At 38.1% G+C, this 72089-nt stretch overlaps 4 protein-coding genes and 1 long non-coding RNA gene across 9 annotated transcripts; 2 read left to right on the top strand and 3 right to left on the bottom strand.

Annotated features, from left to right (window-relative positions):
- Positions 1-3450: 3450 nt before the first annotated feature.
- LOC103940620 (putative serine/threonine-protein kinase) lies at positions 3451-5725 on the bottom strand. Its single transcript, XM_009350770.3, has 6 exons — positions 5415-5725; positions 5212-5327; positions 4862-5078; positions 4510-4747; positions 4258-4408; positions 3451-4051 (listed from the first exon to the last, which is right to left on the bottom strand). The coding sequence occupies exons 1-6, from the start codon at positions 5485-5487 to the stop codon at positions 3722-3724; spliced, it is 1125 nt and encodes a 374-aa protein (XP_009349045.1). The 5' UTR covers positions 5488-5725; the 3' UTR covers positions 3451-3721.
- Positions 5726-20837: 15112 nt separating this feature from the next.
- On the top strand, positions 20838-23954 carry LOC103940619 (probable E3 ubiquitin-protein ligase LOG2). The gene is given in 4 exon segments (XM_048576952.1): positions 20838-21338; positions 21340-21476; positions 22656-23151; positions 23514-23954. Coding segments are annotated over 4 exon segments (1089 nt in total). The 5' UTR covers positions 20838-20999; the 3' UTR covers positions 23631-23954.
- Positions 23955-27342: 3388 nt separating this feature from the next.
- On the bottom strand, positions 27343-29519 carry LOC103940618. Its single transcript, XM_009350768.3, has one exon. It carries the CDS (start codon positions 29027-29029, stop codon positions 27551-27553), a length of 1479 nt encoding a protein of 492 aa, XP_009349043.2. The 5' UTR covers positions 29030-29519; the 3' UTR covers positions 27343-27550.
- Positions 29520-31276: 1757 nt separating this feature from the next.
- On the top strand, positions 31277-58272 carry LOC103940617. Of its 5 annotated transcripts, none has more exons than XR_007255531.1 (3): positions 31432-31904; positions 32060-33649; positions 58230-58272. It is a non-coding gene; the product is annotated as an uncharacterized LOC103940617 (long non-coding RNA). The 5 variants fall into 5 exon arrangements; XR_007255532.1 differs by lacking the exon at positions 58230-58272 and adding an exon at positions 37325-37341; XR_007255530.1 differs by lacking the exon at positions 58230-58272 and adding an exon at positions 34555-36689.
- A 12334-nt stretch (positions 58273-70606) lies between these two features.
- LOC125473733 ((+)-neomenthol dehydrogenase-like) lies at positions 70607-71983 on the bottom strand. Its single transcript, XM_048576955.1, has 6 exons — positions 71964-71983; positions 71785-71860; positions 71615-71692; positions 71395-71463; positions 71112-71291; positions 70607-70930 (listed from the first exon to the last, which is right to left on the bottom strand). The coding sequence occupies exons 1-6, from the start codon at positions 71981-71983 to the stop codon at positions 70607-70609; spliced, it is 747 nt and encodes a 248-aa protein (XP_048432912.1).
- Between the last annotated feature and the right edge of the window lie 106 nt (positions 71984-72089).

Below are 72089 nucleotides of genomic sequence, written 5' to 3'. Positions count from 1 at the left end.
TACCGAATACATCTAATAGGATTCTAGGATCACATTGTCATAACATTTATCATACTTATCATTCACATTATTAAGAAGATAACTAAACACGTATGTGTGTGTGTGTGTGTGTATCACAATATGATGTCCTATACACGTAAACCAATGTATAAATCATTTGGGATAACCACTAACCCATATAGGCCCACTAAGCCCTACATAGACTTTAGAAATATACATTTTAATATTTAAGATCATTTCGTAGCCTATTGACCAAAAGTCAAGTCTCTATCAAGGGTGTGGTCCACAACCTTATACAAATCAATTTGGAACATCCACCCATGGATTTCCGATCCGTAACATCCCAAGGTTCTCATTAGTCTTCTAGAATAATATTCTAAAATTTTAGAATGATTTAACGGTCGGATCTCCTCCAATTGCTAGAATTAGGTTACTATCAACGTTTGGTTTTACAAACTTAGAAATTCAATTTGGGAAGATCCGTATGTCGGATTCCCAATCCATTAGTTCCTATTGTCCTCAAATAGTATGTACTATAAAGTATTAAGGTTTAGTGACTATCCAACGGTCGAATCGTCTAATCATAAAATGGTCAGATGGCCTAATATTCCATACTAGGTTCAAACTATCAAACTACGTTAAATGGTTATCAAATTTGAAATCAAAACATCGAATTTAACTTAAAAAGGCAGTGTCGGCCCACTAGCCACGTGCCGCCACGGGTGGCAGTTTCCGGCGAACGGAAACCCAATTTTCCGACTAAATCTAAAAATTACCAAATTTTACAGAAGTATAAAACAAGTCAAGGAGAACAATTTTCATATTGGGTCGAGGCCCAGTTTGGCCGGGAAGTCACCTGAATTCGCTTCGATCCGTCGAAAACCCTAAAATGAGTGAACTTCAATTCAACATCAAAACGACCTCCAACTCCCTGATCTTGGCATGGGTTTTGTTCTTGGTCTCAAGAAGGTTTGAATGATGGTGGTGGTCGATGGTGGTGGCCTTAGAAATAGCGGATTGCCGTTGTGGGTGCCCTCGAAGTCGTCAGCTTCGATCCTTGCCAAATCGAGGCCAAGGACCCTCGGATTTTTGGTGGAAAAGAGAGAATGGAGGTCAGGTTTGTGTACATAGGTAAGGGTTGGGTAGAATTCATCAGAAAAACCGACGAAAATCACTGGAATTGGCTACCCAGTACTGGGTATGCCGTCTAGTTATCCAGGTTGGCTGCTGCTCCTCTTTTCTCTTTTCCCTCCTTTTTCTCCCTCATCTCTCATTTTCCCCCTCTCTTGCTACCACCTACTAGCTTCTAATTATTTTATTTAATTTTTTTTTCAACAACTAAAACGTCTCTAATTTCTTTGTTTCAACTTCGATTCGTGAACGGTTTTCGCCTACGCGCTCGTAAAATTGAACTCTATCCAATTATACTTAGTGTGACCCTATAAAGTCCACGAATTTTAATGATTACTGACCAAAATTCAAACTTCATGATTAGTTCAGTTAAAAGTCTAAATTCAAATAAATTAATATAAATTCTCTAAAAATAATATAGAAAATCTCAATAATACAAATACGTAGATTATAACAGTGAAATCCAAGAACGGGATTTCATAGGTAGAGTCAGTTCGGATGCCAACACCTGTCACCGCTCCATTTTCTGGTCGGTTTAGATGGCTGGCACATGATTTTCGCTTGAATTTTAGATTAATCACTTACATTAACGACTCAATAAGAGAATTTCTATGTTAGAGATCATTTGGATGCCGTCACTAGTGTGCCAATAGTACAACTTTTGCTAAGCTTGGTCGACCAACACATGTTTCTCGCTTAGATTTTAGTTAAATCTCACATTAATGTTCGGATAAGAGAAATTATACATGGCATACATATAATGAGACTTTTGTAAACCATTTATTCAAGTAAATAATGGGGCGTTACATTATAGGGAATGATTTATGCACACAATTTTTCACATTTTCCACACCATCTTATCATTGGATTAAGCAAACAAATGAGAATCAATAGTCAGCGTACAAAGGTAAAAAAAGGTGTGCATAAATCATTTGTCAAGTTAATTTTTTTTTTTCTACAACAATTTATTTACACCTAAAATGAGGGAATAGATTTACCCTTTTCTATATTTAAACTTTTGTCTGGGGTGAAAATTTCTATATTTAACTTAAAATTCTTATTGGTTAAATTTATGGTAAATTACATAATACCCCTTCAGGTTTGAGGTCTATTATAACGCCATACAGTATCTTTAAAACATTTCACTTTCATACCTCACGTACTATTTTATTTCAAAATAATACCTCCATTACATTTTCCATTCATTGATCCGTTAAGCGCTGACGTGACTACCAAATATGTGCTACGTGGCAAAAAAAAAAATTAAAAAAAACATGAATCTTCTAAATAAATAAATAAAAAGTACTTAGAAAACGCAGACGCCACCCCTGCAACCTCTCCCCACCCTTTTTCTCCCTCCCAAGCCTCCCAACCACCTCCTTCTCCTCCACTTTCTTCACCTCCCCTCCCATCCAAAAACCCACCTCACCCCCACCCTCACCTTCCCCAAGCCCTTTCTCCTCTTCACCCCCACCCATTTCCCCCCGCACCCACCCTCCCTCCTCTACACAGCCCACTCCTTAAATCCACACCCATTCCTCCAATTTTCACCTCACAAACCCGGCGATGGCAACATAGACGGGATCTGGGTTTTTTTTTTTTTTTTTTTTTTTCTGGGTTGAAGGTAGGGGGTTGGGTGAAGAAGATGAAGATGGGGGAGAAGAGAGGGAAGGAGGAGGGGGGGATGACGAACTGAAGGGGTTTTTTTTTTTTCTTTTTTTGTTATTTTTCTGGGTTGTAGGGGAAAGAAGATGAAGATGGGGGAGAAGAGATGAGGAGGAGGAGGGGGGAAGACGAACTAAAGGGCTTTTTTTTTTTTTTTTCCTGGGTTGCAAAGGGAAGAAGATGAAGATGGGGGAGAAGAGAGGAGGAGGAGGGGGGGAGAGAGGTGCATCTGCGTGGGTCATGGGGAATAAGGTTTCTTGGTTTGGGGGTTGCAGGTAGGTGTGTTTCAGCTTTTGTTTTGTTTTGTTTTGTTTTGTTTTTTTAGATGTTTTAGGTTTTTTTTTTTTTTAAATTAAATTTTTTTTTTTGTCATGTGACACACATTTGGCAACCATGTTAGCGTTTAACGGATCAATAGATGGAAAATGTAATGGAGGTATTATTTTGAAATAAAATAGTACGTGAGGTATGAAAGTGAAATGTTTTAAAGATGTTGTATGGGGTTATAATAGACCTCAAACCTGAGAGGATATTATGTAATTTACCCTTAAATTTACTGTTATAATGTATTTTGCCTCAAGCTGGACATGCTTCATTAGTTACCACTGTCTCTGCAGCAGTTTATGTAACTTTAGACACTGTAAATAACAGAAAAAAGCTCAACATCTATGCTGGTTTTTCACATTAATTTACTGGGAGGTAACTTTGTACACGTATTTTGCAAACGTACTATCAACAACAGCAAGAAGCAAAGAAAAACCACCCCCAAAATCCCACAAACAATTAAACAATGTAAACCCCAGAGAAAAAAATTGGTTGTCTGAGTACCATATACTAAAAAGACATCCAACAAAAATCAATGGCTCTGCAGGCTTCACTCACATGGTTATAAGGGCAGCATATAGTCTTCAGATTTACAATGGTTTTATGTGCTGCTAGCTGTGGAGGCCTTGGAGACTGTGGAGACTGTGGAGGCCTTGGAGAAAGTGCTCAGATCATTTGAGTTATCTTGCCTCATTTTGATATCCATGAAATCCGAAACAAGCCCGGGTTGCGAAATATGAGAGTCCTTGATGACTTCATCTCCGGACAACATCTCAACCGCCTTTGACATCCGTGGCCGGTGGTTGGCCTTTTCTTGCACGCAAAGAAGTCCTACCTTCAAGAACCGAATGGCTTCATCCGTAGGAAAGTTCATCTGAAGTGTAGGATCAACTAGTTGTGCAAGGTTTCCATCCTTGTGCGCTTCCCATACCTGCAAGTTCACAAACAACATTGCTTCAGTTCTGAAGTTTAAATCGAAAGTGTGTTCAAGGCTACTAACTAGCTGTTTTGCTTTGCTTCAGTCTAACATTGACTGTTACTGAGGAAGTAGTCTCGCCCAATCCTCTTATATTTATATCAGAAAAATATGTCCAACTATGCCAGCAGTAATTCGATGCTCTAATTTAATTTGTTTACCTTCTGAACCAGGTACTGCTCCCCAAGTTGCAAGTCAAAATCCACAACTGCTCGGCCACTGACAATTTCCAACAACAGCACTCCGAAGCTATAGGTATCTGATTTTCGCGTCAAACGCCCGCTAATAGCGTATTCTGGAGCAAGATAGCCTCTTTTGGATTATCGCGAGACACCCCATTAGCAATGCAGTAGCATTTCAAAGAGTAATCCAATCACAATGCAAGCATATTCAGTGATTCAAAAACAACTTACATTGTCCCGGCTACACGAGTACTAATGTGAGTATGGTTGTCCCGCAACAGCTTCGATAAACCAAAATCACCAACTTTCGGTGTCAAATTCTCATCAAGAAGAATGTTGCTGGATTTAATGTCTCTATGCAGAATGTGAGGATCAACTTCCTCGTGCAGATAGGTGAGTCCTCGAGCTACTCCTATTGAAATACCCCGCCTTGCCTCCCAACTAAATCTCATCCTGTTTTGCTCTCCACCTATTAATCAATATCACATTCTTCATTACTTCATAATTTCAATAACAATCCAGCAAAAATGTGGATTATTCAGTTAGAAATTGAAGAACTAGAAGCAGAGGAATGATTATTTACCAAGTAAAGTGTGTGTGAGGCTATTGTTTTTCATGTAATCATAGACCAAATATCTTGCAGCTCCATCAACACAACACCCTTGAAGCCTAACAAGATTCTCATGTCTGATTACAGACAGAGCAGCTAATTCTGCGATGAACTCCCTCTCTCCTCTCATTGATTCGAGTTCAACGGAAAGCACTTTCACAGCCACAAGGTTCCCATCTCTAAGTTGACCCTTTAGAACTCAATCACAATTAACCCCATATCAGCAAACACAATATATATTACACACACACACACACACACACACACATATGCAATTGTATCAACAATATGCAGAATTTGATGTTGCAGGGTGAGATAAAAACCTTATAAACGGAGCCAAAGCCGCCTTCTCCAAGCTTGTTGGAGGAATGGAAACCATTGGTGGCAGACTTCAATTCCTTGCAGGAGAAAATTCTCAAGTTGTCTGGAATTTGACCATCTGGGTTATATCAAAAAAGTACAAAAAAAGCAATTAAGACCACAGTAAATCGCTGCAAAACCCAAGAACAACAAACCCTAATAATACCTTGCATCCTTCTTTCAATGGCCTTTGTAGGTGAGGAGACGAAGCAATCTTTGCAAGGAAGTGGGAACTTCATGTTCCAGCAGCCGGAAGCACTCTTTTTTTGTTTGTTGGATTATTGCTATTGAATGTGCTTAATCTTAAGCCTTGGGGATAATTACAATGGATTAAAGAGAGAGCACCCCATGAAAGAAGAAGCTTTGGAGGAAGAAAATAAATGGAGACGCAACAATATATTATTGCCGCGGGCGTTTGACCTGATTTTGGCTGCGGACTTCATAGTTTGAGCTTTTCCATTGGAATATTTTCTTGTTGGAGACTTTGCAACGTACTCAATTATATATAGTTGAACCAGCACACCAATGTTTAAGATGAATTCCAGACCCGTATTTCACACGATACGTATTAAATTTGAGTCTTAATTTTGGTGAATCGCACGATGATGGTTAGGAAAATGCGGGAAGACTCACAGCACCCGAAATGATGAACTATCGTAACAAAACCACTAGCTGATCCACTGTTTCAAAAAAAAAATAAAAAATAAAAAATATATATATATACATATACATACATATATATATATATATACATACATATACATACATATATATATATATATATATATATATATAGTTGAAGTTAATTTGCTTGCATGTGTTAAACGCGGCAACAAGTCATGTTATAACTTGTTCGCATTGTGTTGTTTTAAGTTTAAACTCGACTTATTAGCTTATTGTGCCGAATATTGCGTATCAAATTATGTTCACCCATCAACAAATTACGAATAAATTACTTAATAATATCAAATATTTACTAATTAATAATACACTCATTGTCAACCAAAATCCTATGAAATTATCAGTTTAACTCTCTAATTAAAACAGAACATTGATAAGAAATATGAGGCAGAAATGTAATTTCACACAATCAAATTTTGCTTTTTTTTTCAAAATCTCATCTACATGTAATCCTAACATATCTCTAATTAAAAAAAATAAAAATAAATAAATAAATAAAACTTCCCTCTTCCACATTATCTATCACTCTCTTCCTCTCACATTCTATTTCAAAAACAAAAATAAAAAATTTTCTCACATACTTTGTGTGCGTCCATATGCTAGTATTAACGTAAAGATACCGTGTTAGTAGTTTAGTACTATGTTTTTTGAAAAAACCAATGATTGTACCATTTTCTGTATGTGATGAACCATTTTCAACCCGTCCACATATGGCTTGACTCGAACACTTAAATTTTCACAAATGTTCGTATCATGTTATTTGTACAATTTTATCCAAATATGCCCTAACTCGATCACTTAAATTTTCACACGTGTTCGTATCATGTTGTTTTGTACAATTTTATCGAATCTAATATTTATCATGGGTTAGAAAGCTGTTGAACTTAAAAATTACAAAGCCTACGTGGCGCGCAAGTCAAGTAACTAATAAGTCAACTACGTCCTTCGGTTGAATGCGGGGCGCGCCAACTCGTTGGCCAAGTTCGGCAGAGGAGTAAAATTTGTTGATGTTGCATTGAGCGCGTTGCTGACTTCTTTATCTTGCGACTGTGGCCGAGGAAGGAACAAATCTCGGTTTTTGGATTCTCGAACCTGAAGACAAGGCTGCTAGTTCTGCGAAGTTCACAAATCATCGGCGCCGAATTCGGTCACAGTGATTATATTCGTGAGAGTATAAGCACGTCGAATCGACACAAGACTGTACGGACACAAGTGTTCAAAGGTGATGTATGTCTTGATGGTAAATGTGGTTCGGCCGTCAGAATGCTGAACTCTGAAACTCTTTTGTGAGTATCTAATCATAAAATCACTCGGCGTTCAATACGCCGAATGTCATAACTCGTGACACTTTACTTCGCCTAGAAGGCTAATAAGATGACATCTGCCAATAAGGATTTGGAAACCCTTCTCGACCGAGACTTGGATAGGTAACCAGTCGGCCTCGACGCAGTGCTATTTATCCAAACTGAAGGTGCTTCTCGATCGACTGATTCTACGGCGACCGTGCTGTTTATCCAAACTGAAGATGTTCGTTGGTTGCCTTCACAGTGCTGTTTATCCAAACTGAAGATGTGTCGGCGGGAAAAAGAAAACAAAAAATCTCAAAATGTTTAAGAGGTTTTGCGCAGGGCAGTTGTGTGTTGAATTGGAGCCCCTTCAATTGTTGCATGATGTCTTGTATTTATAGCACCAAATCCTTTAAGATCGAGTCAAAATCATATTTGGTTTGGGACTTCTTGTTCTGTTCCAACTCTACTTCGACCAATCCTACCCCTATTAGGACTTTGAACTCACCCCCTTCTTGAGGCTATATTCATTGTTGGTCGAGAATCCAAATTGCACTAGGACTTCTTCGACCCCTTTGCTTATCCGAACTACTCCTTCTTTCGATAGGACTCGACCATCCTTGCTGAATGGCTCGGGATCACCAAGCAACCTATAGTATATTTGAAACAGCTTTGGGCCGAGCATAAACCTACACTCAGCCCAACAATATTATTTTGGGTCCAAACAAAAGCAAAAGGCATAGTTTGATCAAACAAAAAATTTCCTTTTCATTCATTTTAATGTCTTATGGATGCCATTACAAATTAATTCATCAATATATAGGAAATCTTTAAGAGAAAGAATTTCCATTTATTTTTTTATATATAAAAATAAGGATTAGTTGTGGGATCCACACTACATCGAACTTTAACGATCCGAACTGTCTATTTTTTAAGTTGCACCTAATAGATCATCATTGCAAAATATTAGCCAAATCGGAAATGTTTAAGACATCTAATTGGGTTCAAAGAAATTATAGAATACTTTGTTATATAATAAACAACGAAATTTTATCTTGATAATTAAATAGGTAAATGATTTTGGATTGAATTGAATTTTTGACAGTTCGGATCGTTGAAGTTCGATGTAGAGTGAGCCTCACACCAAATCCCCATTGTTTGAAAAAAAAAATTAGAATCTCTTTGCACAAAGGGCCCATATATATATATATATTAACAAACGATATTATCTATTTTAAGGGGAGGGAGGTGAGCTTAGCATCACAATAGGTTAGCAATAATGTGGTTCAGATTCGTCTTTGGTGAGAATCAAACACAAGACCTCTCACAAGTAGAGATGAATACCACTAGACCGTAATACTAAGTAACATTTATCAATATATATTGACTTGAATAAGAATTTTTTTTTCTTATGCAAAAAAGCAATTTCATATGTACTTACGTAGGTGCAAATGAAAACACATTTGATAACTATACAAGTTTTCAAAGTGCGATTCAACACGCTTAAAAGAGGCAAAAAGGTACTTAAAACGTGCAAAGAACGGGACACGAGATCCCCCCCACACCCCCCGACTGCTTGGAAGCCAATTGAATTGTTCATACAGATTTATTCTTTCGAAGGTCTTTGGAGAAGACTACTCAAATAAAGGCTTGAATTTTCCAAGGACTTGGATTGTCTACCCTCTCCATTCTATACCCTTTCTATTTCCTTTTATATTGTGTGGTTACAGTTAAGTTACATCAACATTTTATATTGATTTTTTTATAGAAATAATAAGACAAAAAGCAATGAGAATATAAAATGTTAACGTAGCTTAACCGTGACCACAGAAATAGAAAGAGATGAGAAGGGTATTGGATGGGGAGGTCGGACAATCCAAATCCATTTTCCAAGGCCTTTACCCTTTCTACCTACTACTCTACGAGCTTTCTACCTATTACTCTACTAGTAATTAACAATTTTTTCCACCTATGACATCCCATTAACAACCTTTGGAATGTATTAAGAAAAATATTCAACTCCTCATGTCATTCCTCCATCTTAAAGAGCAATATGCGTTTGCGTAAACTTTTAACTTTTTGTTGTGTTCTAATAAGTTGTTTATGTTCATGTCTCAAACTAAAATTTACATTGCAGATGAAAAAGAATTGTTTCTCATAGCTAAGGAGCCAAGCCATGCTCATATATGAATGTGATAGGTTAGATGATCATGCAGCCTGAGCCACCTGGCGATCAATACTTACCACAAATGATTAAATCGTTAATTAAGAGAAAAGTTTTCACTTGACGTGAATTTGTGATTAATTAAGCGCACTCATACGTAAAATGAGCTTATTGCCCCGGCAACGGAGGTCATGGCGCCATATGGTGAGTCTATCAATTTAATATGACAAAAACACCCTTGGTGTTGTGTTTAGACATTTGAAATTTTGAATGAATCAAAGTTTGAAAACGAGAATTGGAGTGTGGAGGATCCTAGTGCATATTCGTCCGTACTCATGAGCAGTCCAAAAGATATATGTCTGGGAGTTGTGACCAGTCTAGTAGTCTGGTCTTTGGTTTACCACAATGTGCATAAAATATTCTAACATACGCGCGTGGTGTCCTGGTGTAGGACAAAACCCTAATTCCTACACTACACACGGTGAAGGAGATGGATTTTATTAAATTCTAGTCAAAATATTTACATCCACAGCTAAATTACCATACAGAAAAGGAGTACCAATACAATCCCAGTCGAACAAGCCCCCTCCTTAAGAACAAACATTGTCACGGAGTGTGCTTCTCTATTCTCTTCTCTCAATGAGAACACAGACTCCACAGACCGGACACTCCCGGCCAATATCCAAATATCATGAACTAAGCCTTCCACCGTTGCATCAGGTTTCATCTCCTTGTTCAACTACTCATGATCTTCAACATCCACAGCAATGAAGAATTGTTAGTATTTCTTGATTTTTTTTTTTTTTTTTAATGACAAAGAACTATGGAAATTTCGAATTGAACAATTCTAACTAGTGGGACAGAGGAACAATTCTAACCCTAATAAATATGGCACTTGTTTGAATTGAAATTAAGAAAAATGTTGATTAATGATTTAGTTAATTTTGTTAGGTGCTTTAGGAATCAACGAATCTGAAACACCACAAAACCTCAAAGAAGCAAGTTTATTGTGTCAAGACTCCAACTATTCCCAAGGAAAGTTTAAGAAATTATATGTGGATGCATAAAGGGGTGCATTTTTGCGCACCCACATTAACTTGGGTGTATGCTCACCACACATCTCCAAGCTTGCCAAGTGTCTTCTTGCCTTAACCCTGATTAACGGTGATTTAATTACTCTTTATTAATTTAATAAAGAAATAAAAATAAACTAAAAATAGACAAATAAAAAACCAAGTCTGCAACTGACTTCCCGAAGCGTTTATTCAGTTTCAAAGAAATTGTCCTCCTCCACCAAATCGTTCATGGCGTTCCGAATCACAGAAATTATCTCCTAATATAAATTTATTTATGTATAAATTTCTACTGGAAATTGCTCGAGCATTTGAAGCAGCAATGACGACCCTTTATTCATCTCACTTGTTATCTGCTTCCTCCCACCACCCCACGCCAACCACCCACAATTTGGAACAGTCTTCTGGGTACAAATTTTCTTCACTTATCTGCGCATCTTTGCTTCGGGTGAATGGAGGCAACCTGTGCTCCTTTCTCAAGATGTCGATGGACTTCACCCCGTCAAATCAATTCACCCATGCCCCTTTAGTATTAGAATTTGAGATTTTAGACTTGGGATTTTCGCCCAAATAACAGAAAAGGGGGGAAGTGACAGAGGAGAGAGATGGGAGGAGGTAGGAAGATGGGAGATGGACGGTTGGAGGAGGGAGGAAGAGGGGAGATGGATGGTTGGAGGAGGGAGGAAGAGGGGAGATGGACGGTTGAGATACAAATATTAATTAAAAAGTTAAAAGATAAATGTTAATGATTATTAATGTATTATTATAGTAAAATATTAATAACAAATGAAAATGTTAACTAGGATTAAAGCAAGGGGACACTCGGTAAGTTTGGAGATGTGTGGTGAGCATACACTCAAGTTAACGTGGGTGAGCCAAAATGCATCCATGTATATGAACGTCACGTAGATTATCTCTTTTAATATATTTAAAATCATTGTTCTAAAAATTGGCGCTAGGTGGTTGGCTTCCGTCCTAATTAATGTCTAGGCGTTTGAAAATTAAGAAGGGCGCCTAAACCTATTAAGGTGCTTGCCTAGACTGCCTAGCTCGTCCAGACTCACCTAGGTCATGATTCACTTAGACAGAAAATAGATAACTTTCATTTTGTATTTTATTTTTTTAATAAATTGTACGACACTTAGTTGCATACTTAAATGAACAAACATTATATCCTTGTTTCCCATGTTTATATTATATTCCAATACTTCATAATATATATGTCATTCTATTTTGCAGTTTATGATGATATTTTATATATTTTAAGTATAAGAAGATACTTATTTACACGAAATATAATAGATTTATTTATATTTATCTAGTCCGCCTAGGCACTAGGCCCAACCTACCGCTCGACTAGTGTGTAGCTTCTTTTAGAATCTTGTTGAAAATTGCATTATGTGCGTTTTAGGTGAAATTAGGTCCCTATATGTAATATGCTGGCTTGGAGTTGGACTGGATTCTTAATTATATGATTTACATTAGAATTTTGTGTGTGTGTGTGTGTGTGTATTTTTTTTTTTTTTCAAATTCGACGGTTTGAGAGAAATTTTATTAATGATAAAAAAAGAAGTTATACCCCCCTTATCAAAAAAGAACAGAAAAACTACATGAAAGATAAGGGGATATAAACATTACCCTTCTAGACACTAAAACAATAAAGATACAAAGAAATGATGGGGACATGAAACCAAACAATTGTAAAGCCAAACCTAGCTAAAAGGTCTAAACCTACAAAACAAGTTGAAGAATATTGTATAAGTTAAATTAACACTAAATAATTAGTATGACGTTTCTGGTATGGGTGGAGTTTGGTGAAATGGTGATGCTCATGTCTTGGATCATATATTTGATTTAGTTATGTTTTTTGAGACGTTAATATTCTGAGATCATAAGGCTTGTATGCGTTGTATGTGACCACTAATACATGATATTTTTAACAAACGAGAATTATTTATGCATGATGCAAATTGTGTATGCATAAGCAATTTCTTATTTGGACCCCCCAAAGAAAGAAATCCTCAATCATGCAATGGTCGCAGGAGAATATATAGACTTTTTGGAAGTCTGAGATTCTCAGACACCAAATCAGCATTTGGATTATTAGTTTGTCTGGCTTTATATTAGCAGTTGAATTTTCCCTTTCCTAATCCTTGGACCTTAGCTGAATAGCATCGCCACACCCGGAAAGTTGGACTGCTGTAATGAAGTCACACCATCTGGTTTCATTTTGAAAAGAGCAAGAAACCTCTATATAATATATATTAATAATGCATAAATAAAAAGCAATAAAAATGCATTAATTCACTTTCTCCATTATAAGCAACTTGAGCAACTTGAAAATCAAAATCATATATGATTTGTTTACTTAGTTCTTAAGAGATTGAGTTGTTCTTGACCAATGCTCCTTGTTATTTGTTAAACCAACTCAAAACACAACATTGATCATCTCATATATTTTGTATTTGTGAATTAGCCATGAAGGAAGAACGTCATCGCTTAAATTTGCTTGTGATTATTTTGCCTTATGATTGTCATGAGGATTGCTACCACTTTAGGAAGACCAAAGGAATAAGTTAGCTTGAAGATTAATGAAAATATGTTTGTTATATGATTGGAAAAATTGTATCTATACAATCGGCTAAATATTTGAAGGTGGTGCTAAGGAGTTTAGAAATAAGTTGTGCAAATACGAGGCCCGACATGACATACAAAATTTGAATCTCTTTATGGCTTAAAGCAGGCCTCAAGGGCTTCATATGAAAAGCTGTTTCGAGCTTTCAAGCCTCTTGGTTTTTGAACTTCTAGTCTAACAACTCACTCTTCATTCTATCTGAGCCTACTTTGGTTTTAATTCTTGTATACGTTGATGATACAATGGTGACTGCACTGACTGGTCCTAATGCTGCCAATTGTTCTCAGTTGATTCAAAAACTCAGTTCTCTTTTTCCAGTGAAGGTTTGGGTCCTCTTCATTATTTCTTGGGTTTGGAAATTAAAAGAACAGCAGATGGTCACTTTCAAGCTGTTAAAAAGATATTAAGATTTCTTAAGGGAATTGCTACTCATGTTTTGTGGATAACCAAAGATTCTTTACATCTTAATGCCTATTACGATGCATGACTGGTTGGAGCCCTTTTAATAGGAAATCAACTAGTGGCTATTGGGTATCATTTAGGCAAAATCTTATTAGTTGGAGTGCCAAGAAACATTCTATAGTGGCTTGATCTTCTACCGAAGCTGAATATCAACCTCTTGCCTTAACTACGGTTGAGTTACTTGGATTAGCAAGATCTTTACTGAAATTGGGTTTTCCTTTGTCACAAAGACCTATTGTGTGTTTAGCCTCTAATCTTATTTTCCATGCTAGAACAAAGCATGTTGAAATTCATTACCACTACAGTACAGAACAAAGTTCTAAATCAGAATGTGCAAGTTAAATATGTTTGTAGGGCAGATCAAATTGCCGATATACATACCAAGTCTCCTTCTAAAGCTCGATTTTTGTACTTGCAATCCAAGATTTCCTTGCCTTCTCCTCTAATCAGCTTGAGGGGGTGTGAAGAGCAACTCCATACTAGTATAGAGCAATCTCCATGCGAACAAACTTAACGAAACAGAGTTTGTTAGAATTAGTTCCTTTATTACTGTTTTACTTTTTTACTCTAGTTGTAATTAGTTTGTTAATTTGAGTTTCTAACAGTTGTCTCTTTGTTGCTTTGTAACTGAGTATAAATACTCTTGATGTAAACTTATTGATTAAGTACTGAAAAACATATTCCTTTTACCTTCTTCTCGACAAAGATGTTCTGCTAAAACTTCAACTTTCTCTCGGTACATGTATACTTGATCACCGTATTTTAATAATCAACAATATCGGTCAATATTTCAGACAAATGGGCAGTTGGCTGAGATAGAGTAAGGCCTGGTTTGGTACTGAGGTGATTCTGAAAAAAGCTGGTATCAAAAAAGGTTGGGAGCTATTTTTGTGTTTGGTAAAAATTCAGCTTTAGCTTTTTTTCACAGTTTTGGGTGAAAAAAAGCCAAAAACAAGAAGCTGCAAAACCCAGCTTCGAAAAATCGGCTTTTTTTCACATCTATTTTACATAAAAGTTTACCAAACACTATAATACTGATTTTTTTTTTTTTTTTCAAAAGCACTTTTACAAAAAAGTTTACCAAACACTCTGCTGCTTTATTTCATAGCTGTTTATTCTCACAGCACATCAGAAGCATCTTTTTCTCAAAGCACAGCAATACCAAATCAGCCCTAAGTCTTTATCTTCCCCCTATCATAAACTTCATAAATTTCGGTTAAAAACGAAAAATTCTATCGATATCCGACATATCAATTAAATATCAATAAAATGATAAAAAAAAATGATATAGAAGTTTCTAGAACCCAATCGGTCTCAAACTTGTAGATGTAGAAAGGGAGAAGGGGGTGAAAGAGAGAGAAAAACTCCCAGAAACTCAAACTTCACCACTTCGCTCCTTGAAACTCAAAATTCGTTTCACTTTGATTTATGGAGTCTCTCTTCTCCTTGAAACTTACAAGTCGCCACCGAAAACATATATGGGACCTAGCACCCAATAAGACTATGCCACATGTGCAATAAATTTGATTATAAATCTTTATTATGCGTTAACATTCAATTATCAAAAAATATTTAGTTTAAAAGAAATTGAAGAGATGAAAAAAAATAAAAAAGATATTGATTAGCATGTTGCACCCAAATCAAATCCACATAAGAAATTAACAAATCTATGGCAATGTGGAGCGAATTTTGAGTTTTATATAGACGACTTCAAGTTTTAGGGGGCAAAATGAGATCAAAATTGAGTTCTAGGGGCAAAGTGGAGCAAACTTTGAGTTTTAGGAAGTAAAGTGGCAACTTTTGGATTACAGGGAGCAAAGTGAGATTAAAATCAAGTTCCATGAGGCATAACTAAAAATAAGCCAAAAAAAATTAAAAAACCCTTAGGATGCAGTTTGGATGAAAACCTAAGGCCATCTCCAACCGAAGGAAATAACCCGAAAACCGTCTCCAAACGAGGGCTATGCTAGAGGGTTGGAGGACTGGCCAGAAAATATAGCATTCCTGTCAGTTATAACTGACAAGAATATATTTATATTAAAAATTAAACGTATTCCTGTCGGTTATAACTGACAGGATTGTTTAAATAAAAAATTTGAATGCAACGGCTAACCAGCTAACCATTGTATTCAATTTTTTTTTTGGGCCAACTTTTTTTTTTTTTTAATTCTTAAAAATTCTAATTTTTTTTCTTCTTATAAATACCTAAATCATTCATTAAATTTAGATTCTAATTTTTTTGGTTTTTTGGGCTAGTTATCGTTGTAGTTTTTAAATTTGTTGGATTTGAATTTAAGTTGTTATAGTTTTTAAATTAAAATAATAAATTATGTTTGACCCTATGACCTTTTGGTTCTCGGTTGGAGACGGTTTTTCGTGACTAGGCTAAAATGAGCCCTATGGCCCTCTGGCCCTCGGTTGGAGACAGAGGCAAATATGACCTTGTACTATTCATTAAAATATTAATATCTTGGAGAATCTTGGAGGGCCAGAGGGCTAAAACGAGCCCTTTGGCCAGCCATCGGTTGGAGATGGCCAAAGTACCTACCACCCATTTGAAATGGGGCCAAAATTTATATAGTCCTTTTTTTTTTTTTTTTTAACAAACACTATTATCTATAGTAAGGAAGAAGAGGGGGTGGGCTTCTCAGTAATTTGAGTCAAACCTAAAACCTCTCATTTAGAGCAACTACACCCCTAAAAATCCCTAGTCAAGAGTCAATTCAATCCACCCAAATGAATAGTAATTGACTACAATGAATAGTAACTGTCCAAGTGCATCTCCACCCTTAAACTGAATTATGACATCCCGACCCGGGGCGGATCACTTCCCGGGCCCGCTCCACCACCGTAGCACGATATTGTCAGCTTTGGGCTTACCATTCCCTCACGGTTTTGTTTTTGGGAACTCACGAGCAACTTCCCAATGGGTCACCCATCATGGGATTGCTCTAGCCCCCTTCTCGCTTAACTTCGGAGTTCCTACGGAACCCGAAGCTAGTGAGCTCCCAAAAGGCCTCGTGCTAGGTAAGGATGAGAATATACATTTAAGGATCACTCCCTTGGGCGATGTGGGATGTTACAATCCACCCCTCTTAGGGGTCCGACGTCCTCGTCGGCACACACGTGGCCAGGGTTAGGCTCTGATACCAAATTGTCACATCCTGGCCCGGGGCGGATCACTTCCCGGCCTTGCTCCACCACCGTAGCACGATATTGTCCGCTTTGGGCTTACTATTCCCTCACGGTTTTGTTTTTGGGAACTCACGAGCAACTTCCCAATGGGTCACCCATCATAGGATTGCTTTAGCCCCCTTCTCGCTTAATTTCGGAGTTCCTACAGAACCTGAAGCCAGTGAGCTCCCAAAAGGCCTCGTGCTAGGTAAGGATGAGAATATACATTTAAGGATCACTCTCCTGGCGCGATGTGGGATGTTACAGAATTGCCAAATCAATTCGTATATTATTTTTTAAATAATAGAAAATAATTTTATTTTTAATTTCGGATATGATTTTTGACCAATATTGTCACGCTACATGCCATTTTTCGAAGGTACAATTTTGGTGTGTTTATGTAATTTTATTTGGTATGTCTATGTAATTTTATTTGGTTGTTTTTTTAAGTTTATTTGGTATGTTTATGTAATTTTATTTGGTGTGTTATTATTATTATTTTTTTTTAAGTTTATTTGGTGTGTTTTTGTAGTTTTATTTTGTTTGAATAAACATGCTCTTAGTACCCAATTTAATAAATACGAAATTACATAAAGTACTCAAAATAAATACAAAATTACATAAAGTATTAAAAATAAATAAGAAATGACATAAAGTACTAAAAATAAATAAGAAATTACATAAAGTCTGAGTAGTTAGGATATGTGGGTGCTAGGATCTTCGTTGCTAGGATTTATGTAGCTAGGACCCCCTCCACTTGTTCCCTTGTTTCTAGCACGCCTCCTTCGCACCACGTCCTCTTTTTTCGATGTCCAAAAATATTTAGAATTCGGAGACATTCCTTCTAGAACCTTGTTCATAGTGTCACAATCTTGTTGAGCCATCCTTTCTTCTCTAAGCATCTCCATTCTTAATTAAGTAGTTGTCTTTGTCTCTTATTAGTCGCATCATGTATCTCAGTAGTTGTTAAGATTGCTTGCATATTTGCAGCTTTTGCCTCATCTTTAGCCTTGTCCTGTGCCAAGTTTTGTTCACCTTGGCGAGCAAATTCTTCCATACATTGTATTGTCACTTTTGGAAGAACTCCCTTTTTTATTTGCTGCCTTTTTACCTTGAGGCCTTAGCGACGGATGAGTCAGCTTCAGCACTGCTTTAGGCGTCCCTTCTGGCACTTCAAATGTGTCGCATTCCTGTTGGTCCAAGTCTGCTTCTGGTGGATAATGTATAGGGATGCCATGCCTGACAACTTCTGGACCAGTTTGTGTTTGGGACAATCTTTGACAACATTCCAACATTTCCAGAGTTTGAATGATTTGTTTTTGCTATTCGCATTGTATCAAGCTTGTGCTTGAAGTGTTTATAAAATGCGGGAGAAGACAATTTTATAATCAAGGTAATTAATGCGGGATAAGACAATATTCTAAAATGCGGTTGTAATACAAATAAATAAATAAATAAAAATATTGTCACCTAATCCGCTAAACTTCTACCACTACTCAAAATTATTGGTAGCTTGAGAGAGGGCGTTTTTCCAACAAGTAAGCAATTTGTTGAGTTTTTTCCAACAACCTTGACCACTTCTTGATTCTTTTCCAAACTTCTCGCAAAACGATGTAGTAATTTTACTCCTAAGTTCTTGCAACTACACCTCATTACCCGTAATCGGGTCATGAGTAGCTTGAACCTAGCATTCACACAACGTAACATCTTCTATGACCATCCAATAGTCATTTTTTTTTCACACAAAAGTATATGAAAGCTTTGGTTGAAAATGTTGAAAATATTGAAATGTGGTGTAATGTGGAAGATGATGGTTATGTATTTATAGAAAAAAATAATAAAATTTCGTTTTATTTTTTCTGTATTTTTAAACAATTTTTAATAATTTTATTATGTTAATTAATCTGGACCTTTGGATTTCAAAAAGATTGAAATCCAACAGCCCAAAATTGGACATATGGGCAACAGTAAGATTTTTGACATTTTTTTTTAAAGTTTTTTGGCCGAAAGCCCTGAACCGTTGATCTAAAAATCGAACAGTCCAGATTATGCCACGTCACAAGTCGTTAGATTTCAAATTCAAAATTTTTTGACCGTTGAAATTCCAACAGTCCAGAAAACTAACCATTGGAAATCCAACGATCCCTGCGTCGCATGGCCTAAGTCGCATGTTCTCGTTAGTGTGCTGTAGCTTGGCCCCCCCTCTGCTTGCTGTCAGGAATGCACGCCCACACGTGTGTGGGCTGTAAAAAAGATTAATTCACATGGCTGACGTCAGCCTGGCGTCATATAAGTCGGTTTCTAGGTCAATCTATTCTAGACTGGGCTCAAAGCTGGCATCTACTTTGGGCCAGCTAATTAGATGGGGTGGAGTGGCTTTTTGGGGGACTAGGGGGAAAATGGGTTGTTGCCCAGCTCATTTGGATGGGGTGGAGTTGCTCTTACAGATGAAAATGAATACTACTAAATTGTAGTAATAAGTTATAATTTATAAAGTTAATAAAAGGAGGACGAGTCCCAAGGAATAATAACGTGAAACGGAAGAAAAGGGACCAAATATTGAACTAGAAATGTTGTCCATTAACTAAAATTTACATAATTACAGAAATTAGAAAGTAAACTCCCATTATATATTTGCATCAAGGAAACTCACATGCATAATTAGGTTGAAACTTTGCAAGATATGCTATATAATGAAATATAATAAAAATATATATTTAATAAAATGATACATGTTATTTAATTTTTTATATTAGATATATTGGCTGACAATGATATCCATTTTGGACTCAATTTTACTTTATTTAATTTGAGTATTGAGATATTAATAAACTATTAAACTTCAACGGATGATAGAAAAATAATATAACAAAGATTATGCATGCATATGCAATTGGATTATGTATGTATGAGTAATCAATATCATAATGCATGCCATGTAATATACTAATATGGATAAAGACAATGAAATATCTGTAATTTCCATTTGCTATTCTTAGTCTTTGCTTTTTGATATAGTTCACGACTATGTGCTATTGTAGGTCACTTCAAGCACGTTTTAAGCTACTCGGGTTAGTAGGGTGTCCCCATTATGATTGGGCAGCAAACAAACACATAATTGGAATCTAGTAAGGAGCCACCAACATACACATGAACGATTATTCCTTGTACGCTTTAGCAATAAATTATTATGACATAGATTTTAAACAGTTTCAACAATAGAGGAAAAAACATGATAATTGAAATTTTCTAGTATACTTCGATATATAACAAAAATTTTACCGTTAAATTTTTAGTCAAGGTATAATGACAAAGATTTAACAATAAAAAGGTCCATCTAAAAACAACAAAAACACGGCAAAATTTTCACAACGTTACCACTTGAACTTCCCTTTTTAATTTCTGTTTATTTTCCTTTGGCTACTCACTACTTGCCCTAGCCTCTTTTGTTGAAACTTGCCGACATTAGTAAGGCCTCTCTCCAATGCTAACAAAATGACATCATCATTCACTGCCTCCATATAAACAGCAACTTGGCAACCAAAGTAAGGCATACGATCAAGCCATATGCCGAAGCCAACTTTATTCTTCATTGGAGATTTCTTCATTAAGAATTGAATAAATTAACGATTCAACATCTCTGAACTAAATGTATGACATCTCAAATATAATAAAGATTGAATGACGTTAGACCAAATGATAACAGTATTTACATTTGTATAAGAAGCATAGTTAGGAGGCTCAAAGGACATCCTTTCATGTGCATGAATCCATGATCTTATCTTTTTTCTTGGCCAGATTCATGTGCATAATATAATCTAAAGGTGTTAGCTTTAGCTGTTGAGCATAAGCACTTCTTTCTAGTCCAAATTCTCATCATTCCTATTGTGACTTCTATTCCTCGGAGGAAAAAGATTCTTCCTTTCCTTATTACGATAATAAAGGTACATGAAATAACATATCATCTACACAACTCTACAAACACATCTCTTCCTTGTCAGTTAAATATAGGCTACAATATTATTATTATTATTATTTCTTGTTTCAGTCTTTTCCTCTATTGTTACTGATTAATTAATTAAAATAGGTATGTAATTATTTTATGACTCATCTTTTGCCATCCAAAGTTCCCTTTCACTTCACACAACGCACAGAACCAAAACCAAGAGAATACAAAAGCAAAGTTCCAATCTTTCACATCTTCTAAACCTGTCTGACAACAACTCTAGATTTTCCAGCACCAATCTGTTTGTTTCCCAAGAAAATTTAACCCAAAATGGGAAACAGCAGAAGCAGAACAAACAGCGGCCGCCGGAGACATGGGTCCCGCCAAAACCACCCTGCTCCGCCTCCTCCAGCGCCACCTCAGCCCGAAATCTCTCAAAACCGCTACGTATTCGCAGCGGCGACTCCGTACCCCTCTCAGTACCCGAACCCCAACCCGCCCCAGTACTACCAGTACCAAGGTCACTACCCGCCACAGCCCATGCCCTTGCCTCTGCCCGCTCCGTACGATCAGCACCACCGCGTCCCCCATCCCCACATGGACCCGGCCCATCCGAATTGGGCTGGCGGGCGGTACCGGTGCGGCCCGGTAATGCAGGCTCCGACTGCCATACGTGGAGCACCAGAAGGCGGTAACTATAAGGAACGATGTGAATCTGAAGAAGGAGACTCTGAAGGTCGAGCCCGATGAGGCAAACCCTGGAAGCTTCCTCCTGTCCTTTGCTTTTGATGCCACTGTTGCTGGGAGGTAAAATTTCAAGCTTAAAGCTTTTATGTTGAACATTTTTTTCCTAACTTCTGATTTGTTACTGTATAAACTGCCTAATTGTGGTTGATATTTGCTTTTATGTGGGATTAGCTTAAATGGGCTTGCTGTCTTTGGTTTGGTTGATTCAATTTTGGTGTGTTAGGTTGAACTGGTGGACTGGTGGGATGTGGAAATTGAATTTTGTGAGAGTTAAATTATTGCAAAAGAAAGGGTTCTTTGCTAAATTGGTAATCAATTTGATAGTGGGTTGTAGATACTGAAAGAATGAGAAACAATTTTACCAGAGTCAAAGTTTTATTGAAAAATATTATGCGGTACTTGCCATTCCGAGGTATGGAATTGTGGGACTACAATAGGTTAACATGATCGATAGATGATCTGCGGTTTACCGTAGATAACTTTGTCTTTTTTTTTATTTTTTATGGATTATTGTTAAATCTGAAAACTTGAGCCCTTAGGATGTTACCAAATGTCTGTTCTAATACTCTCTCTAACATGTGACCCTTTTACCACCGGTAAAAAGCCAAATATTTGAGATTCTAACTGTTGTTACTTGTTAATTGGATTTGAACTTATCTTATCTTATGACAAGATACATCTACTTGGTATAAGTAACTTTTTGAAACTGTGGAAAACCATGATTTCTTTCTTTTTTTTGTCTGTGCTCTGTACTGTTTGATTCAAAATCAGTCAAGGATTTTCTTACTGCTAGAGAGGACTCAGAAAGAGGAAACGAGAAGCTGCTTGGGAACCTTACAAAAGTGAAAGGGCACAAGTTTTGAGACGATAGAGAGGGGTTAAGAGCATAGATAGTGCACATTGACCAGTGAGGGGTGTATCCTAAAAATGACCTTAGACTCTTTATGTCCATTTGATCATTCAGATTGGTATGTTCTTTTTGTAGTTAAATTCGGCAGTACAAAGTATTTCCCTTGGCTGAGATGCACACAGAATGATATTTTATGCATCACATATCATATTCAATAAGCATGCTGTGATGGCATTTTTCATGTAGAATTATAGGAGGGCATGGCTGTAAATGTCAAAATTGTCTCTCGAAGGCACAAAGTTCCTCACATTTTTATATTTTAGTATTATTCGATCATCAGATTGTTTTTATTTTTTTTTTAAGTTTTAATATATGGCTTTGTGAAACAGCATCACCATTATCTTCTTTGCGAAAGAAGGCGAGGCCTGTAATCTGACAGCAATGAAATTTAACCTTCATCCACCTGTGACAGTACATTTTGAACAAGGTCTGGGCCAGAAGTTCAGGCAGCCCCCTGGAACTGGAATTAACTTCTCAAAGTTTGAGGATACAGAGTTACTGAAAGTAGCTGACTTGGATATCTATCCTATAGCTGTGAAGGCTGAGGCATCCCCTCCTGCCCATGATGGATCAGAGGGAAGCCCTTTGTCTGTAACAACAAACTCCCAGATAACTCAAGCCGTATTTGAAAGGGAGAAAGGTGAATTCCAAGTTAGGGTTGCCAAGCAGATTCTTTGGGTGAAGGGGATGAGGTATGAACTACAGGAGATATATGGCATTGGTAATTCAGTTGAAGGTGACGTGGACGGGAATGACCCAGGGAAAGAATGTGTAATTTGCCTGTCTGAACCACAGGATACAACTGTTCTTCCATGCAGACACATGGTAATCATACTTTGTTCTTTTGCTTTTCAAATTTTGTCATAGTTGCTAGTGGAAAAAGCTGAGCTTAATCTTGAGAAAACTTTCTGATTGGTGAGACGTAGTTTGTTGCCAAAAAAAAAGAAGATGGTAACCGAAATTTATGAAATGACAAAAGGAAAAACGAAAGTCTTATAAAGAGAAGCTGCTTTATTTGGGTTCAAAGTTCCTTCCAATTATTTTTCAGATTTTATAGGGTTAGAGTAACTTGCGTCTGTCCAGTTATCACTTTTGCAAACTAATCTACTTTCGAATCAACCCGAGTGTAATTTATATTGGATTTTCGTCTTGACTGATTTTTGGTTGGATTTCTTTTCTTGCTGCAGTGCATGTGCAATGGGTGTGCCAAGGTCTTGAGATTCCAAACAAACCGTTGCCCTATTTGCCGACAACCAGTTGAGAGGCTTTTGGAGATAAAGGTCAACAATGGCTCTGAGGAATGAGTGGATGTGTTCTGCCACTAGCATTCTGTAAGTTAAAGGCACCCCACACCCACCGCGCCCGGCCCTGCCTTTTTTCTCCTCTTTCCTTCTGCCCTTCCGTTTTCCATCCTGTTTTCAATTAACCAAAAAGGCAAATTATATGTTGTATGATGTGTAACATGCTGTGTTGCACCAGGGACGCGTAACAATGCTCTTTACACGCAATAGTGTTATACATCTTCTACATTTGGCTTGGTTGTAGGGTATATACAATTTGCTTCTACACTGCTGTAATTATTTGTTTCAAGAAAGGTTAATGTAGATAATGAGGTATTTTGCCATGAATTTTATGTATTTGGGCTGAGAGATTTAAGTACGTATATGCTATAGTTTTTCCTCTGTTTCTCTGGGGGCAGAGATGGTAAGTGAAGTTTGTGCCTTGAGGAGTTATTTTTGCATACAGGGCTGGCGGCCCTCTCACAGGAGTCAGACCAACACGAGGCCACATGTTGGCCTCACCCCTGTGAGAAGACTGTCATGCAGCACCCGTACACTAGAATATCACCTCTCTTCGGGATTATTAGATGGACTTGGTCACTTGTGCTTTCTTTGTAGAAGAATGGGAGCAATGGTCCTTGACTAAAATCCATGAGTATTAGTCGACTTGTCACAATGTGGGGTAATAGTCATTTAGGTAACTCCGTTATAACTTTTGTTCCTTATTTGCGTCCTCCTTAAACATTTTATTTTGGATGGAAGTTCTTATACTCTTGCCTAGGAAGACCATTGTTAATATTCTGACACATTCTTTAACCAACAGCCTAACTAAATGAGGTTGTTTGGCTACTCTAACACCCTAGTTAAATGAGACTTAACAAAAAAATTTGGAGAAAAGTCAAGCTCCAACATGCTAGCTAAACGATTAGTCATAATTTTGTGAATAGTAAACTAGCTTTTTTTTAATTTTTTTTTTAACACAAACGATATTATCTACACTTAAGGGAGGGGGTAGGCTTAGCCTCATAATGAGTTAGCAATGATGTGGTTCAAATTCGTCTTTTGGCAAGAATCGAACCTAAGACCTCTCACTTACAAGTGAAGAGGAATATCATTAAACTGTAGTACTAAGTTGCATAAACTAACTAAATTTAGATAGGAGAGTCAAACTTTTGCTAAACGTAGAAATTATATCACATTGTTTATGAGCTTTAAAAGAAGAAAAAGGGCTTGGACTGTAAAGTTTAGGAAAAAAAATAATACTAAAATATTTTTACTAAAACTAAAATAACTAGTATTGTTAGAAGCGGTTACCACCTACATTAGCATTTGAATTATTTGGCTAGCTACTAATAATAAGAATTTAAGTAACATTGTTGGAGATGCTTAACGAACTAAAGTTTAGGACACACAAATGCTCATTTTTCTTGTGTTTGCGATGTAGATGAAATGTTCACTTTGTTGAAATTACTTGTTTGCCGCACGTGAAAAGATAGTTGAAAGAAACACCTTGAATAGTTGGATGTCAATTCAGCTAGACTATTATTCAATTAGACAAAAAACTTCAATAAAGTTTCACAATTAACTATTTTTGTGGGGCAAAGGCAAAGCTAAATAATTGCAAGTAATAAAACAATTTCGCGATGCCCCATCACTTACATTATTTTATTTCAATCACAATAATGTTTTTAATCAAAAAATGTAATATCTATACACCTCTTTTTACTTATCACGCATTCTTTGTTAACTTTTGTCCTTTGTTCTTCTTCAATTCATTAGATCTGACGTCAAAAATTGATAGGGATTTGTGAGAAGTAAAAATGAGTGTGAAGATAGCACATCCCTTAATCAAAGGCGTCGTTGTCTTCTCCAGTTCGCCTCAAAGTCTGCATCTCAACAACTGTCTGTGATTGGCTTCCAAAAGCTCTCAAGCCGCTCGTATCTTCAATTATTCGGTAGTTGTGAGCTCATTTTCATTCATTTCCTTGCCCATAATTCGGACGTTCCATCCTTTTCAGTTCAAACAATCCGAACCAAATCCTATTTCAGGCATAAGAAAATGGAGCGCCCTGAAATAGATTTAACACGCGTATATTTATTATAACTTTATACAATTAGGTAAATTACACAAAACTACCTTAACTATAAATCAAACCATAATCTCATACCTTATGTTTTAAAAATTACACTATCATACCTCATCTTATGAATTTGTTACAATGTCAGATCTTTGTTAGTTTTTCTATTAATTTCTTTGTTAAATGCTGACGTGGCTATAAGCGGGGCCCACTTCCTACTAGATTAAAAAATTAAAAATAAAATTATTTAAATATTTTTATATAAAATTGTGGGATCCACCCCTACAAACCCTTCTCCACCCGTCTCCCCAACCTTCCTCCACCACCCTCTCTCTCCTCTCCCTTTCTCTGGGCAATGTAAAATGATAGAACAAGAAGCCTAACCCATGTAGATATTTCTCCTCCTACCACAATTTCTTCCCCCATCCCCATCTATCTCTCTCTCTTTCTCTAAAATCCCTCTTTGCAACTTGAAATTTGCCATGTCTTCTTGGAATCCTACTCCTTCATTGACAACGACCACTACAAACACCTCTCCGACTCCCTACTCTTCATCCTTAACAGATCGACGACATCAAGGCCCTCTCAGTCGATGATCCGGATTCCTCCGCCACCGACAACAATAGCCTCGACCAATCTAGCGTCACCCATCCACCACTCGTAGGATCGAGCTTCCCAGCGACGAGCTTGGCATCGACAACGAAATTTTGCTTAGGTGGAGGGCCGATTTTAGCTCCACCTTAGACAACTGTGTCATCCTCGACACATCATTCGTCATCCACCCGGGACCCACCAAAGCATCGCTCTTTCCAAAAATCGGGTCCGATGGGTTGTGCGCCACCAACAACGCCGTCGTGGCGAACGACGTTGCACATGAACAGGGACCAACTTGGTTTTGATGGATGCGGACGAGTAGGGTGTTGTACATGAACAGGACCAGCTCGAGGAGCTGCGGCTGAAGCCATCGTCGACCTCCTCGGCATCAAAGTGGGTGATTGGCAAGTGAGGGCGGCGATGGGGAAGTGGGTTCTGGTTTTGGTGGTGAAGGAAGGTTGGGGGAGACTGGTTTTGGAGATGAAAGAAGGGTAAAATATTTTAATGATTTTATTTTTATTTTTTTTATATTTAATTATTAAAAAAATATTTAATTATTTTTTAATTCAGTTGGGATAGGGAGTGGGTCTTACCTCAAGCCACGTCAGCATTTAAGAGAGAAATTAACAGAAAAACTGACGAAGATATGACATTATAATAAATTCGTAGATGAGATGAAATTGTAATATTTAAAAGATGAGGTATGAAATTGTGGTTTAAGCCATAGTTGAGGTAGTTTTGTGTAATTTACTCATTAAAATTTAAAATATAAACTCGTCATTCATGATAATTTAAATGAATCAATAACATTACCTGACGGATGCAACAGACACAAAAGTCTCGCTCGTCTCGTACCCACCAAAACCTCTAAGAGGCCTTGACGTGAGGGAAGCAATAAACCATTCATCCGTGGGGTTAAAAGATGCTGCACAAGAGATCGATGTGTAAAGCAGGGTCATCAATCTTCCATAATCAAGTTTAATAAAAGATTAAGCTTCATTGGACCACTCTAAGAAGCATAATTAAACGAGTTTCAACGAAAAGGAACCGAAAGCAAACAGAGAAACACAAATCAAACATAAGTTTAAATAGTTACTAAGCTGGAAAGCTCAAGTGTCCAACCAGCCATAAAGCAACAGTTTGGATGTTTATCATCATCCTACATAACATAAACGCACCACACAAGATAATTATGGTTGTTTTATTTAGCCTAAGTGCCCAACCATAAAAGCAACATGATAGAAACAAGATGATCACAACATCACATCATGATCAACCAACAGATAGGAGAACATCACCGGGGTTGCCATCTCCCCACCACTGATGGACAAACACACCACTGCTGCGGAGGCTTCCGAAGATGTCCATGCAGTCCACCGGCATTGCACCTCCAGCATCTTCTTGGCCTGAGCAGTGAAGAAACAGCTCGTCCACAAAGCATATGGCTCCACTTTCAAACAGTTCCGTGAGGAACTTCAGTTCTACACTGCCTGCATTCATCTTGAGCACCACGAAATCTGCAAACCCCACTGTTTCTTTGAACCAAACGAGGAAATCAAACCCTTCATCTCCGACATATGGATCTGCGTCTCCATCGATTGTAACATTGACTTTTGGCTTGATTCCGGCCAGCCCTGGATGATAAACAAAGGTAATTCCCGGCTTTTTGACATAGGATAACAGAACAGAAGTGTTATGGTCAACAAAATAAACATTGAAATCTTTGTGTTCAATGGGATAAGAAGGCAGGAACCAATTTGTAACATTTGAGTTCAGATGCTGTGCTGCCCCAATATCAATATAGACCAAACGCCTCTTTGAGGAAAGATCAACAAAATTAGGCAAATAGACGAACCTCTTTCCATACTCCACTGGTTTTTCCTTCACCAGAGGCTCCATTTTCCCAATGAGAGGTCGATTGTTTGTGAGGGATCGGCAGTCAGCTGGAAGGCGATACTGCTCAAAGAGACCAGCATTGTCATAATTTTTCTTGAACACAACCAGCGTGAAGTTATTGACGTAATTAACGTGCACAACACTGGAACTTTTCAGCAGTGAAGAAATTGGAGTAGCAGACCTAATCAAGCTATTCGGGGAGGAAACACTGCTACCCACAAGCATAGCCCCAATTCCACCAGGGCTAAGAACACGCTCGATCTCAAGCACTAGTAGCGCAGGGACAGAAACCTTATCGAGATCCCTGGAAAGCACAAAATCGAAAGACTTGTCCACATAGTCAATTTCGTACACAAACGGTTTGTGCTTGAGCGAGAAGAACCGGTGTTTGTAAACACCATGAGCATTGGGAAATCCCAAAGCTTGCAATGCCAGCACGGCTGAGGCGGAATCCTCTCCTACAGAGAGAGCTTTTGTACCGTATTTCAATAGCTTCTGACCCATGAGCTCTCTGACCACACTGACAGTCAAATTCACATCCCGCACGCACTGCTCCGAATCGTAAGACCCCCAGAAGGGGTTCAGGAACCGACTCTGGAAATTGAACTTCTCCGTGGTCAATTCGACAGGGACGACGCGGCCCAGTTCGGCGGCGCAGTCGCCAGAGTTCACAAAAGTGAACATTGTCATGTAGGTCCCAGACAAAATGTGGATCAATGGTATGATCGACATAGCCGCGGCAATCAAGAATGCCCAGAGAAACACGCGCCGGGCCAAAGACCCATGAAGGATCTGCATTCTCACGCCCTTCAAATCCATGATTTTCTTCGTTTCGACGATTCGGGCCTGAATCATATCGCGTTTAAGCAATTGGGTTCGTTGTTTCCGATCAACGCCGAGTTGTTTAATCAAAAAAGTTGCGAGCTTTGTAACTTTGTAAAATCAATTACAGATTTCGAGAGAGGGAAAGAGCCAAAGGGAGAAAGAGAGAGTAGATTAGCGAGTGCAAAACCTGGAGGAGGTGTGATTCCCACCCACGAGGAGCACTATCGATTTTTGAATTACTAGCAACACCCTATTCCAAATTTTCGCCGGCTTCGCTTCGAACCAGACGACCCGACCCATGTTTACGCTCCGATTGCGAATCTACATTACATGTCGGACGGGAGCGGCGCCAATTTTGATTCGTTTGGGGTGGATCCGCGGAACAGAAACCCTAATTTGAAAATTGGGGAAATCAAAATTGGGGATCAGGGATTTCTGAGAGCTTTTTCAGAATGAAGGGATTCAGCAGAGGGTGTGGACTGCGGATCTTGTTTTAGTATATAAAACACTCCTAGGCTCCTACTGCTAGTGTAGTGGCAGGGATTTGATTAGGCCACCGACGGTGTAGGTAACACGTGCCGACACCCGAAGCCTCTCAGCTCGAACTCAGTTTTACCGCGAGTCCCAAATGTAAAAAGCGCCAAGGGTTTGTAATTGTGGGGACGGCTAGTGACACAGTGACACTAGCACTGAATATTACGATTTAATGGAATTTATTTATTTATTTGTAAGTTAGATGTTTTAGGTTCAATTTATATTAAAGACAAATTTGAATTACATTATTATAGCAAGCTCATTGTGAGTTGAGTCCCTTAGTATAAATACTATCGTTTGTTTAGAACGAAAAATCAATCGTGGGTCTGTGTGGGACTCACAAGTAGATCGACAACTTGTTTTTTGTCGATTAGGGAGAACGAGGATCCTTTTCAGATCTTTTTTGTGAGGATCTGAGGATTCTTACATCGTGTCTATTTATCGTACATCGTGCTGTCATAACTTGTTTTAATTTTTTTTATTTAAAATTAAATATAAACTAGTACCTGACTAAAGCTGACCGTACATTATACGATAAACAGACACAGTGTGAAGATTTCTAAAATTCTCGTAAAAAAGATCCATAAAGGATCTTCACAATAAAATTTGGAGAGGATTCTCATTCGATTAGCGATGTAAGTAGTAGGCAAGGTATAGTTAAAAAAAGGATAACGGATGAGTTGGGCATTACTATGGATCTGACAAAGCGTGTGGTGGTCACCGATGGCACTGGTTGGGTTCATTCATGCATATGTGGTTTTGGTGATGTTTCAACAGCCGATGATGTGATCGAACGTTTGCTGTCACGCAGCTGGATCGATAGGTTCCGTTAGATGAAGATGATGAGATTCAGTCTGACTGGGTCCCGAGAGTAGTATGACAGCAGCCGGTCCTGTGATTATTTGTGTGATTTTGACGTGGAAGCTCTACAGTCTTTCTCCTTTCCCATTACATAAAAGTTGAGCTTTTACCACATCATTGGGCAAAGTGATTTATGCTTGGATGTGGTTTCTGACTTGTAATCAGATTTGAAATAAAATTGAATTGAGGAAGAACAAAAATAAGAATTAAGATGGGTATAGTTAATTAAGATTTTAAAAACTTTTAAAAAACTTTAGAATTAGCGTTTAGTTAGAATTTTAAAAGATTTTGAAATCTAGTATAGTCACATAAGATTTAACAGGTTTTAAAAGTGCATTCAGGTGTAATTGTATGAAAATTAGATTAACCAAAATCAACCAAATTAAGTTCAAATTTTAATGCTCGCAAGTGTACGAATCGTAGTATAATATAGTATGCAAGCACAAGATCGTTCCAACTACGATTGATATAATTCTATTACCTAACCTAATTAAATTGTACTTGAATTGAAGTTGAACGATTGATGATTGTGAATAAAAAGGAAATGAGTTTAAATTAGTGATGACGAAAAACAAAGAAAGCAAATTATAATTTGATTGCGAAAGACACTAGAGTATCCGACTCACTATAACCAATCCAACTTAATTTTAATTATTAATGAGTAATCATCCAACTTGACGTCTAGTTCCTCTAATTCATATAGTATCCATGACATCTAGATTACTACGTATACTTATATGTGCTAACAATCTATAGCTTCTAGATTAATAAATACATACAAATTTATATATACTAAAATCCAAACTCGGGTGGTACTGCTCATTAACAGTAAAATGATGAAAATGCCCTTCGGTTTTTCTTCCTCTCCGTTTTGATGGTGAGTTTCTGCTTCGACCGCATTTTTTCACTTGACCTTTCCACGTGTCAAACATCGACCCACCCTCTATACGGTTTTCCTTTTGCTTCTGTCTTGCATGCCCTCCAGCTGGATCTTTAGAATTTTCCTTCGGTTTCTATCAGCCATCCAATCCATCTGACTCACCATTACACCCCCACTAATTCACTCAACCCTCACTTCTCTCTACCCTACTCAGACTTCCCCAACTCCCAACACTGTCACTCTCTCTCATCCCTCACTACTCTTTACCTCTCCCATCTGTCCCCCCTCTGCAACTCTCCTTCTCCCTCTCAGCAAAACCGAGAACCACCACCGTAATCCCTTGTGCTTTTGCGCTGATTCCAGTTTTTTAGTGATTTCTAAGAAACGCAGTGTACGATACCTGTTCCGGCCTGATTTGAAGAAGATTTCTCAAGCGACTGTAATTTCATGGGAAGTTGGCTTAAAGCAGTTCCAAAATTTGGGATTGTTTGGGATATTTTTAGGTTTTTCTGATTCTTGAAAAAAACCATGGTTAAGAGTAAATTAATTATGTTTTAATTTTCATTTAATTCAGGTAACTGTCTTTAGTTTTTTGGTTTGAACGCCTAGAACCAGTGATCTTTGAAAAAGGTTGGTTCTTGAATATTTTTATTTATATCCTTTTGGTTGTTTGAATGGACTTCCTGTAATCTAAATGAAGCTAAATTGAATATTTGTTTTTGTATACTGTATTTGCTTTGTTAAATTAGTTCTTTTTGGTTGAAAATTTTTGTTTGGTTTTGCAGATCAAAGGGGTCAAGCAGTGGAGGAGTGGGTTAATAGTTATGTGTTCTGCTTGATAATTGTATGTGTTTATGCCCTCAAGAATTTGGGAGATATCATGGGATTGTTTGTGATCTGATTAAATACAAATGTTATTTTATACAAATGTTATTTGGGTAAATCTTGGTATAAGTGTTATACAAATGTTATTTTATAACAACTGTATGTAAGTCTATTCTACTTGAGATTCTAACATGAAAAACTCCACATAATAAGACTGCAGCAGCTGCAGCTCCACCATTATTTCTGAAAAATTAGGTAAAAAATCTCCTCTGCAATTTTTTATTTATTTATTTTTAACAATGAACCAATGAATGCACAAAAAAGTTTAGCATGCTCTGATTTTTGTCTTTTGATAGCACATATTTACTAAGTCAATTACCTGCTTTGCAACAGCTTCTTTCTTGCCTTCTTGATTGCCAGGTACGGATGCATGCATTATAATTATGTTTTTGTAGTTTAATTATCCTCTTTGAAATTTCTATCAAAATATTCATTTTTCCTGCGTTTTGAAGTTGAATAGTGTAGTTTTTGGAGTGAACATAATTTCATGTACAAGTCACTTGCTTTTCATTTTTCAGTTTCTGTTCTGTTAATGTCAGATGCTTCAAGAAGCACTTCTATGTTTTTTTAAGGGAGCATTTGGTCCTTGGTAGAAACTTCAAACATGTTTTAAGTAAAAACATTTCTAGCAAAAGCGCTTGAAAGTATAAGTGCTTCTTATAGAAGAGCTTTCAAACGACTAATAAGCCCTTTGTTTCATTGCAATTGAAGATTTGGTTTTGGATTTCAGGTCAAGATCTCTGAGTACATTGAGAATAAGTGTGTGATTCTCTTTTTTTTTACGCATTTGACGTCACATTTGTTTGTCCTATAGGTAAGCATGTTTTCGTAATCAGCATATCTGCGTTGTGCATGTTTTCGTAATCAGCATTTCTGCATTGTAACACATTTAGTCCATTCTTCTAACAGTTATACTTTGTGTAAATAGTTTTTACATATATAGGCACAAAGCTTATAACACATTTAGTCCATTATTCTAACAGTTATATACAATACTGATAATCTATTTCACATTCCCACGGCAACGTGCAAGTTATCTATATATACGAATTTAATAAGCAATGGCCATTATCTAAAATTTGGGACTGATCATAAAAAAGGTTGTTACTTTTTATAATAGGAACATAGAGGAACAAAAATCAACTTTCATTTTCCAACGACTGACTCCAACTTTGTTGTGTTGTTCTCAATTTTAATCTTCTATCTACTTGAATCTATTTTTTTAAGCCTAATTAGTTCATGCACTTATCGTTTAAATATGCTAAATCCTTTATATTTAAAATTTTGTGTGTTGAATATCAAGATAGAGAGACTTTTCTCCGAAACACCGTCTGTCCATTAACCACACATATGTTCAGTTATCTCATTGTTATCATCCATAGTTCAAACCACACATAATATAAAATTTGACATAAACTTTACATGTTTGGTTAATAATGCCTAATGTTTTCGTCAATGCAGGACCTGGTAAGCCAACAGTTTTCAACTGCGTAAGTCATTTTTCTAACTTTCCGTTAGTCCTTTTATTGTTCTGATCTTTAGCAAGAGGATCCTGTTAGTCCTTTTATTGTTCTGATCTTTAGCAAGAGGATCCTTTTAATAAATCCAACCGTCATTTGTTCACATTAACTTCTATTTTTCCAATTTCTAACATGATAAATGAAAACAGCTCCATATGAGAAGAAAGGAGGAACAAACTGAAGAAACAAACTCATTTGATTAAGGAAGTTCAACTCTACTCATTGTTTCTTATTTTAGATAGGGTTGTAATTGGATTTCCACACATACACAAGTAGTACGGCTTATCATGTATATTTAAAACTTGCGACATATTTTATACAGTTTTAAAACCCGCAGGATCGCGCAGGCACTCATGCTAGTTCATTACTATTTAGGAACTACTAAGAGACCACATGAAACCTAGTGTATGACATCTACATCAAGGAATTTATGGTACTATTTGTAAGACGCTAAAATCGAATCAACATGGCATTTGTGTTAACTCGGATCACATACACTCAATTCAACTCAAAAGTGGTGACCAATCATCAAGATTAAAATCAAGCACGTAAGCACAGTAAAGTGATACTCAAATTGAATGAAAATTCATTTATAATTAAACTGAGAAATTAAGAATTCATAGTTAGGCTACATTGTAACCCTAGCAAAAAGAAATTAGTTCCAAAACATAAATGAAATTTGCACATAATCCATTATCAAAATGAAAATAAACTGAGTTTAGAGTTTCAATGCATGTCCTACCGTTGTTTGTTCTTTTAATGCATAACCTACCATTTTTTCCTAGCTAAAGCAATTTTATGGGATGGGACGAGACGAGACAAGGACTAAAATTCAATGTTTCACTCCACTTGACTTTATGCTCTTTTGCATCTAGGAGACGATGCATTAACTAATAGGCGTATGAAAAGATTACAAGGATTGTGTTCAGGTAGGAATTTCGCTGGGAAGGGTCTCTGGCTCGAGCACACAGCTCCCCAAGGAGTTGGCATTTTGGTTTTTTTTTTTCAGGCTCCTGTTTGTCGGGATGCTACAAAAGGAGGACACGGTTAGTTCTGACAGGTACCTTTGTAGGGCCTTAGGTGTAGGCCTTGAGGCTCATAATCAAAACTAACTGAGTGCAGAGGCGTGCCACTGCCATCTCTATATGATAGATGTAGAACAAGTGTATTTAAGTCGATTACTTGCGTCCCAAGTTATTCTGACTTCTTGTTATCAAAGGATTGTCGTGGATGGGTTAAGTCCACATTAAGTTCTTTTCTATACCTTGAGACCAAGGATTTTTAGTTTGTTATGTTTTATGCTTAGAGGGTGAAGGTCCATATCTGATTAAGTCACCAGTTTGGTTCCCATTTAGCCTTTTTAATGATGGTAAACCACTAACTAAGCTAGATCTGAGCACTGATGGGACTTTGGATCGTCAAAAGACTAGAAACGACTTGAACATATATTGGGAAATACATTGTAACACCAGATTTATTGATTTAAAGGCAAAACAAAGAGAATTGGGTAAGCTTTCACCTTGTCGGGCAAGGTCTAAACGTCTTGTGGTCTCTTCTCCTTGTGGTTACAATGGATCGAGTACTAAAATGGGGCAAAAGATGAACAAATTTACATGAGAGAATCAATACTACAACATTTGGAAAAGGTAGTAGAGCTTTTACACTAGACAAAAAATGTCTTTCTAAGGGGAATCTATGGCTAAAAGGGTGCAGAGTCTAGACAAAGTACAGCTTTCTGGGTATTTGCTTGATTGAGAGGTAAGTTGTATATTTGCTTGTTTGATTGATTAAGTGTCCTTATCTCTGGGTCCTCTTCCTCTATTTATAGACGAATTAGCCCTACTGCCTGTAGCTTTATTCTTGCCCAAAAGCAATTGAAGGGTAGTGAGTCATCAATATTTTACTTGTATTGCCACTAAAAAGTACTTTTGGGCTGAGAGTAGGTTGATTTCCATCAGTTCTCACTTCTCTTGCAAGCACCTTGCCTTAGCATTAATGGGGAAGCACCAATTGGTCTTGACATGGACGGTTTGGGCTTGGTGCTAGGCTTTAAGTAAGCCTCATTTCTTTAATCTTTTTGGGCCCTTCTTCCTTTTGGCCCAAAGTTCAAATGTTAACCCAAACAGTGCCCCCTTTAATCATTGTTAAGTTGGCATCTCGAGACGCTAATAATGATTAAACCGACATGCATCTTCCTCGAAACTTTCATTAATTAAAACAATTAGTGCATTTCCAGACCCTTGTGCTAACCCACGAATCATATCTCTAAGTTGATTGTCCACTATAAATTTCCTACTCGACTACTTGGTTAAACACCTTAATAACTTTAAGCTTTGAATTTCCTAATTTTCTCAAAATTTTCAGAACCTTCATATTTTCCAGAAAATCCTCCTTAATTTTTACAACTCTTGATGGCACCTTGAGTTTGAACTCAGCCCTTTTGTGAGATTGGTGAGGAGATTTCCACCATTTGCCACTTGTTATATGGCCCTCACCGCCTATGTACTGAGTTTTTCTTTGATAAGGGGTGGGTGCTTTCTTTGGGACCTGCATGGATATTTCAGGCTTCAGTAGCTGCAAAAAGCGACATGCTTAAGGCTAATCCTAGCTTTTGCATTCTTGGTCACTTCATTATCATAGGTGTATGCTTTGGGATCAATATCAAAGTTTCTAGGAGGACCATCATCAGCCCAAGCCTCATTCTCAAGCGTCAAAGTATCCATCAGCTTTTCATTGATTCAAATGATGGGTTCAACCATGAGATCAGTAATGGGCCTCAACCTCAGTATCTGCCCCTAAATTTTCCATTCCACAGAGGCTTGAGTGCACACACATAGCTTTATGGGCCCTTTAAGCATGGATGCAGAGGGATTTTATTGCTTCAGATAAGCTAAGTAGAATCTTCATTTTTACGCCAGCACACCGTCTTAGGATAGTTGCTTCAGATGAGCTGAGTAGAATCTCCATGTAACTTCATCATTTAATGAAATGAAAATGTCGTTTTTCTGTACTTTAGCTTGTACTTAACTGTGATGAAGATGTTAATTGTCTTTAGATCTCTCAAATCATTTAAACCTCTTTGATGTAACAATCCCTAACATCCTATAAGGCTGGATGATAATTCTTTAGAAATTTAGCATTAACTAGATGTTTCTGTAAGTTTCCCTCTAAATCGGCCAAATAATGACGCCCTTATCTAGTGCTTGATGAATAATGAAAGGACCTTCCCAAGTCGGACTCCATTTCCCAAAGCCTCTTACTTGGACTCCCAAGGGCAAGATCGCCTTCCATACTAAGCCTCATTCCTCAAAAGTCTTCAAATTTACCATTTTGTTGTATGCTCGAGCAACAACTTTCTTTCCTTCTTGAATCTTGTCTAAGGCTTCAATTCTGGCTGCATCTAAATCTTCAATTCCTTGACACATAGCCTCAATGTATTCTTCACTGTGTAGCTCGAACTAGTTCTGAATTCTGACCGAACTCACGTTAATCCACATTGGAATCACGACATTTTGCCCGAAGGTTAGAACGTAAGGTGTAGTTGATAGGAGCATATTCATGCGACTTAAATGGCTTGTTCTCGTGCATTTACGTTATGTTTCTTTAGTTATTTTAGTACTTTAAGCTATTTTCGTGTGTTTGTAGGTCCAAAGGGCTAAAGGAGCAAAAAGATGCATTTTGGAGACTTTTGGAGCACTTTTGGGCTAAGGATGGATAGCCTATGCTTGGAGCCAAAGTGTTGGACGAAATTGAAGACCTAATTGAAGACCAAAGTGTTGGAACCTTGTTCCCTTTAGTTTTAGGACATTTAAACCTTTCCTATATCCTTAGCCGTGCATAACATTCCAACATTCCACTCCTTCATTTCAGCCACACTCCCACATATCATTACTTATCATCACCACTTATCACTTATCATAATCACATATCATACACTTATCATCACCACTTATCACTTATCATAATCACCCATAATCATTCACATAAATCAGCCACATGCATTCACTCTTCATAATTCAACCTAGCTGTTATGTTTCCCCTTTCATCATTCCCTCACATTCTTTAATTCAGCCAACACATGCTTACACATGCATTTTCAGCACCAAAGAATCATTGCACATGCATTTCCAACCCACATGCATCATTTAATCATTCAAACATGCAGCCACATTCACTTTACCTAGCTGTCATGTTCCCTCTCCCATCCATTTTCAGATTTCCACCAACCAATCTAGTTGTCATTACACATGCATTCCCTTCTTTAATCATTCCTAACTGCCATTCACATGTTCTCCCATCCATTCTCTCCCTATAAAACCATGCATTGCATTCATTCAATTCATCTCATTCTTCCATACACAATTCAGTCACAAACACCAACCATTCCCTTGTGCCATGCTCTCTCCCTAATAATCCAAACACCACACCAGAAATCATCCCATTGCCGTGGCCTCCTCCTTCCATTTTCACCACTCCCCAAATCATTCACACCATCAAACTATCCATTAGACCTTGTGCTACAACGAAGAGGAAGATAAGAGGGCCTAAACGTTCATACAATTCAAGTTTGAGTTGTTGGAATGTTTAGGTGTTTCTTTGATTTCAATGTTTAATTTCAATACTCTTTGTTTTGTACGAATGAGGAATGGAAGAGAAGAGGGTCTAAACGTTCATACAATTCAAGTTTGAGTTGTTGGAATGTTTAGGTGTTTCTTTGATTCTCTTTGTTTTGTATCATGAGGAACTAAACCCCCCCTTGGCTAGGGGGGATTCGAAATATATGTTTATGCTTGCGTTTTGATTTGATTACTTCTAATTGCATTTCATAAGTCGTGGATTCAATTTGTTTAACTGTTTGATTGATAACCTATTTATGTATGTTTATTGAGAGTGCACGCTTAATTTTCATGCATGAATATGACGCTAGAATATAAGTGAGTTTCACCTAATAGTTACGAACTTATATTCACAAGTAGTGGAGGTTGCTTATAAACAATCGCGTTAAACGAATTATTGGCATAAGTTTCATGCAATCATAGTAACGAATGTCTCGTCAACACTTATAATTTTCATAGAGCGTAATGATTCTTGCTTGTATCTCTATTATGCAATCATGTAGGGGACTTGTGGGAAATGTTTTGGGTTGTCGTATGCAATCATCCAATTCAATAACGTTAGGAAGATTTGAAGGTTAATTTAAGCGGACCTAATTAACCCGGGGTGATGAGTTTCATAATTTATTGAAATGCAATTGGAAATCTTTTTATTATGCAAGTGTAACATGTGTGGAGATGAACCCCTTGGCTAGCATCCATTCATTCCATTTCATCAATTTCATATTTACATTCTGTCTAGTTTATTAACTTGTTTCGTTATTTCAATTTTCCTCCAAAACAAATCTCCCTTTAATTTGAAGTCTTAGATTAGTTAGAAAGTGTTTTGATTTGTGTTTCTAAGTATTTTGATTCAAGTTTTCATCCAATTTCGTCCAAATTAGTGTAGGTGCTCAAAACTGCCCAGAAAGTGGTTTTTAGGCAGTTTTGAGTCTTTTAGTTGCTGTTTTGGGTTTTAGGTTTGTTTAAGTGTTTTAACTTTTAGTTTTGCATTCTTTGAGTCTAGTTTAGTGTTAAAGTGTCTTAATTTGTGTTTTAAAGTGTTTTGAATCAACCTTTAATCTTAAATTCGTCCAAATTTGTGTTTAAGGTCAGAAACTGCCTAGTTAGTGTTTTTAGGCAGTTTTGAGTCTTTTGAATCTGTTTTGAGTCCTTTGAGTCTTTGTGAACGTTTTTAACTTTGTTTTTATGTTTTTGAGTCAATTTAGAGGTTTTAGCAAGCCCTTCTAATCCCTGGTCTAGAACAATCCCTACTTGCATCCTTACTACAATTTGACAACAAGAGGGTTAATTTGTGTGCGTATAATTCTCGCATCAAATTTTGGCGCCGTTGCCGGGGATTAGCAACTTTGCTAATCCCTTGGATTGTTTTATTTTCGTTTGTTTTTATTTTTCCAGATTCTTAATTTTGTTTTGTTTCTTGTTTTAGGTACTAGTTCATGACTCGTAGTTCTCATCCGATTCGTGAACATATCCTGGAGTGATTGGGTTCTTCGTCCGGCTGCAAGACGTAAAAGAAAGCGCTACTTGGGAGGCAACCCAATGCACTGAATAAAACAAAGCATGTTCATAAAAAATAAAAAAAATAAAAAAATAAAAAAGAAAAGAAAAGATACTAAACATGGAGAAAGATGGAGCCTTCACAAAGGATGTTTACGTGAAGCCCCACTACGAGGCGTCGGAGCAGAAGGCATTGGAGCGGAAGGCATCGGAGCGGGAGGCATCGGAGCTAGAGCATTCCAGGCCTCAATACTGGGTGGAACGCTAGATGACCCAGGAAAAAGGTGCCTCTGGAAGAAAGACGCAAGCCTTTAACGGTCACTTTGAACGCGACCTTGAGATTCTTGCAGCTCATTAAGCTTCCTCTTCATGCCCGACGAATAGTTATTTGCAAGCACATGCAAACTTCTATTCTCGTACTTAAGCTGTTTGATCTCCTGCTTAAGATTTTCCACCTCTGCCATCAATGATTCCACTTGACGGGACCGAGCAAGCAGGCGTTGGCCCATGTTGGACACAGAGCTCGCACACTGAACACTAAGTGCGAGGGATTCTTGAACGGCCAACTCATCGGACCGTCCTGAAAGCAGCTGACTATCTTTGGGAGTGAGGAGGTTCCTAGCTACTATTGTAGCTGTTGTGGCATCCTGCATCACGGAGTCTTCACCTGTAAGAGGACCGTTAGAAGATAAGAAAGAAGGGTGCCATACGTTACCTTGACGCGGCGCGCCCGTATCACTGCTGAGACTCAATTCTAAGCTAAGGTTCGATGGGTTTGCCATTTTTCAAAGGTGTTCAAGAGAAGGGGTGGATGGAGTTAAATTTCAAAGGGCCGGAGACAATTTTCAAAAATGGGCAGTCTTCAGAGTGTGTATGTTTGAGGTGATCGGTAGCTCTATAAAAAGCCAAGGCGACGCGTCCACCAATTCAAAAAGCCGGAATTTCCTGCGCAAAGTTCGGCGACGCTTTCTCTACTTTTCAGAAAACGTGTTCACTTTGTCAAAAGATCTCTGACAAAGTGAAAACACGTGGAGGCCATCATCGCAACTACACATCTTTAGCCGACAAACGCAAAGTTCGACGACGCTTTCTCTACTTTTCAGAAAACGCATGCAGCTTTGTCAAAAGAGCCGCATCCGCACTACTATGTGTCGTTCAGAAAACGAAGGGGCGTCGCTCAGAAATCGAAGGGGCGCCTGCTCAGAAATCGAAGAGGCGTCGTTCAGAAATCGAAGAGGCGTCACTATTTCAAAAAGCCGGATTTGCGGGATCAAAACGTTGTCGACAAGGGTAAAAGAACAATACCACCACTTGCTATTGGGAAATCCCTATATATGTCGACCTTCATCTTTTATGGCAAGGCAAACCTGAAGAAAATGCCCAACTCTTCCTCACTTTTGAGGGCGCACTCCCAGCAAAGCCTTTCGAAATACTCAATTCTTTCTTCTTCCCCAAAGATGATACCAGATGCCTGGAGTACAGATGACCCAGGAGGAAACAGCACAACAAATACATGTGCTGATTCATTCACCGCTTCTTCAAAAGCAAAGGTATCTCATATCATCAAGGTCAAAAGCAAAAGTATCTCATATCATGCTCTTTCCCTGTCTTTTCCTTTGTCTTTGTTATTACTCGCATAGCAAAGTAAAAGAAGCAATCAGCCGGCACTTGGAGTCAGTCTTCCGACGGCCGGGAATCCCTTTCCTGATTGCTTACCTAGCGTTGCTCTCGAGTAGTCATCTTCAACGGTTGATACACTTCCAGAGAAGGGACCACTTCTGCAAAGGGGAGCAAGTAAGGCAAGTGAAAATGACACATTGAAGCATGTGGAGACAAGCAACAACTGCATATGCTGAGCTATCCTCTAACCCTCTTCAATACGAATTGGAGAGATTGAACAAAGAAACAGATAAAAGGAGGAAGCTCAGACCTTCGGGGGAGACCAAAGGAAGCCTGCTGCCCAGTTCAAGAGTAGCACAAAGGAAAATCAACGATGGGAGCAGCGCAGTTCAAGAGTAAGCCTGTGGAATCACAAAGATCCAAGCCTCAATGCAATTACCAAGGAGAAGATGGAATTTACACTCTATAAACAGATTTGCGTCTCTAAACTCTTCTCTTTGTTAACTACATTCTGCCATGTTTAGTATGTTTAGTTGCTTTTTGTGTGTTTACTTATGTTTTGTGTGAATCTATGCTTAAAACATTGAGGACAATGTTTGATTTAAGTGTGGGGGGATAACTAAGTATATTTATGCAAATTCGTGGGATTTTATCACCCATAACTTCAAATGTTGTTCCTTACTGTTTTAAGGTGTTTTTAAGTTGTTTTAAAGTGTTTTAGTATGTTCTGTTTTTATAACTCCGAAAATCACATAAAAATTTGAAAAACATGTTTTGAAAAGCCTAAAAAGAGTGTTTTGAGTCGTTTTTGTGTGTTTGTGTCTTAGGGTACCTTCCAACACAATGATAAGGATTTGGTTTGTAATTGCATGATTGTTAAAAAGAGTTATGAACATAGAGAAAAGTTTGATTTACTCTTGGTATATGCTTGGTTATGGTTATAATGTATGACTTCACATGCAATCATAAAAGAAAAATTCGTTTTTGTAACATGCTTGAAGGAAAGAACTCAAACAAACGCTACAACCCTGTGAGACTCGAGCCATTACCTTCTTTGGAGAGTTATAATCTGTGATTCTTTGTTTTCTAAAGTTGTTGCATGATCTCATTATTCCTTGCTTGGTTGCTACTTAGAATGCAATTATATCATGATAGAACTAAATGCTAGAACTTATATCCGTTTCATTCAAAGCATGACATTGAATTGCATAACATATATCAAGATGAAGTTGTGTAACCACCACCATAGCCAAATAGCCTTACTTCCCATATTTCGTATATGTTGTAATTTTTAACCCCGTTGAGCCTTGTTTAGCCTTTATTCTTTGTTTACCCACATTTTCCTCACCTAGCCTAGAGTAGGACTTTCCTATACCCTTGTTCTTAAAGTATAGTGAGCATGACTTAAATGAATTCCTTTTGAGTTACATTATGCAAGAAAATGAGTGTGGGGGAGTAAAAGTTTGTTCTTACGTTTATATGTATGTTTTGAGATTCAAAAAAAGAAAAGAAGAAGAAAAGAAAAAAGAAAAAAAAAAAAAAAAAAAAAAGAGTGAAAATAAGTAAGAATGAACTCACGAGCGTTGATGGTTGAAGAAAGGGTCCAAAAAGTTGAATATGGCCCTAAGTTTTGTGTGACTTTCCCTTGGGTGTTCAAAGTTGACTTCTGCGTTCTTAAGGGAATTCTAAGTGCCTAATTCAATACTTTGCTCACTATTGCTTTAAGAATGTTTGTTTATCCATCACCTTTCATTGTTAGCCAATACCCTAGCCCCGTTACAACCCTTTGACTTCTATCTTGAGTGTTATGTGTTTCAAAATGTGGAGTTTGGAATTGATATGAGCTTATGGAATCACTGGTTCTCATTCTAAGTAGTAGCATTCCATTCATGAGATCATATTCATGTCATTATCGTAAATCCAGAAAATGCTTTCTTTGTTATAACATATGTGAGGTACTAGTCTTTCATGTTTACATCAATCTCTCACATATAACTAGTGTAGGGTGTGTAGTCAGAAAATCTGTGTGAAAATAGAGTGCATTCTAGTAAGGAATTGAGGAAATTCTCTAAGGCATGTTACTACATTCAAATCATGGTTTTAAATGCTTAATTGTGAACTAGTATGTGGTGACTATGATTAAAAATGTACTTAAGTGTAAAGATGGCTAAAATCTGAGGGAATAATGATTTTTAACTTGTCATGTACATTGGAAATCCCTGAGACGATTGTTGGAAGGTTTAGGTTGTGTTTTTCTTGTTCAGTGTCGTTTTGTTTTTGGTTTCTTTTGTTTTGTTTTGCTCGAGGACTAGCAAAAGCTAAGTGTGGAGGTATTTGATAGGAGCATATTCATGCGATTTAAATGGCTTGTTCTCGTGCATTTACGTTATGTTTCTTTAGTTATTTTAGTACTTTAAGCTATTTTCGTGTGTTTGTAGGTCCAAAGGGCTAAAGGAGCAAAAAGATGCATTTTGGAGACTTTTGGAGCACTGTTGGGCTAAGGATGGATAGCCTATGCTTGGAGCCAAAGTGTTGGACGAAATTGAAGACCTAATTGAAGACCAAAGTGTTGGAACCTTGTTCCCTTTAGTTTTAGGACATTTAAACCTTTCCTATATCCTTAGCCGTGCATAACATTCCAACATTCCACTCATTCATTTCAGCCACACTCCCACATATCATTACTTATCATCACCACTTATCACTTATCATAATCACATATCATACACTTATCATCACCACTTATCACTTATCATAATCACCCATAATCATTCACATAAATCAGCCACATGCATTCACTCTTCATAATTCAACCTAGCTGTCATGTTTCCCCTTTCATCATTCCCTCACATTCTTTAATTCAGCCAACACATGCTTACACATGCATTTTCAGCACCAAAGAATCATTGCACATGCATTTTCAACCCACATGCATCATTTAATCATTCAAACATGCAGCCACATTCACTTTACCTAGCTGTCATGTTCCCTCTCCCATCCATTTTCAGATTTCCACCAACCAATCTAGTTGTCATTACACATGCATTCCCTTCTTTAATCATTCCTAGCTGCCATTCACATGTTCTCCCATCCCTTCTCTCCCTATAAAACCATGCATTGCATTCATTCAATTCATCTCATTCTTCCATACACAATTCAGTCACAAACACCAACCATTCCCTTGTGCCATGCTCTCTCCCTAATAATCCAAACACCACACCAGAAATCATCCCATTGCCGTGGCCTCCTCCTTCCATTTTCACCACTCCCCAAATCATTCACACCATCAAACTATCCATTAGACCTTGTGCTACAACGAAGAGGAAGATAAGAGGGCCTAAACGTTCATACAATTCAAGTTTGAGTTGTTGGAATGTTTAGGTGTTTCTTTGATTTCAATGTTTAATTTCAATACTCTTTGTTTTGTACGAATGAGGAATGGAAGAGAAGAGGGCCTAAACGTTCATACAATTCAAGTTTGAGTTGTTGGAATGTTTAGGTGTTTCTTTGATTCTCTTTGTTTTGTATCATGAGGAACTAAACCCCCCCTTGGCTAGGGGGGATTCGAAATATATGTTTATGCTTGCGTTTTGATTTGATTACTTCTAATTGCATTTCATAAGTCGTGGATTCAATTTGTTTAACTGTTTGATTGATAACCTATTTATGTATGTTTATTGAGAGTGCACGCTTAATTTTCATGCATGAATATGACGCTAGAATATAAGTGAGTTTCACCTAATAGTTACGAACTTATATTCACAAGTAGTGGAGGTTGCTTATAAACAATCGCGTTAAACGAATTCTTGGCATAAGTTTAATGCAATCATAGTAACGAATGTCTCGTCAACACTTATAATTTTCATAGAGCGTAATGATTCTTGCTTGTATCTCTATTATGCAATCATGTAGGGGACTTGTGGGAAATGTTTTGGGTTGTCGTATGCAATCATCCAATTCAATAACGTTAGGAAGATTTGAAGGTTAATTTAAGCGGACCTAATTAACCCGGGATGATGAGTTTCATAATTTATTGAAATGCAATTGGAAATCTTTTTATTATGCAAGTGTAACATGTGTGGAGATGAACCCCTTGGCTAGCATCCATTCATTCCATTTCATCAATTTCATATTTACATTCTGTCTAGTTTATTAACTTGTTTCGTTATTTCAATTTTCCTCCAAAACAAATCCCCCTTTAATTTGAAGTCTTAGATTAGTTAGAAAGTGTTTTGATTTGTGTTTCTAAGTATTTTGATTCAAGTTTTCATCCAATTTCGTCCAAATTAGTGTAGGTGCTCAAAACTGCCCAGAAAGTGGTTTTTAGGCAGTTTTGAGTCTTCTAGTTGCTGTTTTGGGTTTTAGGTTTGTTTAAGTGTTTTAACTTTTAGTTTTGCATTCTTTGAGTCTAGTTTAGTGTTAAAGTGTCTTAATTTGTGTTTTAAAGTGTTTTGAATCAACCTTTAATCTTAAATTCGTCCAAATTTGTGTTTAAGGTCAGAAACTGCCTAGTTAGTGTTTTTAGGCAGTTTTGAGTCTTTTGAACCTGTTTTGAGTCCTTTGAGTCTTTGTGAACGTTTTTAACTTTGTTTTTATGTTTTTGAGTCAATTTAGAGGTTTTAGCAAGCCCTCCTAATCCCCGGTCTAGAACGATCCCTACTTGCATCCTTACTACAATTTGACAACAAGAGGGTTAATTTGTGTGCGTATAATTCTCGCATCAGTAGTCCCCATTCCAGCCCTCTTGGAAGTTCTATAAGCCCACAAAGTATCTCCTAACTTCTCGTGCCACTTTTCTGGACTATCTGCCACCATTCTTTTGATAATGTTAACCAAATTCTTATTGCTGGTTTCTGCTTGACCATTTGACTGGGGGTAGTAAGGACTAGACCGAATCATCTTTATCTTAGACTTACTTGTGAATTCTTCTACCTATCTTGAAATAAAAGATAGCCCGCGGTCTATGACAATTGTCTCGGGCACTCCAAATCTATTTAAGATCTTGGTTTCAATGAACTTTTCAACACTAGTTGAGGTTATGGTCTTCACTGTTAAAGCTTCTACCCATTTAGTGAAGTAATATGTTGTCATAATTATGAATGTGTGTCCCTTGCTAGAAGCTGGATGAACTTGCCCGATAAAGTCCATTGCCCATCCTCTGAAGGGTCAAGGTTTAACTATAAGGCTCAAGGGTACTGAGGGCACATGTTGGAGTAGCCCATGTCTCTGTCATTCTTCACATACTCAGGCATAAGCTTTGTAATCTTTCTCCATCTCGGGCCAGAAATAGCCATATCTTCTTAGTAGCCACCTTATCTTGGTTCTGGCTTGGTGTACTCCATAGATCCCCTTATGCACTTTAGCCATGACTCTTGTAGACTCCTCTCGGCCTAAAAATTTCAGCAACAACCCATTCGGAGTCTTTCTTAATAGATTCTTTTCCCACAACACATATTTAGTGGCTTCTTGTTTGTTCTTCTTACCTGTGGGAAAAAAAATATCTTCCAAGTATTGATTAATAAGTGGCCTCCAATCCTCTATCTTAGGCTCTTCGGTCATTACATCCAAGCTGAATCCTCTATCAAAGATAGAAGGGAGATTTTTCTTTTACACTTCTACTTCTATCTCGAACCTTCTTTCTTGGATCTGCACTCCAATAGCCAACTAAGCCATTTCATTGGCTATTGTATTTGATTCAATGGGGATATGGTTGATTGAAATTTTATCACCCCAATATCTCAATAATTGCGTGGTTGCCAAGAAATAACCAGCCATAGTAATGTGTCTGCATTTGTATTCTCCATTTAGTTGGTTGATCACCAATTCTGAGTTGCCAAATACTTCAACCTCGGTTGCCTCCAACTCCATCAGAATTTCTAAGCCAATTATCAGTGCCTCATATTTTGCCCGATTGTTGGTAATCTCTTGATAATCCAAGAGGAATGAATAACAATTGTGAGAGCCTATGGGATCGATGATGTCAATCCCAGCTCCCGCAGTATTCTGAGTGCAAGATCTATCAAAATATAGTTTCCAATGAGTGATCTAGAGGCTAGTTATTCTTTTTACTTCTTGCTGGACCCATTCTTCCTTGCCCGAACAGGCTCTGTTTGGCGGGATCCATAAACTTGGCACTTCTAGAGTTCCTGAGATGCTAACCACCTCATCTTGAGACTCTTGGTGCTCTATTAAGAAGTCTGCAATTGCTTGCCCTTCAACCGCCTTTTGAGGCATATATTGAAAGCTGAATTCTGATAGTGCTAGAATCCATTTTCCAATCCTCCCAATCAGCATTGGTTTTGATAGCATATACTTGATCATGTTGGTCATGGAAATAATGTGGATGTGGCAAGGCAACATGTAATGCCTTAGCCTGCAGGCAGTAAAGTACAAAGCCAATTGAGTATATCTCGTCTCTACCTCAGTAAGAATTCTACTGAGGTAATATATGGCTTGTTCCTTCCCTCCTTCACTGTTTTGGGTCAGCAAGCTTAATTGACCTCTTTGAGATAGAGATATGAAGCTTCAACGGTTTCCTCCTCTGAGGTGGCATGAGCATTGGTGGAAAGGCTAAGTAAGCTTTTATGTTGTCAAAAGCCTCTTGATGTGGCGGGCCCTATTCAAAATCTTCATTGTCCTTTAACCTGAGTAAAGGGGTTAATAGCTGAATCTTGCCCGCTAAATTCGCAATGAACCTCCTAAAAAAGTTGATTTTTCCCCGCAGCCTTTGCAGTTAGTTATACCTTATTGGTGGGGGAAGGTGATTCCATTATTGCCCAAGCTTTGTTCTTGTCAACTTCCACTCCTCTTTGGTGAACAAGGAATCCCAAAAAGTTGCCCGATCTTACCCCAAAAACACACTTCTTTGGATTCATTTTTAGCTTGTGGATCTTCATTCTTGTTAAGGCTTGTCTGATTGCTATTAAATGCTGCTCTTCAGTTTTGGACTTCACCACGATGTCATGAATATATACTTCCATGCTATGGCCTATTAAGTCATGAAAAATGGCGTTCATTTCTTTTTGATAAGTTGCACTTGCATTTTTGAGTCTGAATGGCATTACCAAATATTCCTATGCCCCTACATGACTTGTACACCTAAAAGCTGTTTTATGTATATCCTCTTTAGCCATTTTATTTGATTGTATCCCGCATTCCCGTCCATGAAAGATAGAATTTTATGCTTAACAACTGCGTCTATGGATAGGTTGGCCATGGGCATGGGATATTCATCTTTATGCGTGGCTCCATTAATGTTTCTATAGTCAACACAACATCTAACTATCTTAGTTATAGCTTTTAATATAGGTACAATGTTGACCAACCATTCAAAATATTTGGCAGGCTTAATAAATCCGGCTTTTACCAGCTTTTCGGTCTTTTCTTTGACCTTTTGCTCGATCTCTTTTGACATCCTCTGTGTGCTTGCTTAACAGGTTTAAACCCTTCTTTGATAGACATCATGTGTTCTACTAAGATTGGATCTAAACCTGGCATTTCGATGTAGTGCCAAGCAAAAGAGTCTTTAAACTCATGCAGAAGGTTGACAATCCTTGCCTGATCTTCGGTTTCTAACAAACCACTAACTTGTATAGGCCTTGGATCCTCCTCAGTTCCCTAGTCAATGGTCTCCAAGGGGTCATGTACTTCTGGGGCTGGTTTATCAGGTTTTGCACACAAAAAATCAACTAGCTCCGAGTTATCGGGCAAGTCTTCTGGCTCGTCGAGGTCATATATACACTCAGCCATTTAGATGACCGTTTCTAATTCTTCTCCAAAAATTTCTCTTTCAATCATTTGGCTGCTTGAAGCCTCTGTGCTCCAATTCTTTTCTTTTTTTGGCCGAGTTTTCCCTCTCTTATTTTTTCTCTCGTATACACCAACAATCTCTTTATTAAGGACCTGACCGTAACCACCTAGTCTTTCCTTTTTTGTTCATACATTAATGGTGTTGGGAAGTTAGGATGATGTAGGGCTGATCCCATTCTTCTCTTGTAAAAGATAACCCTTGCTTTAGACGCTTTTGGGCCATCACCTTAGTTGGGCGGTCATTCTTATTAGCTCCTGAACATTGAAAAATCCTAACATTGGGATTGTAAAAGTTGGCTTCTGCAACGTTGGCTGTGGGGATGAATGGTCTTGATTCAGCCTCTATTATTTCCCAGAACCCAGGTCTTGTTTCTCCTTCCTTATGGCACAGAGAGACTCTGATGAATCCAATCTTTGCCTAGCAAAGCCCTATAAGTGGAAGTGTTGTCTACAACAAAAAAAACCAGCATGATTTGTTTAGAACCTAAGTCAACCTCCAAAGGCAGTATCCCATGAGTTATAATGATTGCTTACGAGAAAATAGAAACTGTAAGATCTGTAGGGATAAACTCTCCCTTACTCCTATACATTTTCTTCATCTGCCTGTATGGCAGTATGTTAACCGTAGCTCCACCATCAACCAAGACCTTCTTGAAAGGTACTCCCTCCAGATGAGCTGTGATATATATGGGTTTGAGATGGTTGGCCAGGGTTAGATTCGGGCGGCAGAAGATCATCTTGTCTATATACACTCTCTCCGGCTCCCTCTTTGCCATTTCGGGCACATTGATCCTGCTTGATTCTCCTTTCCCTGCTTCCTCACCTTCCATTATGGGAGATTGATCATGCTCGGCGCGAAACATGGTTGATAAAACATATATCATGTTTACGTGGAAGTTACAAGGTCTGGGTAACTCTTTCTTCTTGCCCTCAATGTGGTCCAACTAAGCATGTGCCTCTTCTGGCAGCATTAGTTTAGGCAATGCCTCCTCTTGAGTTATGCCAAAGTTCTGCACTTGTACTGGGCTTTCACAGAGAATGTCAACCAGCAATGGTGAAGGTATCCCCCCTTAGGGCGAGATTGTTCCAAAACAAATTGGCTCCAGACTCTACTTAGGTGTCAGCATAATCACCATATCCTCCTGAACTCTCTTTAGGATTTTATACTTTCCAAGATGGGGGTTCTGAGGCACATGATCTCCCTCTCATTCGGTTTTGCTATTTGCCTTCTTCACTTCCTTCATACTTCTCCAATGAGGTTGACTTCTCCTTTCATAAGGTACATTTTTGAATTTTACATTCTTTGTGATTTCTAAAGTAGTGGGAATTTTCAACGAGTTTATGAGGGCTTTATGTTGCCTTTGGACCATTCTGATCATGGAGGCTCCCATCTCTCTGACAGGCCTCTCGTTTGACTATATACCATCTCCGCCTGCGTCGGGCAAGATTCTTCTTTGTGATCGGGTTCACTATCCTTCCTTTCATTCTAACATCTCCCCCGCATAACTTGGTTGGGGTCGCCTCACATCCACCTACCTTGGTGTTATGGACCCCTTGTCCTCCACCTTTTCTGAAACTTCATAGTTTCCGAATACTTCGGATAAGTTTTTAGGCTAAGAGTCTCCTCCCAACCTTTGAAAGACATTCCTAGAGGTTTCCCTCTCAACTGCCCGTATGATGTTCTCGTGGTTTTCATGTTTCTCTTTCTCTCTTCTCTCTTCTCTTGATCAGCTCCTGATCAATGATGACTCCTGCTGTTGTTACCTTTAGTTCGCATTCACATTAACACCTGCTGCATAGCTACTCCTTTGATTATAGCAGCGTTGGGTTTTTTGGGCACTACTCATCTTGAGACTCTTGGTGCTCTGTTAAGAAGTCTGCAATTACTTGCCCTTTAACCGCCCTTTGAGGCATATATTGAAAGCTGAATTCTGATAGTGTTAGAATCCATTTTCCAATCCTCTCAGTCAGCATTGGCTTTGATAGCATATACTTGATCACGTCGGTCATGGCAATAATGTGGATGTGGCAAGGCAACACGTAATGCCTTAGCCTGCAGGCAGTAAAGTACAAAGCCAATGAAGTATATCTCGTCTCTACCTCAGTAAGAATTCTACTAAGGTAATATATGGCTTGTTCCTTCCCTCATTCATTGTTTTAGGCTAGCAGGCTCAATTTACCTCTACGAGATAAAGATATGAAGCTTCAACGGCTTCCTCATCTGAGGTGGCATGAGCATTGGTAGAAAGGCTAAGTAAGCTTTTATATTGTCAAAAGCCTCTTGATGTGTTGGGCCCTATTCAAAATCTTCCTTATCTTTTAACCTGAGTAAAAGGGTTAACGGCTGAATCTTGCCTGCTAAATTCACGATGAACCTCCTCAAAAAGTTGATTTTTCACAGCAGCCTTTGCAGTTAGTTGTACCTTATTGGTGGGGGAAGGTGATTCCATTATTGCCCGAGCTTTGTTCTTGTCGACTTCCACTCCTCTTTGGTGAACAAGGAATCCCAAAAAGTTGCCCGATCTTACCCGAAAAACACACTTCTTTGGATTCATTTTTAGCTTGTGGATCCTCATTTTTGTTAAGGCTTGTCTGATTTCTATTAAATGCTGCTCTTCAGTTTTGGACTTCACCATGATGTCATCAATATATACTTCCATGCTATGGCCTATTAAGTCATGAAAAATGGCGTTCATTGCTCTTTAATAAGTTGCACCTGCATTTTTGAGTCTGAATGGCATTACCAAATATTCCTATGCCCCTACATAACTTGTAAACCTAAAAGCTGTTTTATGTATATCCTCTTTAGCCATTTTTATTTGATTGTATCCCTCATTCCCGTCTATGAAAGATAGAACTTTATGCTTAACAACTACGTCTATGGATAGGTCGGCCATGGGCATGGGATATTCATCTTTAGGCATGGCTCCATTAATGTTTCTATAGTCAACACAACATTTAACTATCTTAGTTATGGCTTTTAATACAGGTACAATGTTGACCAACCATTCAATATATTTGGCAGGCCTAATAAATTTGGCTTTTATCAGCCTTTCGATCTCTTCTTCGACCTTTTCCTCGATCTCTTTTGACATCTTCCGTGGTGCTTGCTTAACAGGTTTAAACCCCTCATTGATAGACATCCTATGTTCTACTAAGGTTGCATCTAAACCTGGCATTTCGATATAGTGCCAAGCAAAACAGTCTTTAAACTCATGTAGAAGGTTGACAATCCTTGCCCGATCTTCGGTTTCTAACAAACCACTAACTTATATAGGCCTTGGATCCTCCTCAGTTCCCGAGTCAATGGTCTCCAAGGGGTCTTGTACTTCTGGGGCTGGTTTATCAGGTTCTGCACACAAAAATCAACTAGCTCCAAGTTATCGAGCAAGTCTTCTGGCTCGTCGATGTCATATATACACTCAGCCATTTAGATGACCATTTCTAATTCTTCCCCAAAAATTTCTCTTTCATTCATTTGGCTGCTTGAAGCCTCTCTGTTCCAATTCTTTTCTTTTTTTGGTCGAGTTTTCCCTCTCTTGTTTTTTCTCTCTCCTATACATCAACAATCTCTTTATTAAGGACCTGCCTGTAACCACCTAGTCCTTCCTTTTTTGTTCAGACATTAATGGCGTTGGGAAGTTGGGATGATGTAGGGCTGATCTCATTCTTCTCTTGTAAGAGATAACCTTTGCTTTAGACGCTTTTGGGCCATCACCTTAGTTGGGCGGTCGTTCTTATTAGCTCCTGAACATTGAAAATCCCAACACTGGGATTGTAGAAGTTGGCTTCTATGACGTTGGCTGTGGGAAGGAATGGTCGTGATTCAGCCTCTATTATTTCCCAGAACCCAGGTCTTGTTTCTCCTTCCTTATGGTAGACAGCCACTTGTTGGTGTAAGGTGGATGGCATAGAGAGACTTTGATGAATCCAATCTTTGCCCAACAAAGCCCTATAAGTGGAAGTGTTGTCTACAACAAAAAAAAGCCAGCATGATTTGTTTAGAACCTAAGTCAACCTCTAAAGGCAGTATCCCATGAGTCGTGGTGATTGCTCTCGAGAAAATAGAAATTGTAAGATATGTAGGGATAAAATCTCCCTTACTCCTGCAAATTTTCTTCATCTACTTGTATGGCAGTATGTTAACCGCAACTCCATCATTAACCAAAACCCTCTTGAAGCGTACTCCCTCCAGATGAGCAGTGACATATATGGGTTTGAGATGGTTGGCCAGGGTCAGATTCGGGCGGCAGAAGATCATCTTGTCTGGATACACTCCCTCGGGCTCCCTCTTTGGTATTTCGGACATATTGATTTCGCTTGATTATCTTTTCCCTGCTTCCTCACCTTCCATTATGAGAGATTGATCATGCTCGGTGTGAAAGATGGTTGATAAAACATATGTCATGTTTATGTGGAAGCTATTGGGTCCGAGTAACTCTTTCTCTTTACCCCTAATATGGTTCATAAACTCATCCAACTAAGCATGTGCCTCTTATGGCAGCATTAGTTTAGGCAATGCCTCATCTTAAGTTATGCCAAAGTTCTGCGCCTGTACTGGGTTCTCATAGAGAGTGTCAACCAGCAATGGTGAAGGTATCCCTTTCTAGGGCGAGATTGTTCCAAAACAAATTGGCTTCGGGCTCCACTTAGGTGTCAGCATCATCACCATATCTTCCTGAACTTTCTTCAGGATTCTATACTTTGCAGGATGGGGGTTCTGCAACACATGATCTCCCTCTCATTCGGTTTTGCTGTTTGCCTTCCTCACTTCCTTCTTACTCCTCCAATGAGTTTGATTTCTCCTTTCATAAGGTACGTTTTTGAATTTTACATTCTTCGAGATTTCTGAAGTAGTGGGAATTTTCAATGAGTTTATGTGAGCTTTATGTTGCCTTTGAACCCTTCCGTCATTTCTGACTATATACCATCTCCGCCTGCGTCGGGCAAGATTTTCTTTGTGATCAGGTTGACTATCATTCCTTTCATTCTAACATCTCCCTCGGCATAACTTGGCTGGGTTGGCCTCACATCCATCCACCTTAGTGTCTTGGACTCCTTGTCTTCTACTTCTTCTGAAGCTTCATAGTTTCCGAATACTTCTAATAAGTTTTTAGGCTGAGAGTCTCCTCCCAATCTTTGGAAGGCATTCCTAGAGGTTTCCTTCTTAGCTGCCCGTATGATGTTCTCGTGGTTTTCATGCTCCTTCTTCTCCATTCTCTTGATTAACTCCTGATCAATGATGGCTCCTGCTGCTGTTACCTCTAGTTCGCATTCACATTAACAATGCTGCATAGCACTACTCATTTGATTATAGTAGCCTTGGGTTTTTTAGGCAGTTTGATGACTCATTTAGTTGGTCTCTCGACTAGCATCCTTTCTGCTCTCACTTCCCAAGTGGCGTTCATTTCCCTTTCTCTACCCATGTTAGGTTAATCATGTTTACTAGGACTGGTAGAAAGGGAATAGTATCAATCATGGTATCAGCCTGTGGCTCTTCTAACAATAGCTTTACTTCTGGCCCGCACTGTCCCCTACTATTTAGTGAAGATAACAAAGGGTCGGGCACCTGTGCTTTTTACCCCTTATTATTTCTCCATGCTTTTCATGACAACTATCATAGTAGCCTGCAAGTCTTCATTTGTGACATTCCCTCTTGATTTCTCAGAAAAAGTCGGGCCTTCCGTCAAGACAGATCCTTGCAAGTCTTCGGGGAGATTTGCCATGCTAGATCTTGGCACGTACTAGGGTGGTTTCTGCCATGTTATTCTCTTAAAAGTTTGTTCTTTCCTTCGTCTTCTTGGCATACAAGATTTATTGTCCCACCGAGCGTGCCAAAACTATGTTCGGGCAGGAATTTCACTGGGAAGGGTCCTTAGCTCTAGCACACAGCTTCTCGAGGAGTTAGCACTTTGGTTGTTTATCAGGCTCCTACTTGTCGAGATGTTGCAAGAGGAGGACACAGTTAGTTCTGAAATGTGCCTTTGTGGGGCCTTGGGTGTAGGCCTTGAGGCTTAGCCACTACCATCTCTATATGACAGATGTAGAACAAGTGTATTCAAACTGATTACTTACGCCCTAAGTTATTTTGACTTCTTGTTATCAAATGATTGTTGTGGATGGGTTAAGTCCACATTAAGTTCTTTTCTATGCCTTGAGACCAAGGACTTTTAGTTCGTTATCTTGTATGCTTAAAGCGTAAAGGTCTATATCTGATTAAGTCACCAGTTTGGTTCCTATTTAGCCTTCTTAATAATGGTAAACCACTAAGTAAGCTAGATCTGAGCATTGATGGGACTTTGGATCGTCCAAAGACTAGAAACGACTTGAACATATACTGGGAATTACATTGTAACACCAGATCTATTGATTTAAAGACAAAACAAAGAGAATCGAGCAAGATTTCACCTTGTCGGGCAATGTCTAAACGTCTTACGGTCTCTTCTCGTTGTGGTTACAGGGGATCAAGTACTAAAACGAGGTGAAAGATGAACAAATTGACATAAGAGAATCGATACTACAACATTTGGGAAAGGTAGCAGAGCTTTTACACTAGACAAAAGATGTCTTTCTAAGGGAAATCTATGGCTAAAAGGGTGCAGAGTCTGGACAAAGCACATCTTTCTGGGTATTTGATTGACTGAGAGGCAAGTTGTATATTTGTTTGTTTGATTGATTGAGTGTCCTTATCTTTAAGGCCTTTTCCTCCATTTATAGACGAATTAACCCGACTTCCTATGAATTTGTTCTTGCCCGAAAGCAATTGAAGGGTAGTCACTCATCAGTATTTTACTTGTATTGCCATTGAAAAGTACATTTGGGCTGAGAATAGGTTGATTTTCATCAGTTGTCACTTCTCTTGTAAGCACATTGCCTTTACATTAATAGGGAAGCCCTAATTGGTCTTGAGATGGACGGTATGGGCTTGGTGTTGGGCTTTGAGCAAGCCTCCTTTCTTTAATCTTTTTGGGCTCTTCTTCCCTTCGGCCCAAAGTTCAAATGATAACTCAAACAGATTGTGTATACAAGAGAATTACATGAGTGTTCATTGCCGAATGCTCAAATTGCAGGATTGACATTTACTTATCTTGGACAAAGAAAAATCTATATAAATATTTGTTTGCACTGCATAATCATCATATAAAATCTCTAAGGAAAGTGATCACACACATACCCTTAATACAAAAGTCCCTAAACTTTGTCTGTTACATTGTGCATAAACTATTAAGTACTAAAAAATAAGCGACTTCTTGCTGACTAAAGTAGAGGCCAGTAGGACCGCCGTTGGGAAGTAGCGCCAACCCGACAAGGTTTTCAACACCTTGGTCGATGGTTTAGTTGCCAACATTGAAGGTTATATCTGTTTTGATGAATCCAGGGCTTACACAATTGATGCAAAAATTCGGATACTTCTTGGCCAGAATCCTAGTGTACGCATTCAAAGCTGCCTTCAACACTGTGTAGGGTGGAAAAATAGGAAACCAGATCTCAGTGTCTCCTTTTTTGAAGTCTTCCAACAATCTAATCAACACAGAATCTATTTCCTCTTCGTAAGTCTCTCGGCATCGCTTAGTACCTCTTTAGCCCATCCATTTGGAAAATTCTGAAACAACATGAAAGACAGGATAGTTTTGGTTTGATTTCGAAACACACAAAATTGTGTTTTACGTATAAATAAACAGATGGATTCCTTATATTTTTTGTAAAGCAGATGAAGGACAGAGTTCTCTAATACTTTTCATAAAAGGAAAATAATTTGACTTTCAACAACTAAGTGAAAATTTGATCATGTCAAGGGAATCCCAAACAAAGAAACATATTTTTATGTTGATCATACCATTAGTTTACCGACACCGGAAGAAACATTAACGATTCTTGGAGAATCAGATAGCTGGAAGAGGGGCAAAAGTGCTTCAATCACTCTCTTGGTACTAATGGGCTTCAATCACTCTTTTGGTACTGGTGAGTCCATATTATACCATGTATTTTAAGGAAAACTAATTAAAAGAGTTTGAAAAGTTTTAGTTTTAATAAAAAAACCATGTTATAAATTTTGTTTAACGATTAGTACAAGGCTTATATTAAAAGTAGTCCAACTAAAAATGGCCTAATTATAATAAATTATGATTTGTCTATTTTATCCCTAACTTTTTTAGGTTGAGTTCCAGATTTTTGTCGTTAATAGAGTTCATTGTTGTTTTGCAAACCGTCTTTTTTTTCTTTGAAACAAAAATATAGATCCTCATGCTATTTAATTAATATTTTGCATTACTTTGTTGAAACGTGATTGTCGTTATTATTTATAAAGTATTCGAGGTATTGTTTTTCAATTTTGCTTCGTTAGTGGAGTTCATCGTTTGTTTCTCCAGAAAATAAATTTGAGATCTGCATGTCATTTAATAATAACGACAAGTCACTGTTTTTGGAATGTAAAAATAAATTGTTTCTAGATTTTAAGTAACACTGTTTTTGGAATCTGAGTTACTGTTTCTGAAATCTAAGTTACTGTTTCTAAAATCTAAGTCACTATTTATTGATCCAAATAAAATATATACACTATTTCTTAAGGGTAAGCTAGAAAAGAAATAGTAAAATTCATTGTATTTGGATTCAAACCAAAATAAGCATCTTGTTTCTTAAATATAATTAACTGATGCATGAAAGAAAAGAAAGAATCAAAGGTTAAAACATAGACTGTTTCTGAAATCTAAGTCACTATTTCTGGAATCTAAGTCACTGTTTCTGGATTTTGGTTCTTTTATTTCCAGATACAATGTTTGTTTATGCATAGAAAAAACAAACACTGTATCTAATTTTTTTTCCTTTTTTTTTTCCAGAAATAGTGTTATGTTTTGGGTTCTCCAGAAACAGTTTTATGTTTTGGTTCCTTTTTTTTTTTTTGCCCCTATTTACAGACGCCTGATATGTACGTACATCATCGGGACCTTAAGTCTTTATTGGATCTGATTGGAATAAAATACTAACACTCTAAATTGTTCATGGTGCAGATAAGAGGATGAGGATGAGGACGATGATGAGGAAGATGAGGATAAGGGCACAAAAGAGGTACACAATAGTTTTGGATGATTTTTTATTAAACTTTGAGCCCTTTTGGTTAAATAACATTTTAGGATGGTTTTTGGTTAAATATTTGTTGACCCAAGCCCTTTTTATTAAAGCTTCCAATATTTTACCCTATTCTTAGTTATAGTTTATTGGATATTTTAGTAGAATTTTGATATTTTGTTATATATTTTCAATGTAAGACATGCGACTTCCTCTGGAGCAAAAAATGACCAAATGGATGAATTTTGGAGTGATTCTAGGATGTTTGTGAGTTTTTCAAGATGATTTTATCAAAGTTTCAGATTTTTCTACCAAGTCGTTTGACCGTGACGATGAAATAAAGGCCCATCACGTAGCTTTCCCAGAATGACGTTTATGGACGTTTTGGGTATTTTGGAGGTCAATATGGTATATTTTGAGAAAGATTTATTCTGAGGATTTGTAGGGGACGTCTCCAGCTTTCAAAAGAGACTTTTTGGGACCAAATCGAAGTTGATTTTGTCGGTCAAAAGTCTGATTTTCTGAGAAGTTTGAATTTCAGTTTAAATAGGAAACCTTTTATTTTCTGTTTTACTATTTTATTATGTTTCCTAGTTTTATTCTAAGACTTTTTAGGGTTTTATTTTGTAGTAGTATAAATATAAAGGGGGTCAATCTTATATTACTCAGGGTGCTTCAGATTAGGTTCTTGTGGTTAGAGGGGAAGGAGAGGTGGAAATGCACACACAAGCCTTTGACAATTCAAATCATTTTCTAGGTGTTTTCAATCCTTGTTCTTAATAATATTTTATTATGATTGTTTGTAACTAGTTCTTTTGCTAGGGTGAAGCCACGAGTCCTAGCATGAATATGTGATTTTATTAATTTGCTTATGAATGGATGCATGCTTGCTTTGAATTATTAATCATTGTGATTAAAACTATCTATATATTTTAATGATTGATCACTATTAGGATATTTAGACAAGTATTTTGATGCAATTTCTGTTGGAACATCATCCTGAAATTAAGGATGGCTTCATATGGTTAGCAATTGTAAGTTCACCTAAGGCGAACATCATGCTCTTAAGGGTTGCATGGTTTTTCCAATGGTTTTCACAAAACTTAATGAGTCTTGCATGTTAATAGTTGATTTGAACATCACAAACGGATTTCATGTTAGATATATGTTTTTGCTTGAACACACGAGGAAAATATGCATTAGGAAAACCTAACCTTCAAAGCATGTATGTGGAAATTCATAAGTAATTGGTAAAATTGCATAGGATTGTTAAGGGGACAGCGGAACCCTATGTTTTTACAAATTGATTTTCTTTAAATTGTTCTCTAGTTAATTTCTTTAATTGTTTTTATTTAAAATTTGTTTTTATTATATTAAATTCTAAAATCAACATTTTCCAAACTTTGTTTTCAATAATTAATTAAGAGTTGGTTTAAACACAAATTATTCATTCAATCTCTGTGGAAAACGACCTTGCTTAAGCGACTATACTACGACAACCTTGTACTCTTACAAGTATTTTTAAGTGTTTTTATCCCTACTTTTGTAGGTGGTAAGAATCCTATTAGAAGGAGGGGCAAAAGTGCTTCAATCACTCTTTTGGTACCATAGTAGTTTGTCTTCGGGCATTGTTCCGCTACCTTGTACTTTGGTATTGTCGATATTTCACTCCAGTTGATTTCTTCAGGCCTCTGCATCCACGAAAAAATATTGAAAAGTTAAACCTTCTTGGAAGTTTTGCATCATCAATATCCCAAGTCAACTAGTAAAGTTATATAAGAATGAAATTGTACAAGGATTGTGTTCCCAGAAACTTGTATTCCATAAGATCCTAACCTCATCTCAAATGGGGAAAGGGAAGCGATTTTCTCACTTCCTTTTCTCCCCCTGTACTCATTTCTTTTTTTTTTTTCCCTAGCATTTGGATTGAATAAATGTAAGAAGAGTCAAGCGAAAAAAACAAGAGTAACTCAGGAGAAAACGAGAGCATGAAAATCGCTGCCTACAAGGAAACTGTTTTGCAGCTGATACATTTTTCGCCTAGATGTAACTTTTACAGATTCATAGGGTTACTCTTGTCAATTAACGTTGCTTCAATCCCAAAAGGAAAAATCACCTTTCCTTGATGCACATAGAACCTCACCTTACCACTTAAAGCTGACTTGAAATTTTCAGGGGTTACTATGCTTCCCACAACTGCTGCATTATTTACCTACACAGAACAAAATTTCTAAAAATTTCGTCTATCTTTGCTTCATCGGTAAGTAATTAACCAGAGATTGATCATCTTTGCTCTCTATTGCGATATTTACTTACCAAGATATCGAGTTTCCCGAATTGGGTTTTGACAAAATCCGCCAATGTAGCAACACTGACAGAATCTGTTACATCAAGCTGATGAAAAACCACCCGGTCTGAGCTCCGAACTCTTTCAATTTTTCAAGAGCTTCAAGACCCCTCTTCTCATCTCTAGCAGTTAAAACCACTGTGATCCCATTTGAAGCCAACTGCTCAACTGTGCCAAATCCAATCCCTCTGTTAGCTCCTGTCACAACTGCATACCTGACAGAAAAAAAAAGCCCAATGAAAATATATTGACAAATTCTGCAGGATAAAAGATGAAGATAATTTATAAGAATGGGGTGTTAGATATATAAAACTACCTCTTTACTGCTTCTTCTGCCATTGTTAAATAGCTTGGGTTTCAGCTTATTCTTTCTTTCTAGTTCTCAGACCAGTATTTATAGATATTTGACTAGTTTTCAGGGATTCACTTGTTACAATTCCTCAGCTTTTGCAGATTAACCAAGTTATATTACTTTGACTATTATTTGCCCCTTGGGGTTTGAAATTTCAGCCACCTATTTTGGTTTCTTGGCTTCATATGAAACCAAAAGAAGAGTTTTGGGCCATGTGAAATACAATTCTAGTGGATCCATTAACTTACTTCCGAAGTTTGAACTAATATGTTTTGTGTTTTGTCCTAAGAAGTCATTTGAGTCATTTTTGGTTTTTAGGTTTCAAAAAAATGAAAAATAAGAATTGAAAACTAAAAACGAAATAGTTATAAAACATGTTTTAAAAGTACAGTGTTGTCTATGATAATACAAGGATCATTATCTCATCATTGCATAGAGAAAATATAATCATCTTTATCCCATGAATTTGAAAGGGTTTGTTGTACTGAAAAGGGTGAGACTTCTTGAGATGGAAGTAATGGCCAGAAGGACATTACAAAAAAAAGGATGAGACTTCAGGTACTTCTCGGTCCCAATTCGCGTAACGCATTTGTAGATGTCTTCGAGAGAATATAGCCAGAGAGGGAAGTAGGCCAGCTTTTGGTTTCCAGCATATCTTCTTTCAAGTCTTTTAGAAACTCACCCAGAACATCTTGTAGTCTCTCTTTTGTGAGTTCCTAACTTCCTCGGCATCACTTAAAATCCCATTGGCCCATTCATTTTGTAGATGCTGTAACAACACGCATGACAGGAGAAGTTCGGTTTGCACATAAGCTGATTAAGAAATCTGAAAGATCATGTCCTTCAAATCGATAACCCATTATGATAAACCGGTCCATAAAATTCTAACTGAAAAATAAACAGTGATTTAAGAGGAAAAATAAAAATCACAACATCCATTTACATTCGATCTAGTTTTCCTGCCAACAATCACACAATACCACAATGCTCATTTAACAATTTGATCTCTTGAATTTATGTGACCATCTGTAAATCCAGCAAGCTTGCCGGAAAAAGCAAAACATAAATTACCTGGATGTTAATTAAAAAGCATTAAGACCCAAAACCTAATAATTATTTACTTCAAAGTACAATAATTTGAAAAAGCAATTGACTGAACGGCCTAAATTGTTACCTAAAGTACCAAAAAGTGATTGAAGACTGATAAAGGGGCCAAAATTATGTGCACCCAAGAAAGATGAAAACTTTAAGATTTAGGGGCAGTGCTGTTTCCAGATGATGAGCACTAATCAATGGAAAATGGCAACTGAAAAGTAAATTACCGATGAAAGGAAAACGAAAAAAGAGGATGTACATTGTAATTGGGTTTATGAGAGAAAGTGCAGGTTAAAGAATGAGAGCTGTGAAATGAAATAGCATGTCCTCTGCAGTTAACGCTACATAGTCTTCTCACATTGTGAATCCAAAAGCTTGTACATAAACTATCAAGCCTTATTCTTCATTAAACACAGAGAGGGCCTCTGTAAGCACCCTGTTGGTACCATATTTGTTTGTTTCCAAGTATTAGTCTGCAACCTCCTAGTTTTCAGACTTCTTCATGCTTTTACATCCAGGAAAAAAAATTCATCAACTTGGAAGTTTTTCAACATTACTGCAGAATCATCATATAAATAAATGTTGACATAACATAACTCCATCAACTTGATATCTTACATTTTACATAAACATTCACAATCATTGTTAACATTTTACGTTGAACATAAACTACAGATGTTCAAAAAGGTGTCACTTCTTTCCGAACAAAGTAGAGGCCAGTAGGACCACCATTGGGGAGTAGTGCCAATCTGACAATGCTCTCAGCTCCTTCGTCAATGGTTAAGATGCCAAAATTGAAGGTCATATCTGTTTTGACTGATCCAGGGCTGCCACAGTTGATGCAGAATTTTGGATACTTCTTGGCCAGAGTCCTAGTGTACGCATTCAGGGCTGCTTTCGAAACCTTATAAGCTGGGAAGATAAGAGGCCAACTTTTGGTTTCTAGCAAGCCTTGTTTATAGTCTTCCAAAAACTCACTCAAAACAGCATCTATTCTCTCTTCTGTAAGGCTTTCAGCATCACTAAGTACCTCTTTAGCCCATCCATTTGGAAAATTCTAAAGCGACACAAAAGATGGGAGAGTTTTAACTTGATTCAGAAACATAAAAATTGCATCAACATATAATTAAAAACATGGATTTTGCATGACTTAACATTCCACTAAACCTTTCTGGTGGATCAACAGCTCAATAAATGGGGCGTGAGAAACATCCTGAAGAGTGCTTGGAAAGAGTTTGGGGAGATTTAGGTCAACTGGGTACAAGATAACTTGTATATCATTCTGGTTTGTGACGAGAATATTGCAACTTGTATCTTGGAACAGGTGCCTTGGGCTGTGATGAAACAAAACCTTTCTGTCAAAAGGTGGACTGAGGATCTTGCAATGGAAGAAGTCCCGATGCATATGGTTCCTTTTTGGGTGTAGATGAAAGGAAATCCACCGGGTTTGTGCTCTAAAGGAAACATAAGTCGCCTGGCAAATAAATGCGGGGAGCTACTAGAGGTCGAGGATATAACCAAAGCTAGGGAATTCCTTAGGATTCGAGTCATGGTGGACACCACAAACCTCTAGCAACTGGGTGCTGGGTTACAAGGCAAGGAACAAGGAGTCCTGGGTTAAGTTTCAGTACGAACGGCTTCAGGATTTTTGCTATAATTGTGGAAAAAATTGGTCATGCTAGTCTTGGGTACTCTACACCTGTTGGTAGTGGAGAGGTGGCAGGCTACGGAGATTGGACTAGAACAAGAATGATTAGAGATGTTCTGGAGACTCCGAGGATTATAAATATTATTCAAGGAAGGAGGAGGCAGGCGGGGGTTAGTAGAGAAAGAGGGACTTCGACCCAACTTGGGAGGGGGAACAACAATGGAGAAGTGGTAATGCGGCATAAGGTAGGGGAAGATTGGGGCCATTAATGGTAACGAGTGATCTGATTGCTCCATATAGTTTGAGGGAGGCCCATAATTCAACTATGGTAACACCGGCCACAATAAGTGCTCATGTTCATGGTTCCAGTGGAGGGTCGGGTGAGTCTAACACTAAAGGGCGGCATCTCAGGAGGAGGGGAGCTGAAAGTGAAGGGGGACAAACGGGAATGACTATTGATAATAAACAGTTAGATGTTAGAAGAGAGGGGATTGAGATGGAGTCTGAGGGGAGGGAAAGCGAGTGTGGGAACTACCTCTCAAAACCTGAGGTTAGAACAAGGGAGACAGCAAGATCAAGCAGAGCAGGTGATGAGCCAGAATCTGATAGTGGGACAGCAACCGAGCAACTTCATATTCGGTAAGTGGAGGGTGCAGGCTTTTTTCATAGGATGGGCCTGAAGAGGAATGCGAGTAAGGGGAGTAGTAGTAGAGCCCAAATGCCAACTAAAAGGATAAGAAAACAATCAGGGCCCAGTGGACGAACTAAGAGGGGATGGCGTAAAAGACTTACAGCTGGGATTAGTGGGGCAATTGATGAATAGGGGGGAGATACTTGTGCTCTTTATGAGGAAACTTTGTTGGAGGTCCCAGTACAGGAAGAAAACTTATGGCCTCACCTAGAAGACATTGTGGAAGAAGAGGCAACTACACGGAGGCAAAGTTTAGGGAACAAACAAAGTGGTGGTGGTGGTGGCTGGCCCCGAGACAGCCACAAATCAGCCATGATACATTTGATTTGGAACTGCCTTGGTCTTGGGTCGAACACGGTAGTTCGAGCCTTACATAGGTTCATTAGAAAATATAAACCCTCTGTGGTTTTCTTATCTGAGACAAAAATGCAAAACCAAAGAATAACTAGAGTCCATAGGAGGATGGGTTTTGCAAATGGGTGTGATGTACCTCCAATTAGCTTAGCGGGAAGTTTGAGTTTGTGGTGGGATGACAGTTTGGAGGTTAAAGTGATATCATCTAACAGGAATCTGATGCATACCAAGATGCGTATATCAGAAGACGAATGGTTTCATGCCTCATGGATATATGGTACACCATACAGAAATAAGAAAAATGATTTTTGACAGTGGATTGCGGAGGATCTGAGACAGACGGAAGCGCCATCGATTTGTGTTGGTGACTTTAATGAGATAATATCAGAGGATGAGAAATCTGGTGGGAGCCAATGACATCGAACGATAATTCCTTTTTACAATCTTTTCTTAATAATATGGAACTGTTGGATCTAGGATTTTCAGGACCTAAATTTACTTGGAGGGGATCCAGAAATGGTAGTCTGGTGCAGGAAAGATTGGACCGGGGGTTGATTAATGGAAGTTGGCAAATTCGATGGCCAAATTTGGTGATTCTCCATGAAAATGTCAGGGCGTTGGATCACTGTCCTCTAGTACTTAATATTGATCCACTAGTTCCTAAATGTAAACCGATGTTCCGTTTCAAGGCCTTTTGGTGTAAAGAGGAAGGATGTAGAGAGACGATTGCTAGATGCTGGAATGTGGGAAATGTTGGTGGAGGTGTGGAAACTTGGAAAACAAAGATTAATGCCACACGAAGAGGTTTGAGAATGTGGAGTTCTAATAAGTTCAAAGCAAGAAAATTCGAGCTCCAAATGTTGAACTCTCATCTTGGGCATCTCCAACGGAATTGGGAGGAGAATGGTGCAAAAATTGGTGAGGTCACGGAAACTATTAACCCGCTTGAGGCTTAAGAGGAAACTTACTGGGCGGCTAGATCTAAAATCCGGTGGTTGCAGGCAGGTGACTCGAACACTACTTTTTTTCATCAGTCTACAGTACTAAGGCGTCGTCGGAACAAATTAGCACGAATTCGGAATGAGGAGGGCAATTGGCCGGAAGATCCTTATGGGGTTGGGCTGACGGTGGAAGATCACTTTAAAAGATTATTTACGTCTGATGGCAATCGAGACTGGGGGGATATCCTTAGTTGCTTGGACCCGGTGGTAACGGTTGAAATGAACGAGATGTTATGTAGTCCTTCTTCTGATGAGGAGATAAAAGATGCAGTGTTCAACATGGGAGAATCTAAAGCACCTGGACCTGATGGTTTCCAAGGTTTGTTATTCCAATCCTATTGGGACATTATTGCGGCTAAGGTCAATGGTATTGTTGCCGATTGTCTAAGGGGTGATGGATGTCCCTCTATTATCAACTCTACCAATATTGCTTTGATTCCTAAGGTCCCCAACCCGGAAGGGGTCAATCAGTTCAGGCCAATAAGTCTGTGTAATTATTCTTATAAGGTTCTGCCTAAGATTTTGGCGAATCGTTTGAAACCAATGTTGAATTAAATAATTTCGCCAAATAAAAATGCATTCATACAGGCTGACAAATACAAGATAATATCATCTTGGCCCATGAAATTTTTCATTTCCTTAAGTTGAGGAAAACGAAGACCAAGTTTGAAATGGGGATCAAACTTGATATGAACAAGGCTTATGATCGGGTTGAATGGGACTTCCTGGAGGCAGTTATGGTGCATCTCAGTTTCCAGCGAATGTGGATTGATATGGTTATGCGGTGCGTATAAAATGTGGAGTTTTCTATTCTAATCAATGAGAGGCTGGGGAGAGCTTTTAAACCAACAAGGGGTCTTCGCCAGGGGGATCCCCTATCCCTCTACTTGTTTCTCATTATCAGTGAGGTTCTTTCCTTGGTAATTAGTAGGGTGGTGCAACAGGGATATTTGGAAGGTGTCAGGATAACTGCTTCAGGACCAGTGCTATCACATTTATTGTTTGCGGATAATACTCTAATATTTCTTTTGGCTACCAAGAAGAATTGTAGAAATTTATCTTCCCTTCTTCATGTGTATTGTAAAGCTTCCAGGCAACATATTAGCCTTTAGAAATTGGTGGTTTATTTTGGGGTTAATACCTTGGCCCAACTGGCTTCGAAACTTTGTAACATCTTAGAAATGCCAAAGGTGGATGACTCAAGAAAGTATTTGGGTTTACCAACAATTTGGGGGACATCAAAGCGGGAGATCTTATAGTTTATCAAGGATCGGATATTGGCAAAGATTGCAGGTTGGAAATAGCAATTTCTCTCTTAAACGAGGAAGGAAGTTCTTATTAAAGCGGTGGTCCAGGCTATTCCTATGTACCTAATGTGCGTCTTCCGATTGCCGGTGAGCTTGTGCAATGAAATTGATGCAGTAGTGGCGAGGTTTTGGTGGGCGAGGGCAAACAAGGATGGTGGCATACATTGGGTAAATTGGAAGGACTTGGGTGGGACGAAAAAGAAGGGTGGTATGGGTTTCTGTAATCTTAATGATTTTAATATTGCCTACTAGAGAAGCAATGTTGGCATTTGATCCATGATCCTGACTCCCTATGGGCTCATGTATTGAAAGAGCGATACTTCCCAAATGTTTCTTTCCTGAAGACTAAGAAAGGGGAAAGGGCCTCTTAAAAGGGGGAAGGGCCTCTTAGGAGTGGGTGAGCCTGTTACAATGGAGGGATTTCATTCTAAAGGGTTCTAGATGGCAAATTATGGGAGGGCACGAAGTTCAGTTTTGGGAGGACAATTGGGTCCCAGGCATCTTAGGGGGGCACCCTGTTGGAAGTATGCCCACAAAGCCACTCATTTGATGTAATAGCTTTTTGGAATACTTATTGTGTTAAACTTTTATATGTTTAATAGAGGGCAAAGCTTATTGTTAATCACTATTTATAGTATCTTGTGTTTAAGCAATAAGGGAATCCAAGGAATGTATTTGATCTAAGAGACAAGTGATTTAAGTTAGTTAAATTAACGAGACCTTTCTCTTATGTTCATTCCTAAAACGTTCCTAGCCATAGGATTGCCAATTGGGCATTGACAATCCGCTAAGGTTAGTATGTGTTATGTCGACTCAAGCGTGAGTATGAACTAGTCTCAAGTCATTTGGTGTTGGACACTAAGGTAAACACATAGGTGCTCGAAAGAGTAATCGAGTACACTAAACAACGATCAAACGAGAGTTCGAACATACATGTCATGTGAGAACTCAATAGTTGCAATATGCAAAGTAGTCCTTTGACCTGAGGCATCATTGATGTCTAATGGTTAGGTCCTTGATCTTTGATTATGTCAACGGCATTCCATTGGAGTGTCCACGGCATTGTTGGGGTCAAGCTATCTAGTCATGTAGGCATATGAATGCACAACAAGGGATCTTTAACCTTCCATGATGGAAGGAGAATACTCTAAGATATGATTCGAGAGTCTTTGGCCAAAGCATATGAATATGACTAAGGAAGATGTTCCAAATCTTATTCAATTGAATCATATAGAGAAGTATCACATTGGATAGTAGACATGAAACAAACTATCACTTAAACAATGTGATTAAGAGTATTGTATTAGAGAAGGACCGTATTGCATTGTAGTTGTAACTGGATAGGTTCTCCAACCACTTCTACTTAGCTTGGGTAACCATGACATGCTGCTAGGTATTACCCATGGTTTGTGGAAGCCCTAAAGATTAGCAAACACTAATTTAAGGGAGAATTGAAATGTGGTTTCAATTCACAATCGATCATTAAGAGTAACATCGCCCACTACCTCGCTAATTGGAACCTAATGGATCGTACACCGAGTAAAGATATAAGTGAAGAAATTATATGAAATGGATAAGCAATTAAATGGTTTAATTGAAGAATGGTCAAGATTAATTAAATAGTTAATTAATTATACGAAACGTTCGTATTGGGCATTTAAGTTAGTTTTGGGCTTCGGGGCACAAAAACGTTTTGGTCCACAAGGCCCATTATGTTTAAGTTGTATGAAAACTAAAACAAAATGGGCAATTAAGCCCAATAACAACTAATGGCCGGCCATAAGGGTGGAGGGTAGTGAACTTGGCTTAATTGCAAGTTTGCCACTCCATTGTGAGGTGGTATAAAGACATCTTTATAGCCATTTCATCCTTAGGGTTTTTCTAATTGAATTTGGGTGAAACAAACTCTCTCATTTTCTTTGAGAACAAATTACCTTAGGTGAGGAACATCTAGCAATCTTTCTTCCCTAAGTCATCCATTTCATCTTCACACAACATCTTTGGTGTGGAGACTTAGAGACACCAAACTTTTGGTGTTTTGGAGAACAAATCCTCAAATCCTCAAAGAAGAAAAAGGAGCACTAAAAGGGAGAAAATCAAAAGGAAGATCCAAGGAGCAAGGAGGTGACTTGAAGGCCCTCCACTTGGGTGAATCCCTTGTGCAATCAAGGATGAGCTTCAAGGGTAAAGAATCTCTAAATTCTTATTCTCTTTAATTTTGTTAAAGAGTCTTATGATTCACCATATACTAGGCTTTGAAAGTCATGGGTTTTATGAATTGTTTTTGAATGCATGCCTACTTTAAAGTGTTATTAGTTTGCATATGTATTCAAATGTTCTTACATGTTCTTAGCTAGGACAAAATTTTTCCTTCACACCCCACCCCTCTTAGTCACTCGGGTATCAATAGGGAGAGCAAGGTTGCGGAGTTCATAGATCCAGTCTCTAGGGAATGGAAATTTGATCTTCTTTCCAACCTTATCTCGAAGAATGAGTGTGGTGCCATTTCTCAAATTTATGTGGGGCCGCTTATGAGACCAGATAAACTTGTATGGCCGTTTGAATGAAATGGCTCTTTTTCAGTCAAGTTAGGATATTGAAGATGTCACAATCGTCACCCCACTATGAGCTATGATCGCCCTTCCTCTTACTGAAGTGTTGATCCTTGGGTTTGGACTTGGATTTGGAGTTGTAAAGCCCCCCCCCCCCCCAAAAGATGAGAAACTTCCTTTAAAGGGCTTTGCAGGACGTTCGCACCACTAAATTCAATCTTTTTCGATGTAGGTGTGCCGCATCCCCCCTCTGCCCCATTTGTGCTGAAAGTGAGGAGACCATAGAGCATATTCTCCTTTTGTGCCCATGGGCTTCCATGGTGTGGAATGGGGATCCGTTGTGTATTCAAATTAATCGAAGTTCAATCACTACTCTGGCGGATTGGTTGTGTTTGGTTGTCAATCAAAATCTGGGTTGTAAGGAAGACCTCGATCGAACTAGGGTGTAATTGGTTTTTTCGTGTTGGTTTGTCTGGAGGGCCCGTTATGATGCCATTTTAAAAGGAGTTAATCCCTCTCCCTTCAAAGCTATTCGGGCTATCACCACTGCCTTGGATTCTTTTATGTTGGCCTCATCTCCTTTGTGTATGTCACCTGCTATCCGAAGCAGTTTTTCTCGAGGTATGCATCGCCTTGCTCTGTGGTTTCCTCCCCCAGTTAATTGGGTTAAGGTTAATTTAGATGCTTGTTGGAAGAGAGACTCTCACTACGGTCATATCGGGATTGTGGTTAGAGATTGTTTCTCGGGTTGCATGACGATGAGAAGTGTCTGGGTGCATGCATCTTCGGTTGTGATGGTAGAAGCATTAGCTATTCTAGAAGGATGCTTATTGGCAAAAAGTTTACAAGTGCAGGAGGTGGTAATTGAGTCGGAAGCACAAGTTATTATGCGGTCCCTCAATTCTCCTTCTCTGAGTTGTGTTGGGACCTACTCCCAATCCTTAGCCGTGTTTTGGAGGTTGGGAGGAGTTTTCAATCATGCTCCTGGTCGTGGACTCCACGACCAGCAAATATGGCGATGGATTTTGTTGCAAGGTATATTTCTCCAAAGATGTGCGGCTTCAACTGGGTTGTAAGACCACCATCTTCGTTAATGGGCATTTTGAACAAAGACAGTATTCCATGTACTCCTTTGTAAGGGTGGGGTGTTCTTTGCACTAATAGGTAGGACGACACTTCTGGAGTGGTGGCGTCTATTGGTGTCCTAATTATCCTTGTCTTTGTATATCTAATCTTGCAGGGATGCTCTCTGCTTGTTGTTTGGCCTTGTGCCTTTCTGTTTTCTATGAAGTAATCCTTTAACCAAAATAAAAAAACATTTCACTAATATAGTTCATAAAAAATTTTAAAACTCCAGCATTTCCAGAAAATTGATTATTGTTCTAATGTAACCCCAGAGCTCCATTATACTTAACTAAGCAAAGAAAACAATATTGTTTGTACATTTGAAGAAGCATATTTTTGAAGTTGATCATACCATTAGCTTAGCAGCACCGGAAGAAACATTAATGATTCTTGGCGAATCAGATAGCTTGAGGAGGGGTAAAAGCGCCTCAGTCACACTTTTGGGACCATAGTAGTTTGTTTTCAGGCATTCTTCTGCTAACTCATAGTTTGGTGTCATCGATATTTCATTCCAATTGATTTCATCAGGCATCTGCATCCAAAATCATTACTCTCATCAATTACAATCGCATATAAGTCTAAAATTACCTTCACTCTATGATGATGATATATAAACACACTATACATAACCTCACCTTACCAATTACAGCTGATCTAAAACTTTCAGGGTTTACTATGCTACCATTAATTCCTGCATTGTTTACCTACACAGTAGAAAAGCTCCAACTTTTCATCTTTGTTATGTTTATTCTAACTTGAAAAAATAGATTATAACAAGCATCATCAGTATAAAACAGACATTATATTGCAATATGATCTGCGGAGTAAAACCCAACTCAAAATTTCAAGGATTACCAAGATATCGAGTTTTCCGAATTGGGTTTTCACAAAATCTGCAAGGGAAGCAATGCTAGCAGAATTTGTTACATCCAGCTGATGAAAAACCACCCGGTCGGAGACGCCAAACTCTTTCAATTTTCAAGAGCTTCAAGGCCCCTCTTCTCATCTCTAGCAGTTAACACCACCATGATCCCATTTGAAGCCAACTGCTTAACTGTGCCAAATCCAACCCCTTTGTTAGCCCCTGTCACAACAGCATACCTGACCAAAATACAGAAACCCAAAAAAAAAAAAAAAATGCGAAAAATAAGAAAGGGTTTTTTTTATTTGATCAAAAGATACATAAGAACTAAAACACTACTACCTCTTTGTTGCCTCTGCCATTGTTCTTGTTTCTGCCGAGTGGCTACAATGAGGGGACTATAATGCAGGGGTTAGTTTCCACGATCCCAGTCCCATCGATCAAACGGTTAAAGTTGATCGTTACAAC

This window comes from the organism of the source record quoted next, unplaced genomic scaffold, assembly GCF_019419815.1.
Source record: "Pyrus x bretschneideri cultivar Hongxiangsu unplaced genomic scaffold, Pyrus_bretschneideri_v1 Contig94, whole genome shotgun sequence".
Classification (NCBI taxonomy): domain Eukaryota; kingdom Viridiplantae; phylum Streptophyta; class Magnoliopsida; order Rosales; family Rosaceae; genus Pyrus; species Pyrus x bretschneideri.
Note: the sequence above shows the minus strand (reverse complement) of the source record. Positions and strands in the feature narration are given on the sequence as shown.

What these genes read in the sequence shown, in the direction of transcription:
- LOC103940618 (XM_009350768.3), bottom strand. Translation starts at nt 29,029, where the DNA reads ATGATTCAGGCCCGAATCGTCGAAACGAAGAAAATCATGGATTTGAAG.
- LOC103940620 (XM_009350770.3), bottom strand. Translation starts at nt 5,487, where the DNA reads ATGAAGTTCCCACTTCCTTGCAAAGATTGCTTCGTCTCCTCACCTACA. An exon ending in CATTGAAAGAAGGATGCAAG is followed by an intron (nt 5,328 to 5,414) that starts GTATTATTAGGG and finishes GATATAACCCAG; the next exon opens with ATGGTCAAATTCCAGACAAC. An exon ending in CCTCACACACACTTTACTTG is followed by an intron (nt 4,748 to 4,861) that starts GTAAATAATCAT and finishes ATTGATTAATAG; the next exon opens with GTGGAGAGCAAAACAGGATG.
- LOC125473733 (XM_048576955.1), bottom strand. Translation starts at nt 71,983, where the DNA reads ATGGCAGAGGCAACAAAGAG. An exon ending in ATGGCAGAGGCAACAAAGAG is followed by an intron (nt 71,861 to 71,963) that starts GTAGTAGTGTTT and finishes TATTTTGGTCAG; the next exon opens with GTATGCTGTTGTGACAGGGG. An exon ending in CCGGTGCTGCTAAGCTAATG is followed by an intron (nt 70,931 to 71,111) that starts GTATGATCAACT and finishes TTTTGGTTAAAG; the next exon opens with GATTACTTCATAGAAAACAG.